At 37.3% G+C, this 71421-nt stretch overlaps 1 protein-coding gene and 1 long non-coding RNA gene across 2 annotated transcripts; one reads left to right on the plus strand and one right to left on the minus strand.

The window, feature by feature from the left end:
- The first annotated feature begins 40470 nt into the window (after nucleotides 1-40470).
- Nucleotides 40471-52238, plus strand: LOC145574755 (cytochrome P450 CYP72A219-like). The gene is made up of 5 exons (XM_081632608.1): nucleotides 40471-40972; nucleotides 42605-42822; nucleotides 45893-46137; nucleotides 50502-50892; nucleotides 51666-52238. The coding sequence occupies exons 1-5, from the start codon at nucleotides 40690-40692 to the stop codon at nucleotides 52089-52091; spliced, it is 1563 nt and encodes a 520-aa protein (XP_081488734.1). The 5' UTR covers nucleotides 40471-40689; the 3' UTR covers nucleotides 52092-52238.
- A 970-nt stretch (nucleotides 52239-53208) lies between these two features.
- LOC145576641 (uncharacterized) lies at nucleotides 53209-54033 on the minus strand. Its single transcript, XR_014098511.1, has 2 exons — nucleotides 53828-54033; nucleotides 53209-53394 (listed from the first exon to the last, which is right to left on the minus strand). It is a non-coding gene; the product is annotated as an uncharacterized LOC145576641 (long non-coding RNA).
- Nucleotides 54034-71421: the final 17388 nt, after the last annotated feature.

Raw genomic sequence — 71421 nt, forward strand, 5'->3', positions numbered from 1 at the left:
CACATACTCAATATGTATGTGTCACTTTGACCATGTCTAGAGAGTCTTGTATGCGCATGTTTTCTGTCATTTTTTTTAGGGGGGTAAGTGGGATATTAATCCTCCAATTAAACCATACTTGTTTTAACCTTTACTTGATTTTCAAAAATATGCACCCTATTTTTTGCTTTTTGCTTTTTTTTTTTTTTTAAAAAAAAACCATAAAGTCAAAGTCAATTTGAGTCAAGGCATTAAAACAAATAAAATGGTTTAATATACAGCGCTTGGTCAAGAAAGGAAGGGCGATTAATCAAGGACAACACCTTTGTTCAAGTACTACTTTTTGACAAACCAATCAGTCAGAAAAGAAAAGCTAAGAAGATAATGGAAACTCAAGAAGAAGTCAACGAACTTAGGAAGGACGTGGCTAACATGACTAAATTGATGAAGGCTATGGCTCTTCAAATCAATGACCCTGTGAAGCAACAACAAATGGAGCTCATGCAAGAAAGCTTGATCAGGCTCTCCAATGACTATAGGTTCCAGGACATTAGCTTACAAGGGGTCCCATTAGACAAGGAGCTTCTTTCGCAGAAGTTCAATGCCAATGACATCCCTAAGTTCAAGGCAACTGACAATCTTTATTTCCACTTAAGAGCTTTTGAGACTATAATGAATATTAAGGGGATTAATAGGAAAGTCTTTCATTCATTGTTTTCTTTATCTCTTGAAACCGTTTGTCAAAAATGGTTCTTTTCCCTTAACAAAGAGAAAACCTCTACTTGGAATTCTATTGTAAACGCTTTCATTGATAGATAAAAATGTAATATTCAAGTTGAAACTGATCATAAGGAGCTTGAGATACTTAAACAAAAAGAGAATGAAGGTTTTACTTCTTTCTTTAATAAGTGGAGGGAAACTTCCGCTAAGATGATTGAGGTGCCTACTGAAAAAGAGTCCGTGAGGTTATTCATAAAGAATCTCCAGGAAAAGTATTCCAAGCATCTCAGGTACCAAAGCAATTTGAATACTTTCAAGGCCGTTTATGACATTGGAATCAATATTGAAGACAACCTTGCAAAGCAAAAAGCTGCTAACAATAACTCCAACAATGGCTGGAAAGGAAAGAAGAGCGATTATCCTTTTTCTTCCAAAACCACCCACTCAAATAATATTAGTACCTTTAATCTGAATGAAGTCCTCGCCATGAATAATCAAGGACAAAAGAAACCATTTAGGAGAAATTTTACTCCTATTGGTATGAGTGATGACACCGCATTCGACCGTCTTCATGCAAAAGGTCTTATGACTCCAATTGGACCACTTGGAGATCCACCGGTCAAAAGGAGAACGGCTAGTTGGAATCCCAATGCACATTGCAAATACCATCAAGGTAGGGGCCATCTTACTGAGAATTGTTAGACGCTAAAGGAAGCTATCCAAGACTTAATCGATAGCAATAAACTCCCAGTGCCTCCTGCAAGCAAAAAGCCAAGTATTAACAGTACACCACTTTCTGACTCCTTGGCTATTTCTGATGAGGAAAACCATGTTGACCCATCATCTCTAATCAAACCAGTTGCAAAAATTCATGCTATCCAAGAAGAAGAGGAAATCTTTTTCGATGCTATGAGTGATTGGGCCCCAGGTCAACAAATTACCACTAGAGAAGACGTTTTGACCCTCATGAATACAATGAGGAAGACAATAGACATGTGTAATGAAGTCCTTAAACGCCCCAAAGTTAGAAAAAAGTAAGCATGTCAATAAGAGGTAACATCTATAGAGACTACTAAGAGGAAGCCATTTTCTCTCCAAGTAGTTGAAACACCCAGAAGGAGCAATAAAACCTATACTCCAATTGGGACTTCTTATGCAAACATGTTCAAAATGCTCTTCAAGAGTGGGAAGATTAAACCTCTTGGACCAAGACCATTTGAATCATTGAAAAGGACAGATGTATTCTATTGTCCATATCATCAATCAGGAAGTCATACTATAGAACATTATTAAATTCAAAGTTTATTTCAAAAATTGATTGATAATAAAAAGTTGGTCCAAATTCCAAAAGAGAAAGACACTACTATTAATGGAGTTTGGGAAAGTGATGATGAGGACGTCTACCTCAAGGATTTGGAGGAAAACCCACTCTCCACAATATATCTAGTGGACGATATTTGGGAGCAGAATTGCACCTCCTGCTGAAATAATTCAAAGACATTTTTGCCTTTGAAGTGGAAGAGATGCTAGGCATCAGCCCGGATCTCGCTGTCCACAAACGCGCCGTAGATCCCAAAAAGAAGCCCATCCGGCAAAAGAAAAGAAATCACGGCGAGGAAAGAAGTCAGGCAGCAGCCGCTGAGGTCAAAAAGCTGCTAGACGGTGGGTTCATTCGGCCACATAACTTCCCTGATTGGGTTGCGAATATGGTGCTTGTAAAGAAGCCGAATGGTACCTGGCGCATGTGTGTAGATTACACTGATTTAATCAAGGCATGTCCAAAGGACAGTTACCTACTTCCAAAGATCGAAAACCTGGTCGACTCTACAGCCAGGCATGCCTTGATGAGTTTTATGGATGCCTACTCAGGTTTCCACCAGATACCCCTGTGGAAAAAAGATCAAGAGAAGACGGCCTTCGTCACTGATCAAGGGTTATTCTGTTATACGGTGATGCCGTTTGGCTTGAAGAATGCGCCGACTACTTTCCAACGGATGATTAATACTTTCTTCGTTAATCAGATTGGGAGGAATGTAGAGGCGTACATTGATGACATGATAGTCAAATCCAAGCTACAGACGGATCACCTTGCTGATCTCCGAGAAACCTTCACCACACTCAAGCGGCACAAGGTCATGTTATATCCCAAGAAGTGTGTTTTTGGTGTTGAGTCTGGGAAGTTTCTCAGATTCTAATTGATCAAAAAGGGATAAAGGCTAACCCCGAAAAGATACAGGCGGTAATTGACATGAAGTCACCCCGCACACTCAAGGAAGTTCAGAAGCTCACCGGTTGCCTGGCAACGCTGGGAAGATTCCTCAGCTGATCAGGTGAAAAATGCCTTTACTTCTTCCAAGCAATCAAGAAGAAGACTAGATTTGAATGGGGAAATGATGCAGAGGCGGCCTTTCAAAAATTGAAAGAACACATACACTCTTTGCCAAGGCTTGTTAGCCCTTTACCCAAGGAGACGCTTTACATGTACTTAGCCGTCTCATATCATGCCCTCAGTGACGTTCTCCTTGCTGAGAGAGACGACATTCAGCTCCCGGTCTATTTCATTAGCCATGTGCTCAGAAATGCTGAACTACGGTACCCTATGGTTGAAAAATTTGGCCTCGCCCTTTACATGGCTGTTAAGAAGTTGAAACCTTATTTCTTGGCACATTCGGTCGTGGTCTACACAGACCAACCTCTCAAGCGGCCAATGACAACCTTGGAGTCATCCGGTGGAATGCTCAAGTGGGCTATTGAAATACAGAGTCTTGAAATCACTTACGAACTAAGAAAAGCAGTGAAGGGTCAGGCGTTTGCCAACTTCATTATCGAAATGACAAGGCCGGTTACTCTGGACAATCTTGATCAGATTTGGAAAGTGTATGTAGACGGGAGCTCTACCATGAACGGATGTGGTGCAAGTATAATCTATCAGTCCTTAGAAGGGGACAAAGATGAGTATGCACTACGGTTCAAGTTTCAGGCCTTAAACAATGAGGTAGAATAAGAAGCTCTGCTAGCAGGAATTCGCATGTGCAAGGCGGCAGGGGCAACAAAAATTGATGCCTACTCTCACTCTCAGTTGGTCGTTAGCCAATACCATGGTGACTATGAAGCCACCCATCCGACTATGATCAAATACCTTCAGGCAGTCAAAGCTGAAGCTGGGATACTTGAAGAATTCAATCTAAGTCAGGTGCCCAGGTTTGAAAACAATCAGGCGGATGCACTGTCAAAATCGGTATCCTCCGCCTCCTATGATACGCCTCGGTCAGTCTTCTGGGAAGTTATGGAAAAATGAAGTATTACTGAAGAAGATCCCATTGGAGTACTTGACCAAAGCTCTACATGGATGGATGGCATCCGGGCATATCTTCAAGACGATACCCTACCTGACTCACCACAGGAAGCAGGCCAAGCAGCTGAAGAAGCGAGCAGTAAACTTCGAGAGATACGGAGAACTTTTCAAGGCGAGTTTCCTAAAACCTCTGTTGAAGTGTGTTACCTTGGAAAAGGGGAAAGAGGTTCTCGAAGAGCTGCATGCGGGATACTACGCCTCTCACATAGGCGACAGATCTCTAGCTGTCAGGACCAGTCAGCAAGGTTACTTCTAGCCCACTCTTGAGTCAGACGCCATGGAGATGGTAAAAAAATGTGAAAAGTGCCAAAGTTTTGGCAAGCTCATCAATCAGCCGGTAACTGACTTAACAACAATCCACAGCCTAGTCCCATTTGCTAAATGGGGCATGGACATCCTATGTCCTTATACGCCTGCACCAGGTAGAAAGCGTTACATTCTGGTGGCTATGGATTATTTCACCAAGTGGGTGGAGGCAGAGGCGGTCAAGAGCATCAAGACAAAGGATGTCTTCTCTTTCATTTAGAAGAACATCATCACCCGGTTTGGGGTACCTATATCTATGGTGTTTGATAATGGCCCTCGATTTGAAACGCCTCAGCTCAAGACTTGGTTAGGAGATCAAGGGATCTCACATTACTTTGCATCAGTCGACCAACCCCTAGAAAACAGCCAAGTTGAAGCCTTCAACAAAATCATCTCAGACGGCATTAAAAAGAAAATTGAAAGAGCCGGTTCTTTATGGGCTGAAGAATTAATTCATGTCCTATGGGCCATCTGAACAACAGAAAAAGGGGCAACCGATGAAACACCATTTCTCATGGTTTACGGTTCTGAAGCCGTTTTTCTCATCAAGCATTATAAGACGACTCTACGAGTCATGCTATACGATGAAGAGGAAAATTAGGACGCCATGCAGCTAGCATTGGACTCGCTTCCGGAACGCAGGGGCAATGCCGCCTTGAATCATGAGATTTACCATCTGAGAATGACTCGTGCCTATAACAAACGACTACACAAACGACCCTTGAAAGTTGGGGACTTTGTATTATGGAAAATGGAGGCAACCGGTAGGGCCAATGAGCATGGAAAGCTAACTCTTAATTGGGAAGGCCTCTACCGGATCTATGAAGAAGTAAGAGACGACACCTACCGCCTGGAAACTCCAGAAGGCAGGCGGCTGCCTAGAACTTGAAATGTAGACAACTTGAAAAAGTACTACTTATGGGACTTGTAAATTTTTGTAAATGAAAAGCCTATCAATGGAAAAGTTGCTTTTTGCTTTCAATTCTGTTATTTAATTTTTATATACATGCGCAATGTTTAAAGTACCGCCTATCCAATGCGCAGACGGTCGACTGTCATAATGCTAAAATTAATCTAAGTAAAAAAACTTAGTGGCTAAATTAATGTTCAAAAAACATGAGGCCAATGGTCGAATGATACTTATTTTATGAATTCGTCTGCTCCAACATGAGTATGGTGTCCGCGACGCCCATCCGGATGGAATCGTCGCAGAGAGTATCTCCTATTCGAGTGACAAAGTCCTCTACCAACTCATACAAACGGAAAATATTGAACGATCTAATTGGTAAAATCATAGTCGTCTGACCGGAATAATCTAAAGAACAACTAAGTCTCCCAAAATCGGATGTCCAAGGACATCAGCCGGAGACCTATTGAAGTTCTAACTTGGATTATTTTTCGAAATTATGCAAGTCCTCCAAATGAGACAAAAGGACATTGAGCATAATTGGATTGCGAGTACCCTAGGCGGAGTAGAAGAAAGCTAAGTATGACTATTTTACCGCCTGGGCTAAACGGAGGTTCCCTTGTGTGTTTGGACGATTGTGCACTTGGTTTGGGGAAATCACTACTATGATTGATTGACTTGAGAACCTCTCATACTTTTTAAAGTATCAAAAGTTCCCAAGCCAATCAATCAGCAAAGTACTGAAACCAACCACACAGCCGCCCAGGGGCAAGTACAGCCAGTTTGTTGTTTGCCGCATGCTCTCAAAGAGTTAGGCAAAAACTTAAGTATATATGTATACATGTAAAATTCAAATGCAAACGCAAAAGTTAAAGTAAAATTTAAAAACAAATGGAATCAAAGCCGAATCAATCGGTACTTTCATAAATAAACCCTAGCCAAATAAACCGGGAGGAAATGTTAGCCGGATACCTATCCGGGGAAAAAGCAGAAATTGTTGATTAACTACATCTAAATACTCAGCACGCAGTCCGGAAAAGCAGACGTCTTTAAGTCAAATTAAAGACAAGAAAAACTTAATTCTTGGCCGCACCCAAGACCTCCTCTCCTGTCTGTTCAGGCGGCGGTTGAGTAAAGTTCAAGCATCTTCTTGTTTCTGCTCTTTCTCACCTCCGCCTGCAGCTTCAGCTGGCTCCTCTTCGACCTCCCGGTTGGCCCAAGCATGGAATGTCCCCGAGTCTGGTTTGCCCTCACCCTTTGAATTAATGACTTCATCAGCATACTGATAAGCCAACGCCCAGAGAACGAACTCCTGCTTCGGGCATAGAGTGTCCCATGCAAGCTTCATGCGGTCCGTGTAGTCGGACTCGTTCTCTTCAATGATCCGTTCCTGCTCGGCCTCCAAGGTCACCTTGAAGTTCGCTTGAGCCTAGGCCATCTCATTTTTCAGGCGGTTGATATCCGCGCGGAGATCTGTGTTCTCCTTGTCAACCGCGTTAAGTGCCTTGAGGTCCGACTGAGCATTTTTCAGTGCAGCCTCAAAGTCGAAGGCCTTTTTCTTGACAGTCTCGAGCTCGTCCGTCAAGCGCTTGATATTACCCGCTTGTTTCAGTTCTAATGCTTTAGACTCAAGTTCATTTATTGTATTTGAATACAGAGCTTTATTGGATTGTTTTACTTCAGTATGCTTGCGCTGCCATGGTCTCTTCAACCCATCCACCCTCAGCATAGCCTATAGCCACAAGTGGAGTGTTAAGAACCCAAAAGGGAAAATTCTTGATGAAATTTGATTTGAAGGGTCATACCTCAGACAGGAGGGCCATGAACCGATCAAGATTGAACGTCTCAATGCTCGGGATGGCGTCCTTCTCCTTCTTGGGGATGGCCCTAAGAATGGAGTTGGCGTACTGCTGCACATCCTGCCACCGGGGGGAATCTACATCACAACCAAGATTGGGTGAGTAAGCTGCATAGGCAGCACCTATCTGCAAACGGCTCCCTGATGAACCTTCTGAACTCTGTTATGAGTGAGACTTCACCCGCATGGGCCAGGGAAGCTCAAACGGTGATCTGAAAGGACTAGCCATACCTTACTCAATAATGTGCAGGTTGTTATCACTCACAGCCGTAGTAGAGCTGCGAGCCGCCTTGGACTTTCCGTCCCCTTTAGGCACCGTCGCTGCGCCAAACTTCTTGCCTAGGTCTATCCCTAGGCCGAAGCCTTGCAAACTGATGCTCTTCCCCCCGATGTGAGATGGGTATTTCCAGCCGGTAGTTCGAGAGCCGTTTGGGTCGATGACACCTTTTGAGATTTGGTGGAGTTGTCGACCGTCTCATCCGGCTTCCGCTTGATGAGCTTTTGGAATGATTGAGGATCATCCTACAAGACAAATGGTACAATGAGTATACAGCCGACAATGAGCCGCTTCTGGTAGAAGATTAAAATGAAACTCGAAGTAAACAGGTCAAGCGTGAAACCTGACCTTTGGCGGTAATTTCCGCCCTTTGTTTTTCCGCCTTGTCCTTGTGGATTTGTGCTGCAGACCTTCTGGGGGTTTTTTCTTCATAAACCATGTTCCTTCCCGTCTCTGCAAACAAAATGCCTGTTAGAACATACATAACAGAAATAAAATCAAGAATTTAACGCAGACTGCGTAAGTACTGCCGGATACACATTAGACGTAAACATTGTGCTAAGACCGCAGGCGGACAAAAACGCCTCGTCTCTCAGCCATACATGCCTAGGTATCCAATTTTTAGGGACACTTATTGCTTCCCGGTTGAAAGGTGATCGGTTGTAAGTTTAAAGAATCCCGCCTCTATGATTCTTTCATAGTCCTCGTTTGGAATGGCAGGGAATTTACACTTTTGACCTAGAAGGTCCGGCTTCCTATTATACCGCCTGTACTCGTGGTTCTCTTTCTCCTTGGAGGAAGACACCAGATAGAAGTGCTCTTTCCAGTTATTCCACTTAGACAGCTTGTCTAAGGTCATTTGGTACTTTGGGTATGTGGTAAGAGTGTACCACGCTCTTCATATGCCTAGGCTTCGACTGAGGTAATGCATGTGTGCAAAAGCCTCCCAGTCGAGGTGGAGCCCTTGCCATTCGCAGGCGGCTATATACCTCAAAATGTTGACCCAAGAATGTGGAATCAATTGCCATACACCTAAGCCATATCCCCGAAGGGTGGCTTTAATTGCATCATGAAGAGGGAAGCGGAGTCCGGCTAGGAACGCCGCCTCATAACAGCCAAAGTACCGGTTGGCATTCACTTGTTCGTCCTCCCAAGCAATGGTGCCTAATTCAGGCGGCACCCAAATGTCGAATCCATCTCCTAGAGGGTACTTAAGCTTAAAATCGTCTAAACCCTTCTCCATTACAGCTCTATCTTTGGCTGACATATGGATCTCAGCCGGGTTGTTTTTCTCTTTCTAGTTTTTGCATTCTTTTTCCTCGTTGTTCTCAAGCGGAGGAAGATCATCATCGTCACTACTATCCTCAGAGCTAGACCCTGAGGCGTTGTTTCCCCTGTCTCTTTCCTGGGAAACCTCTTCACGGTCTGACCCCGAGGAAGACATGGTTTCCTCCCCGTCTCCATTTTCGGGGCAAACTTCTTCAGACCCAGAATTGGAGGCGGCCTCCTCAACGTCTTTATCCTCATTCTCATTCAAGATCCCATCACTTGGGGTTCTAGGGATCCTAGACGGGGAGTATTCCCCCGAGTCAACTTGCATGTTTTCCCCCTCAACCGGGATCACTTCATCAGACGGTACCTCCAATGTACCGTCTCTCCTTCGCCATCTGATAGCTGTTTGTTTGGTTCTAGCCATTGTGTCCTGCACAGACACAGAGTCGGTCGGTTTGGGGGATGTACGAAATTGCTCCATGCATCCAGAGCCGGCACCCCCAGTCCTAGACTTAGCCGTACCAGGAGATCAGTTGACTACTGACCTAGGTTGTGCCGTGTGTGTTGGTGATGAGTCCATTTATTGAATCAAAGTATACAAACGGAAAAAGTAAATTGAGCTGAAGGGGGTAGAGACGGTACCTTTAAATCTGACTTTGAAAGGGGTCAAGCGTTGACCGGCTGCAACAGGCGGGTTGAAGGTGATCTTGCTTGTATATAGCACAAGCGATTGCTAAACCAGCTGGACAGACGGGTGAAAAGAAGTTTTTGTTTAACACAGACGGTGGTTAAAGCTTCTCTCTCTAGAACTCTTTGACTTTCTCTCTTTAACAGCTTTTTTTAAACGTCCAAAAAGAGGGGGGGTAAAACCTGTATTTATAGAGGGGTAAATACAGGGAATTTTCGTAATTTCTCCGGAATGTGAAAAGTTAAAATTCACAGTTAAAATCTAACCAGTGGCAGAGTGACACGTGTCACAAATGCCACGTGGCGTGCCACGTCACATCTGTGAGGGGAAATTTTTTTGGGTAACTTTTACCCAAGCCACGTGGGCCAACCAAGTGGCGACACGTGTCAGCCCAAGATTAGTCCAAATTGGACCAATCCCCATCCGACACGTGGCGTTCCTAGAATTTGGGGAAAAAAGGCGGCCTTCAGGGCCCAAATCTCGAGAAAGCCGTAATTTGGCGCAGCCCATCAGAATTAGGTCAGATTGACCTAATCAGTGGAATACCAATGACCCTATAAATAGGGATATTCCCCCAATTTTGGGGACAACAACAATTTATTACAGCCTACCCTACATTCTCTCATATTAGAGAAAACAACTGAGCTCGGAATCCGAAAAGATTTTACTTTTACTTTTCCCACTAGTACATAATTAACCTTTAGTAACACCCTAAAATTGTTACACAAATTGGTAAAAGTGTTATTATAGACAATAGGTAACACTTTAGTGGGTGATACATCCGCCCATGTTACCTAAGGTCTTATGTAACAGTTTTGGTAACGTATAGTAACACTTTTAGAAGTGTTACTATAAACCCTCTTATGTAACACTTTTTTTTATCTTTAGTATCACTTTTAAAGTGTTACTTTTTATTTCTTATGTAACGCTTACTTATTTTTAGTAACATTTTTCAATGATATAGTATCACTTTATCTGACATTATGTATCACTTTTTCAAACTAATGTAACATTTTGTTGATTATTAGGTAACATTTTGAAATTATGTTTTGACATATAGTATCACTTTATTCGACATTATGTATCACTTTATTCGACATTATGTATCACTTTTTACAAAGTAATGTAACACTTTATAAATTAATAGGTAACATTTATTATTATTATTATTATTATTATTATTATTATTACTATTACTCTTACTATTATTATAACATTTACTTTATTTTTTTAAAAATATATAAAAAAAAAAATTATATGTACGTACAACAAGTACTAGTATAAGAAATCAACACATATGATAGAAAAAATTTGGATTGAAATACTTTCATAATCCTTACAAAAAAAATCCATAAACTCCAATTTTAATGTTTGGCCAAAAATATAATAATCCAAACACAAAGAAATTAAATTAAGTTCGATCTCTAGCTTGGAAACAAAAAAGTTCTAAATTCACAAAAGTCAGTTATAATAGTAAAGAGCATTAATAACAGCGTATAACAGCAGCTACGCAGCTAGCAAGATAGAAGAAGTAGTAACAGAATCTACTAGCATCATTCTTTTGCACCAACTAGCAGTAGCACACAGGAGTGGCAGCTTCCAGTAGTAGCAGACAGCAGTTGGCAGAGAGCAGTGGCAGCAAACGAACCGAAGCATCAAGAGTGTTTGGCAGTAACAGCAGCAACAACAAATACATCTTATGAGATCCAAAGTTGGCAGCAAAAACAGCAGCAAAAATAGCAGTAACAGTAAAAATAGCAGCAAAAATAGCGGTAACAGCAGACAGTAAAACAACTAAAAATAGCAGTAACAGCAGACAACAGCACCCAAAGTTGGTAGCAACAGCAGTAGCTGCAAAAAAAGTAGCAAAACAGCAGTGGCAGCAGCAAAACAGTAGTAAAAACTAAGTTCTTGTAGCATCATAAAATGCTATCCCAATTCTTCATAGGACCCATAGTGTGCTTATCTTTTTGATCTAAACTTATTTCCCTTTTCTTTTTGCTGTCTTCTTGCATGCATGCATAACACACGGTTCATAGCTTAACCCATTTCATTTTGAGCGGGAAATAAGCAATTGTAATATAAATGGAAACAAACAACATAACTTTACCTGGACTGGTTCCAAATTCCAAAATTCTAGCAACTCTTTGACATGTGCTTCCGGAATTGTATTAGGTGGATTTGCCAACCTATCACCATCATTTTCGTACGGAGTAAAGTGCGTTGCCTTTACACTACATTTATATCTACGCTAAAGTCTTCCCACGGATGACAAAACACAATCTTTACCTTTTTCCGGGATATTGTATTTCTTCTATATTAAGTAAAATATTAATCAAGAAAATTAAGGATCAATAAATTACGTCAGCCACTTGACATATAATAGTACATAAACTAATCAAATCACACCACTAAAAAAATATTTCCTGCTCATATCCTAAATGTTGAGGAAATGTGGCAATCTGAACAGGGATGGAGATGGGACCTATTTGCTCATATCCAAAACACAAGAACAATAAATGCCAGTTTTTGAAATCATAAATAAAAGGTGCGCACCTTCAAATAACTCCAAATTTGTTCCTTGTCTAGAACATAATGCCAACTAATCTTCTTCAACGGCGCTAGAGAAGAATTACGAGCTAAAGTCTTATAAATGTATTTACCGTCTTACCATCGGGACCAATAGGCTTTCCAATTTCATTAAGAACAATAGGCTTACACTCCTCTAATGTCCATTCATAGACATCTTTACACATAGTTGGTCCTCCGGTTCGCCTACTTTTTGGAAGTTCAACATGAACATTTACTCAAATAATTCATTAAAATCACATATGGCTCTTAACATATCTATCTTGAAATATTTATAACGGAATGATAGTGATCATTACCTATTTGTTCAGTTTTGTGCTCTTCATTCATTAGTGGTTCATCTTGCATTCCTAGCTCCTCAGGGGTAAGAGTACTCAAATCATCACTAAACTCATCTTCTTCATCTACATATTGTTCCAAATTACGTTCATTTGAACCCATATGATTCTCATGATCTTCCTGTAAGTCATGTCCAAATCTTTGTGGTTGTGAAAAACTTTGTGCTTTTGAACTCCCTAAATGCACTTGTGAATTAGCCATGTTAATAGGTTATAGTTGTCGTCGTAGTAACAAATTACTATGTTTTGCTCTCCTCTCTTTTTCTAGCAACTATGTTTGCATTTGTCTATAAGCACTGAGTGAACCAGGAGCAACCACTATCTTACTCTGCCCAGTCTTAAATTGGACACCATTCCCAATCTCAACCTCTTTCTCTTGCAGATTATGGACTGCTGATTTTTTCCGTACAGTTACCTTGTCCAATTGGATTTTTCTTTGCATTGAATCTCTCCCTTGTAACCCTTGATCTAAGTGTTATCTCACGGTGTTTTGAAGATGCATCTTCGTTCGATTAGCCATTGGTACTGAAGAGACACATGTCGTGTCCTTAATATTTGTGGTTATCTTCCCTCTCAATGCCACAACCTGAAATTAAGTATTCATGAAAATCATTAAACAAGTATTACATGATTTTCTAACAATTATGATTCAAAAACTTAAGTTGTCAAAAAAAAAAAAAAAAAAAAAGAACCACCTTCTTTGAACTAGACCTCAAGTTTACAACGTTTTTCCTTATCTCATTTTCATCCTCTTCACTTGGGTGGTTCAATTTACCCTCTTCATCAAGTGTATACTTGTTAGTATCTTTCGTCACCTTCTTCCTTTTTTTTCGTTTGTTTTGATCCCTTCATCGACTGTTTCATTTCATAAGTCATAGATGTAACCCCTAAATCCTTCATCCTGATTCTATTTTGTTCTATAGTTTTTTGTCTAAGTTTCTCATATTCTGCCATCTAGATCTTGTTTCCTACAAAGGACACATAAGACAATCAATTTAGAAGTTTGTACAATGTCTACAGCAGATATCTATCCACACAGTAGTTTAGAACAATTTTGTTACTTCAGAATTCATCTTAGTTTGAAACTCCACCAGAACAACTCAGCAGTCAGCACAAGTGACACAAACTTCAGAATTTTGCTGCTAGTTAATTATAAGTTTATAATGAAAAGTTGAAAGCTGATGAAAAAGGCTTACATATTTGCATTTGGTCACTAAAACTTAGTTTTATTTACATACTAACCTGATAGTCTGATAAGTGATCTAAAAACCAACTAAAGAATGCAAATTGCCTTTCTTGATGCAAGTCAGATGAAATGGCAAGAACCTAGACATAAAACCAGCAAAAAAACCGCAGAATCGAGGAAAAAATTTCTGTATTCTGATAGCTCATATCAGTCTCACCTGAAACTAAATCTTGAAGCAAAAACGACCCAATTAAACATCAAAATGACAACTTTTTCCTTTTTTTGCTTAACAATTGCATTGACTACAGATTCCAAGCTAGCAAATAAAAAAACTAACTACATTTCCAAATCATAAAACTAACTACAGATTCCAAGTAGCACCATGGCACCACTACAGCAGCTGGTTAGGGGGACTTTTGTATATAAATGAAAACGGGGGGAAGCTTAGGGCAGGCAGTTTATAGTAGAGTATCTCTGTGTGTTGTAAGCTAAACCCACTAATTGAGAGTTGTAAGCTAAACCTACTATTGCTGATAGTTGTAGGCTAAACCTTCTAGTTCTATGTTTCTTGATTGCTACTATTGCTAAATATAATCAAGCTTGAAGCTTTCCCTTCTATTGTTCTGTTTAGTACTATTTGCCTTGTTGTTAGTTGAGTAGTGGTCTGAGTCCATTATAGTCCCATAGTTAGTTTTCATAACCTGCATGCACTAGATTAAATCATCTATAACATTTGTTGCACATGAAGTTGCTTTCAAAGATCCAGGTATTAAATCATCTATTGTGGATATAAAGAGAAACTATTTACCCTAGATGATACTACATAGTATTTTACAAGACCTAGGCCTTCAAACAATCAAATCAAGCAAAGTAAAGATTCGATATTCACTAAGTTTAGGTTTAGAGCACATAACTATCAACCCTAACTTCATATACACCTAACTGACCCAAGACCGAGTCAAAAGGTAATAAAAATAAAACACTTACATCAGGCAGTATATATAATTATTAATAAAAGCACTTGATCACAAAAAGAGCACATAAAGAGCATGCATATCTCCTGAGCACAGAAAAAGCACCTGAGCACCTGATTGCAGTAAAATCATGTTATTTGTCAGAAAGAGCAATGCAATGCAAATTTCAGTATACATAATAGTATGATCACCTTATACTCAACTCTGGTCAGCTAATAGTCTGAGGTAGTGATGAGTGTCATTTATGGCACTCTTAGGCTAGGTTTTCTTCGTAGTTTTATGCTCATTTTTAGTCTTTTATGTCGTGTTTTTACATAATAATGCTTGTTTTGCATGTTTGTGTGTAAGTTTAGAGAAATGTGTGCTTTTGAAGGTTTTCTTATTATTTTATCCATCTCTCGGTTATTTCTCTCCCTTCTTCGTTTCTTTGACTTGTTTTGTAGGTGTATCGAGTTTCCCGGGATTTAATTATCAAGGAGAAAGCTCGAGCGCATTCAAGGAAGTTGATGGAGCTAAGTTCAGGAATCCAAGCATGCCACTCAAGCAAACCAAACTAGCTCCGCAAGCACAAGCACCAAGGAAGCAATGATTAGGTCCAAAGTGTACAAGTGCTTGGAGAATAAAAGGCTGCCCTCCTCATGGGCATCGCCTCGAGTGCACCGATGATAGGGATGCTCGGGAGCGCGAAGATCGATCAAGCGAGTAAGGGAGGCCAGCCACAAGCACCACAGCAGGGGTGCGTGCGTGCAGACCTTGCAGTGCGCGCGCGGCAGGCCTGGTGCGTGCGCACGAGGGGCTCCACCTCCTTTCACTCGATTTTTTATATATTGCTTTTGACTTTTCTTTTTTTTTGGGGGAGATGACTTTATCTTGTACTAGAGACTTATTTTCCAGAAATAGAAGAGAGAGAAAGTAGAGAAAGAAGCTTAGGATTACTTGATTGTACTTCACTTTGATCTTTGATTTCAACTTGATCTTGGATTTCATCTTCAAATCAATGAAAGTTTGTGAGATTTCTTTTTTTTGAATTTACTTTTATTGCAATTTCCTTTAATTCTTGAATGTTTGATTTGAATTTTAATCTTTGGTTGAGAAATTGTTGAATGATTGATTTTCTTCTTGATTAAACTTGAAATGATAATGTTTGTGATTCAATTTGTATTTTTTTTTCAATTCCACCATGATTAGTGAGTAGATTAGTTGCTAAGGAGAAGGGGAAGCATGCTTGATTGATGATTTTTTCTAGTAGATGATCCTTGATTGATGGAATTGTTGCAATTAAATTGGTTGACATAGTTGTGCATGTGATTAATTAGACTAGGAGTGATCAACCTATAAGATTAATCTAGATTGCATTGCAAATTTCAATGACATGAACCCTTGATTTAAGAATTGCTTTAATTGATTGAATTTGATTGTGATTTTCCTTGTTAGCCATTCATAGTGAACCCTAGCTTGGCTTATAGGAGATAGCTTTTGAGTTCCATTAGTTGCAACCATTGTTTGTCCTTTGCAATGTTTGAATCGATTGAGTCATCCATCAATTAGGATAATCACTGAGCTTGCATGTGGAACCTATATCCCTAGTGTTTGGCTTATTGAATTTCTTGATTTATCTAGCTTTTTGATACCTTAGTTACCAACCATTTCTTACTACAATCTTCAAAGTAGCTTGACCTAGGCTATAGCTTGTGCCTATTCATTCTTTTAGGTTCGACCCTTGACTTACCATATACTCGTATTAGGTTGGTCGAGTGTTTATAAATTTTGTTTGGCTCTAGGGGAGGGTAGAAAACAACCTACATTTTCCCTACGTCAGGTAGATAATTATTCTTGCTAATACTCAGACTTAAACTGTTAGTAAGATTAATTTACCTCACACGCCAGGTTTATAAATCTTGCAAAAAGTCGGGGGCAAATTAATCTTTCTAGAGCTAAAGTCTGATCATCTTTTATCATGCAGTGCAAAGATAAAAGTTCATTGAAATTATGTCAATAGTAGAAAGTACCTCAGTGAAGCCGACACAACTCACTTGCTGCCCGAGCACCAAGATACCACACAGCTCAAAACTGCCAAATGTAAACACTGTCACTATAATATCAAACCTCAAATAAATTTAACAATTAAAATAAAGGTTAGAGTAAATTCTGTAGCACAACACTAAATTTAACTACTAACTTATAAATTTCTTAAGAAAACAAGTTCAAACAGAAAAATAGAACACTTCAATAATAGTTTGTCAAATCCAAATGATAAGTTCAAACGAAGGATAATTATTAAAAAAAAACACAATCTAAACATGTCACTTTGATAGTTCCATCCAATCCCAATCAGTGTCATCTATATCAGAACATTGTTCGTGATTTTGATCTATCATTTCACGGTCGACAAGCACCTCAACTCTATCATAAGCAGCTTCTCTGCACCAACTTTGGTGTTCATCATGATCCGTAGCTGAAATTACATCCTTTGAGGGTTCACGAAATTCATTCATATATGTGTGTTCAGATTGCCCCTCGACATAAAAAAAGTCTCTTGGAAAATTTCTGTGCACATGATGCCAATCTTCTTCAAGGCCTTCTTGAGTGTAGAATACTTGATGCACTTGTGATGCCAAGACAAAAGGGTCATCTTTAGAACACAATTTCTTAAAGTTAACGCGAGTGAGTCCATAATCATCTACTTCCACATGGAACCATTCACACTTGAACAAAACAACACTAAATGCACTCCAATAATCAACCTCAATTATCGATTTTATAGCCCCATAATATGTGACATTACCAAGTACAGGATTGTGATCCTTGATACTCGTGAAGCTTAGAGTCAAAGCAGTTAAAGAGACTCCACTATTTTGAGTTTTACACCTTTCATCATGATCTCTAGTGTAGAACTTATATCCATTACAAAAATATCCGATGTACCTCCTTACAATAGTAGAAGGACCTTTTGATAGCCACTTAATATGATCAGGGAAAATATCCACCACAACCTTTTCTCTAAACCAAACTATGAATTCATTGTGATGCTCTTGCGCCTTTTTCCACCTTCTTTTTCGTTTGTCTCTAGACTTCTTCTTCACAAACTCTTCATGTTCCCTTCATAGTATTAACCATATAAGTAAGGTAATAAAACAATATAAATTTAAACACAATGGACAAGATATTAAAAAAGCTACTCACTTGATGTAATTCTCAACTTGGTCATCTTGACAATTAAACAACACATAACGATGTGCTAGAGCCATTATGCCTGAATCAAGAGTGTATGCCTTCCCTTTCTTCTTCCCTTAGGGAATAAAGGCGAATCTTCATCAATTTCATCAGTTTTCTCTTGACTTTTGTTAAACCACTTAGATCACTTCTTTACACTAGCATTCAAATACCTAGAACAAAATATCAAGCACTCTTCAGCCAAATAACCTTCTGCTATAGAAGCCTCAGGGCGACATCGGTTTTTAACATATGATTTTAACTTTCCGAGGTACCTTTCTACAGGGTACATCCACCAATCACACACCGGTCCACCACGCTTGATTTCATCAACCAAATGAATCGGTAAGTGGATCATTATGTCAAAAAAAGGAGGAAATATTTTTCTAGTTCACAAAGAGTCTCAACAATTCCTGCTTGAAGGTGATCCAAATCTTTTGGATTAATGACTCTCTTGCATATTTCCCTAAAAAAGCCACTCAATCTCATAAGAGGTAAAGCAACATGCTTTGGTAAAGTTTTTCTAATTGCTGACGGAAGCAAGTGTTGCATTATTATATGAGCATCATGACTCTTGTACCCTGATATTTTCCCCTCCTTGACTTGTACACACCTTGCAATATTTGATGCACAACCTTGGGGCAGCTTTGCCTTCTTCAAAACACTATAAAATATGCTTTTCTCTTCCTTCGTCATTAAGAATGATGCTTTAGGCAACAAAACATACCGCTCGTCACCTGCATCTACAGGATGTAGTTCTTCCCTTATACCCATTTCTTGTAGATCTAATCGAGCCTTATGATGATCTTTTGACTTTCCAAGTATGTCTAACAAAGTTGCGAGCACATTATCACAAACGTTTTTTTCAATGTGCATGACATCCAAATGATGACGACAACCACAATCTTTCCAATAAGGCAAAGTGTGGAAGATAGAGGACTTTCTCCATGGACAATCTACACGTTTCTTCTTTCATTGTAACTTTCCGAACTTGTTTTCCTAGTTTTCCAACAAGCTTGAAATTTGATCCCCTGTTAAAGGATTTGGAGATGTCCTCTCTTCGTTTTCCCCATTAAAAGACTCCATATCATGCCGCAAAGGATGATTTTCATCTAACCATCGACGATGAGCCCAATACCACGATTTTTTACTATTACTCAAGTGATGATGATCAGTCTCGTAGTGACAATAGGGCATGCAAACTTTCCTTTGGTGCTCCCACCCGATAACATAGCATAACCTGGAAAGTCGTTGGTCATTGATTGTAAAGATGCATGCATCTTAAATGTTTGACGCTTCTCTGCATCATAGGTGTCCAACCCAAACTTCCACAAATCTTTAAGTTCTTCAACCAATGGTTGAAGGTAGACATCAATGTCATTTCCGGGAGAGGTAGGCCCGAGAATAAGGAGAGATCGCATTAAGAATTCTGGCTTCATGCACAAAAATGGTGGTAAGTTGTAATTAATTAGAACAACAAGCCATGTACTATGTTGTGTGCTCATAGTTCGAAATGGATTGAATCCGTCACTTGCAAGGCCCAAACGAACATACGTGTCTCATTAGAAAAATCTGGGTATTTTTGGTAAAACTCTTTCCATGCCTCACCATCAGCAGGATGCCTTAATAACTCATCTTTCCTTCTTTCTTCATCATGCCACCTCATTAGCTCTGCTATTTCTGAACACATGTATAACCTTTGAAGCCTTGGTTTAAGAGGGAAATGCCAAAGAACTTTTTAAGGGACTTGATGCACTTTCGTGGATGGTTGATTGCTAATATCTTCTTGTTATTTAGTCTGTGTTTCTTTCCACCTTGGAGCATGAAAAACATGGCAAGACTTGGTAGCTTCATGCTCCTTTCAATATAGCATACAATCATTACGACATGCATCAATCTTGTCATAATGAAGACCCATATCTTTTATCAATTTCTTTGTCTCATTAAAAGAGTTAGGAAAATTAGATGCATCTGGTAACACTTCTCAAAAAAGCTCCAAAAACTCTGAAATTGCTATATTAGTTAACCCATGAGTACACTTAAAAAGGTAAAAACGAATAAGAAATGATAGCTTTGAAAATTTTTTGCACCCAGGATATAACTCTTGTTTACCATCTTCAACTAACTTATAAAACTTCTTAGCCTCATCATTCGGCTCATCTCCAACACCTTCATTCCTTTTCTGCCACATCTCTATGAAAATCATATATCAGACGTTCAATATCATCATGCATGTCTTCAACATCCCTCTTAGTATTTGATATTGCTAACATGCCCTTTTCATAACAATGCCATCCTTCAGTGCCAGGCTCGATCCCATTTGCATTCAAATGATTGAACACTATCTCTCTACGATGCCAAAAGCGGTGATAACATGCCTTACACAGGCAAGTAATTTGATCTCCAATTTCTCGTGTAGAGGACGCTTTATCTAAATAATCCTCTACACCTTTCTCATACTCATGACTAGATTGTAAGAAGTTGGTCCAACTACTCATTTCGTCTCCTTTATCAAAATTTAAACATAGTGAATTTAAAAATTTAAAATATTGGCATATTATTTTAACATGTCTAAAAGGAATGACAATATCCATAGAAATAAACACCCTTTTGAAGATTTTAATTTAATAACTTTTAAAGGATTTAGGTTCTGAATTTGCCTATTCACTTAGACTTTTTTTTTTGCTTGTCATAGTTATTTTTATCCTCTTGGTGATAATTCTCTTTGAAATAGAAAAATTAAACACTTTAATAATAGTTCGTCAAATCCAAATAATGAGTTTCTCACCCATTATCACATTACCACATACTATGATGTATACAATGAAAGATTTAGGAAAAAAATTGACGTAAAGAGGTTCAAAAGTTCTGCACACTATCTACATGAAAGAAAAAAACTTAGTTCATACTTAAGAAAACTGCTACATATTCTAGTTCAATGCTTGCTCTTCTTCTTGCAATTATCAATCTGCTTAATTTTACAATGAAACCTCTACTTTTATCTCTAGTTTCTTTATAAGATATAATTTCCTTTTTTATTTTAATTGTTGGGTGCCTGAATTTCTTTCATTCTAGTATATGGTGGTGGCAATTACGTTTATGGATCATATAATATGTCAATTTAACTGATCAATTCAAAACATGCCGTGTTTTTCCAGTTTAATTGCATCATGTCTCAACTTCTTTTTACTGCAGGTAGCACGCTTACATATATACCAAGTATATGAACCAAATTTTGAGAGGGTTTCCGTGTTTTTAGAACTTACTATATCAAGTTATTAGACATAATACTCTACCTTTCAGATTAGTTTTTACACTTTCTTTATTCATTTCAATGTTGACAATAACAATGCAATCTAGCTAATCAATAATCACCTTGGTGAAACAGGAAGATGTAGAGCTGATGGCTGATCTTATACTCAACAGTACAACAGCCATTAGACTAAAAAAATATAACAATGTTCGTTCAATTTTTACTCTATACATAAAACATCTAACAACAGTTCTAAAAATTCTCACACAATGCAAACAAGGTTTAGAAGTAGCAACTACAATGTCCTCTACGACATGCATGAACTCCAAAAAAAATAAAAAGGCCAATAGCACACAATTAAAATTCAGAATCTTAAACCAAATTTGAAGTACCCAAATCAAAAAATTCAATTAAAAAATAGAACCACATCAAACACAAAGCCAATAACCATTCACAATTCGAAAAATAAACGCTTTAATTCATACATTCTTGAAAACTAAAGGTTAAATAACCAAAAAATTAGACAACCATCCATCGCAAATCATAAAGTACCTGAAATTAGAAGCATCGAATACAATGAAACCCAATATCACAATGAAATTGCCTGAGATGACATGATTTCAGATGAAATTGATTGCGCGAGATGACTGATTATCTAAAGAAACTTCAGATGAAATTGCGCGAGAAGACTAATCTTCTGATGAAATTATGGAGACGACTGACCGAGAGGTGGATTCTAGGTCGTTGAAACTAAAATTCCACCAATCAAACTAATTTATAACCAAACCTACACCTAGTAATAGGGAAAGTTCAGGTCGAACCACTAGGAATGGGGGGAAGTTAGCTATTGCCAAAGTCAAGCTATTTCGAAGCGTAAAAGGTAGTGTAGGTTATCTAAGTTCAACTAACAACAAAGTAAATCAATATATCAAGACACTAGGGATTTAGGATCCACATATTCTTGCAATGGACGCACACTAATCGGGTTGGAGATTGATTAATTCAAGTATTGCAAGGGAAGATAGACAATGCAATCAAAAGAGCTCAACAAGCTATCTCCTAGAGGTCTAGCTAGCGCCAACTACGAAAGACTCTACTAGGAACATCACAAACCAAGCTCGATCGATAAATGTGAGCTACAAATAAATGGTCCGTATCAATGTAGGCACACAATGCAATCTAGTGTGACAATTAAAGTTAGCTACTCTTTAACTAATCACACACATGCACAAAATCAATCAACCAATTTAATCACAATGCTAAATCAATCAAAAACTCCCAATTAGTTATGATCCATCACTCAAACATGGTTCACCACATCCCTAGCAAGTAAACTACTCACAATCCATGGAAGAAATCAAACAAATTCAATCAACTAATCAACAAACAAATTCATCATCATTTCAATCAAACAAATTCAATTAACTAATCAACAAACTTGAACAATCAACAAACAATTGAAATCAAAAGCTAAAGATTGCATTAAAGTAAAAGAAATCCTTACAAACTTCGGTGAAATCAAAGGAAAATGTGCTTAGAATCATCAATCATCAACCATGATTTTCTCTCTCTAAAAATCTAAGAACAAGTGTTTCTCTCTCAAAACTTCTCTATAAAGTTCTACCAATTGATTTTGTAAAACTACTTCTAAAAATTGAATTCTCTCTCTAAAAATAGAAGAAAAGTCTATATATAGTAAAACTAACAAAGAGAAATTAGTTCGATCGTCCAAAATAGACCCATACAGGCGCGACCTTCTTCAAGAGGATGTGCGGCCGCGCAAAAATGGGTACGTAACAGGGGGAGCAATAGGCGCAGCCGTGCCAAGGCCACGCGCGCCCGCCCCCACGCCTGGGAACAGGGCAGCTTCTTCCCCTTCATCTTGACGCTCCTCGTGCGCTCCACTTGGCGTGCTTGATGAACACGGAGCATGGTAGAACCTAAAACACCTCGACGGTGGGTTCAACACCAAAATTGGTGCCCCCACGGCTTGAATGCATGGCCTAAGGTCACTTGGAACTTGCACATCTCCATACTTGGGCTTCAAATGGAAGACACTAGGCATCCTAATCAATGCAAAACTTAGGAACAAACCTTGGAAACCTTGGACAACGATCTTAACCTGAAAATGAAAGAAATCAAACAAATAAAAGGTAAAAAGACAAAATAAACCAAGAAATGCATGAAAATGGAAAATCAACTAAGGAAAGTGCAAACTAAAGAAATAAAGAGCAAAACTAAAGAAAAAGGAAAGGAAAGAGCTATAAAAGCAATCTAAAATCACCTTAAAAGAGAACAAATAAGTGCCATAAATGATACTCGTCAACGACTAATTTTTGCTTAAACCTAATCAATTATCTATCGTTGCTAGGGCTGTTGAATTGGGAATGAAGATGAAATAAAATTTTGAAAGATTGCAATTTTCTTTTCTTCTTGTTTTTTTTTTATTAATCTAGCGGTTTTTGCCCAAATTTTCTTTTAACTTTGGCGGCTAATTGGCTACTTTAATTAATTGATTTAAATTTGGGGATTAACACTTGTATTTTTTTTTATTTCATTGTTTTATTTATTATGCTTTTCCAAAAAATAAGGTAACATCTATACTTGTGTTACCATAAAATGCTACCTATTTTAAAAGTGTTACTTTGAAATGTTACTTATGTTAAAAGTGTTACATTTTAATAAAATGTTACCAAAGTGTTACTTAGAAATCTAATATTTTGCATTTCAAGAAGTGTTACCAATCGTGTGTCACATAAATCAATTATGCACTAGTGTTCGTACTCTTTACATTCTCCTACACGTTCTAAGTTGATCGTCCGAGGCGGAGCTCCTACCAACCAGAGTCTCCGTGTTTTACAGGTACAAACCGCGCCAAACCAATCTTCGAGCTGTAACTCTCCCGAGGGACAAAAACACCCAAAACACCCACCTTTGACATCATCAGACAAAGCCTTTTTTTTCCCTATGCTAGTATGCTACAAGCCTACATGCAAATACAGTTTTTAAAAATAGATGCTATTGAATACCATAAACAAAACATGCAAACAAATAAACAAGATTCAAGACAAAATATGAAAGAAACAAAATACTTGAAACAAACAAGGTTATAAGCTCAACCATACACACATAAATGAGCCGATCTATGTCTCATATTGTATTTTAGTTTGACTTTTTACATTTTTTATAAATTTATTTTACATGACCATTTGCATATTTAATTATATATTATTAAATTTATAAAAATTTGCTAATTTGAAAATGTTCATTGAGATTAATCCAATAACAACAAAAATAACGACACTTATAATTGTATTTTTCAGTATATAAAAATAATCAAAGTTAGAATATAATACTATAAAATGTCATAGTGATGCATCTTTTATAAACAAAGACAATACTTCTTGTTATCTATAATAGAAGGATTGCATATCGTAATGTTATGTGTTCGCTTCTTTAGACGCCTAAAAATGTCTCCCAAAACCAAACTCGATGATGAACAGCCTTTCACCGTCATTATTGGTCGGGTTGAGTATTTAATATTTGGAGTTCTTAAATCCATGTTTCCATTCAATATATTTCATAAACTAATCCAATTCCTATCTCATTTCCCTAAACCATAACTTATTTTTTCACTTTTCATGTCCACGTCACAAAACCGAGAGAAACTGATGTTGTGGCCCTATAATTTTGATCCAATTATTATTTGGTTGGATAAGACTGTAAGCATTCCAAAAATATATCATTATCCCAATTCTGATTTAAAACAAAGAAGATATGAGCAAAATACTAAACTCGGCCCAAAACCGACACCCTTTCACTAAAACGGCCATATCACAAAATCTAAAATGATTTTGACCTGATATTAATTGGGTTGCAAATTAGACTTGATAAACCTTCCCATGATATATTATATGTCTTATTACGAGTTATGGATCAAAAGTTATCGTAATTTTAAAAACGCGTAAAAAACAGGAATTACTGCGCAGCAGCTAAAATGCCGCGAGGCGGCTAAAACTGACATGGCGCGGTGCATATTGCCATGACACGGTACTCTACACCATATCACTTTGCCTCTTTTTCGTGTATTTTCATGAACCTGGATGCATTTTGAAAAAAAAGTACAACGTGACACGGCGCCACGTGCCGCGCCACGGTAAACTTTGCAGTGTCACGACATTTTCAGCCGTGTCACCGTACATGTGCCGTGTCACGGAATTTTCCTGTGTTTTCTCCACGTAAAACCTGCACCCGTTTTATCATTTTAGGGCTGCTATCGCACCGCGATGCGGTATTATGTACCGTGTCACGGCACGTTTTGCCGTGTCGCGGCAACCTCTGCCGTGTTACGGCGCCCAAAAACTAGGATTTTATCTTTTTAGGGTTCCGTGTGTTCCCTCTACTCATTTTCTCTATAAATACAACCCTGATTTTTGCAGTTTCGGGGCACAAAATCATTCTCTCTTCCTCTCTTCTACACCAAAAATCATTCTCTTCTCTCTTTCTCATATTCTAAGCCTCAAACCTATATTCCTAACTACATCATTCCTTCCTTAAGCACTCCAAGTAGTCCATACAACACCCGAGGTTCCGTCCTTAAATCAAGGCGTGAAAGGCTGTTGGGGTTTGGTGAGTCCGACTCACCACGGAAACAAACCCAAAAACAAGACCGCACTTGCAATAAATAAAACCATAAACATAATTAACTTAATGACAAGATTAAGATAATAATTATACCTTTGACGTGTGCTTCGCCCGACCTCGAGGGGCTCTTACATCGAAAGCTAGCCTCGAAAATACGATGACCTCCAACGGAAGTCCACCCACAACTCGAACACCGACTAGGTCCAATGCCTTGGAGTTAGCAAGGCCCGACCGAAACCCGAGTAATTGAGTTTAAAGTTTTTCACAATGGTGATGCCTTTTTCAACTCTTGAGTTCAAAGGTTTTCACTACTAGTGATGCCTTTTCCAACTCTTACTCAAGTGCATTTCCCAATACCCCAAGTTGGGTATTTATAGGGAAATGCAACAGTGTGAAAAGCTCTCCCATCAATGTGGGAGAATTTGATTTTCCCATTTTATTTTAAACCTAAAATAAAATTAATAATCAAACTAGTAATAAATCAACAAGTGGCAAGCTCACAAGGAGGAGTAGGTGAGGACCATTTAGAGGAGGGGAGACCAAACTTGCTCCCCACTCTCACTCCCATAACCGGCCACCTCAACCCCATAGCCCCCAATTAAATTGTGCCACGTGGCACCCACTCTTGGGCACCAAGGCACCCAAGGTGGGTTGCCATGTGCTACGGCCCAGCAGTTCGCGCACCAAGTGCGGGCTGCTTGGCCGAGGCTAGCTGCCAGTAGGCCGCGCACAATGTGCGGGTTGCTAGCTGCTGCCTGCCAGCATGCCTCGCACATTGGTGGGGGCTACTAGCTGCCACGGCCTAGCAAGCCACGCACCAATTGTGCGGGCTGCTAGCTGCCACGGCCTTGCAAGCCACGCACCAATTGTGCGGGCTGCTAGCTGCCATATGCTAGCACAGCCATGCACACTAGTGGTGGCTGCTAGCTGCGGTTTGCTAGTCTAGCCCCGCCCCTAGCACTCGATATTCCGATGCTAGGGGTATTTTGGTCATTATTAATTTATTATTATTATTTTCACGTCTCGAATTTTTACTATTTTCGAGTCGACTTCCGATGCTTGGTTTCGACGCTCCACGCTCGAATTTCCGACGTCTAAATATTAATTACTCGGTCGACTTATTAATTAATTTCTAATTAATTCGGCGCTTCGGCTCGTTAGTTGCTTGGGTGTGACCCGAAGGGTTCAGTCAAGATTAAGCTGTAATATTAATTATGCATTAATATTACTGATCAGAAGCGGCCTCCACCCAGGCATTTCGATCACTTGACCTCACTGAAAAATTAGCTTTCTAATAATTCCGAACCCCCTATCAGAATAATACACTTTTTCGAAGGACACTATTCCTTTCAATCTCCTACTTGTCCTTCCGGACAAGTGTGCTTTTATTGTATAGCCCTTTTTCTATGTCGCTTAATGCCTCTTCATGAACTATAAGGTAAGATTAATTTGTCATCCTTATTAGGTCTAGAAGTGTTTCTCGATTCCGAGTCCGACTGTCAATAAACAGATGATTTCTAAAATCCATCCGAGCACGGCCATGCATTTTACAGTCTCGCTCTATGAGAGGCCTTGTAAACAACAAAGACATCCTATAATTAATAGGATGACATTTCCAGTCTTGTAATGTAGCTTCTCTTACTGAGAGGACCTAGCCGCTCGAGTGATGCCGTTATAATCCCCTATTACGGCAGACGTTCTACAATCATCAAAGCGGACTAGTACTCAAACAAGAAAGCTCACAATACTCATGATCGAGGAAAAAGGTTCCGATAGCAATAATGAGAAGTATACTTATGACGATTTTAATCTCTTAAAGTATTCTCATAGGTCGATCCAGTATGGTTCTAAACCAATACTTGTGCAAATGATTCATGATAATCATGTCCTTGTAGCATAAGAAACGGTGCTATAATCAAACTACACACTAATCTCAAATGGTCATTAATCGTCCATCGTTTAAATGACCTCGATTAGGGATAATTTTCAATTATAACATTCAATGTTCACTTAATAGGTGTTTCCTTACCAAGACTGGTCTTGATACCCTATTTTGAATATTCCAAGAATCGAATGGACTAATTATTTAATTCTAAACCACAATTAAATAGCCAACGGAGTGATTTAAACCGCATGAAAAATTTAATTACTCCAAAACTGAATGGTTCATCATAGTGCTTTACATTAAAATTGTCCAAAATTAATTAAAACACTAAAATAAGGAAATCAAAGCCAATCTCCGATGTGCCTGATTCCCATTGCCTCAACGTGCTTGTTGTGCTTCACTTGAGGCAAAGGTTTAGTCAGTGGATCGGCTACATTGTCATCCGTTCCAACTTTACAAATTCTAATTTCACCTTCTGATTTCCATTCTCGAATCATGTGAAACCGCCGCTTGATATGTTTGACCTTCCGATGTTCTCTTGGCTCTCTAAACTGAGCAATAGCTCCATTGTTGTCACAATAGAGGTCTATTGGTCCCTCGATAGAGGGTACAACACCAAGTTCACCAATGAACTTGCGAATCCCAACTGCCTCCTTAGCTGCCTTGGATGCTGCCAAGTATTCGTCTTCAGTTGTAGAATCTGCAGTTGTGCTTTGCTTAGCACTCTTCCAACTAAACGCTCCTCCATTGAGACAGAATATGTGCCCAGATTGCGACATGAAGTCGTCTCTGTCTGTCTGGAAGCTTGCGTCGGTATAACCCTCATTAACTAATTCATCTCTGCCACCATAGACCAGGAATTTATCCTTGTTCCTTTTCAGGTACTTTAGGATATTCTTGGCCGCAGTCCATTGCGCCTCTCCTGGGTCTGATTGGTATCGGCTCGTAGCGCTCAAGGAATACGATACATCTGGCCTAGTACATATCATGGCATACATGATCGATCCAATTAGCGAAGCATATGGAATCTGATTCATCCTTTCTCGCTCATCAGGTGTCATAGGACACTGCTTCTTGCTTAGGGTTATGCCATCTGACGTGGATAGGTGACCTCTCTTGGCCCCTTCCATTTGGAAACAAGCTAGTACCTTATCAATATAAGTACTTTGACTCAATCCTATCATCCTTTTCGATCTATCCCTATAGATCTTGATGCCTAGTATGTACTAAGCCTCTCCCAAGTCTTTCATTGAAAAACATTTTCCTAACCAAGCCTTTACAGACTCTAATAACGGAATGTTGTTTCCAATGAGTAATATGTCATCGACATATAAGACTAGGAAGGCGATGTCACTCCCACTGACCTTCTTGTAAACACAAGACTCATCTGGATTCTTGATAAAACCAAACTTACTAATGGCTTCATCGAATCGCAGATTCCAACTTCTGCTTGCTTGCTTTAATCCATAAATGGACTTCTTAAGCTTGCATACCTTTCCAGCGTTGTTTTGGTCGACAAAACCTTCAGGCTGTGTCATATACACAGTTTCTTCCAAAATACCATTTAGGAAGGCGGTTTTGACATCCATCTGCCATATTTAATAATTGCAATATGCAGCAATCGCTAGGAGGATCAGAACGGATTTAAGCATTGCGACTGGAGAAAAGGCTTCATCGTAATCAATACCATGAACTTGTCTATAACCTTTTGCTACCAATCTAGCTTTGTAAATGAATACATTTCCATCTTTGTCGGTTTTCAACTTGAAAATCCACTTACATCCAATAGTTGTGTAACCTTCGGGTAAGTCAACCAAATCCCAGACTTGATTTTCAAACATGGAATCCATTTCAGATCTCATGGCCTTTTTCCATTTAGCAGAGTCGATGCTTGCCATCGCTTTCTTGTATGTTGCCGGTTCATCTCCATCCATGATCAGGATGTCCTAATTCTCGGTTAATACTAAACCAAGATATCTATTAGGTTGAGATCTCGTCCTTTGAGACCTACGTAGGGTAATGGACTGAGCATTTGCATTGTCGATTCGACTTTGCATATTTTGATCACTTTGACCTTCGTCAACAGATGCTGTTTAAGCACTTTGACTGTCATTCTGATTTTTTTTACTCATCCTCACGAACTTCATCGAGTTCGATTTTCCTCCCACTTGTCATTTTGGAAAGGTTTGCTCTTTCTCCAAAAAGACACAATCACGAGCAACAAACACTTTGCTCTCTGATTTTTTGTAGAAGTAGTACCCTTTGGTTTCTTTTGGGTAGCCCACAAAGTAAACCTTATCAGATTTAGGATGAAGTTTGTCAGAAATCAATTTCTTGACATATGCTTCGCATCCCCATATCTTTAGAAACGACAACCTAGGAGGTTTCTTCGTCCATAAATCATATGGAGTCTTTTCTACAGCTTTCGATGGAGCACGGTTCATTGTTAGTGCCGCAGTTAAAAGTGTGTGTCCCTAGAAAGAGATAGGAAGACCACTAAGACCCATGGTTGATCGTACCATGTCTAACAAGGTTCGATTTCTCCGTTCGGATACTCCGTTCCATTGTGGAGTTCCTGGAGGTGTCAGTTCTGAAAGTATGCCATGATTTTTCAGATGGTCATCGTATTCTTGGCTCAAGTATTCACCACCTCGATCCGATCGAAGGGCTTTGATTTTCTTGCCAAGCTGATTTTCCACTTCACTCTGAAATTCTTTGAACTTGTAAAACGATTCAGATTTATGTGACATGAGGTAGACAGCCATATCTACTATAGTCGTCTGTGAAGGTGATGAAATATCGATGTCCATTTCTTGTGGCGGAGCTCATTGGTCCACATACATCGATATTTATTAGACCCAATAAGTCACCGGCCCTTTCTCCCAACTTGGAGAATGGCTTCTTTATCATCTTGCCTAATAAACATCCTTCGCAATTCTCAAAAGATTCTAAATCGAAAGAGTCAAGAACGCCTTCTTGTAGAAACTTCTTGATGCGTTTGATGTTAATGTGGCCAAGACGACAGTGCCACAAGTAAGTTTGATTTGACTCCATGGTCTTAGCTCTTTTGGTAGTATTATTCACATTATAAACTTGTTTGTCTAAAGAAAGCACATAAAGACCATTTTCAGAATGTGCAATACCATATAAAACATTATCGAGATAAAACGAACATTCATTGTCTTTTACTCGAAATTCAAAACCTTTGTCGTCCAACGCCGAAATTGAAATAATGTTTTTGGTAATGTTAGGAACATAGTAATAACTTTCAAGTTCCAAAACAAGCCCTGAGGGCAAAGACAAACTGAGAGTTCCTACGGATACGGCTGCAATTCTGGCTCCATTGCCGACCCGAGGTTCAACCTCTCCCTTCGCTAGCTTCCTAACGTTCCTTAGACCCTGAGAATTGGTACATAGGTGTGAGCCACATCCGGTATCTAATACCCATGATGTTGAGCTAGTGAATTTTATGTCTATAACAAATATACCTGATTTAGAAGCAACGATTCTGTTCTTCTTATCTTCCTTGAATTTGAGGCAATCTCTCTTCCAATGTCCCTTCTTCTTACAATAGAAGCATTCGGAATCAGATTTAGACGATGCTACCTTCTTTTCCTTGTCGTCCTTGGTAGCTTTCGGCTTAGGAGGAAAGTTCTTCTTACCTTTCCCCTTGAAGCCTTTCTTCTTTTTGCCCGTGCGTTTGAACGGCTTGCCCTTTTTGACCATGAGCATGTCATGTTTTCCCTCATCCTTGAGCATTTGCTCGGCTTGCTTCAACATACCATGAAGCTCTGTGGGGGTTTTCTCCATGCTGTGCATATTATAGTTCATCTTGAACTGATCATAGCCTTTGTGCAGCGAGTGGAGAATGATGTCAATTGTCATCTCGGTTGAATACCCTGCATCAAGCCTTCCCATGTTCTCAAATAATCCTATCATTTTGAGTACATGTGGGTTGTCTAACTCTCCTCTCTTGAGCTTACTCTCAAGGATCTGTTTGTGGGTTTCAAACCTCTCAGTTCGGGCCTGCTCTTGGAATATATTCTACAGCTCAGAAATGATCTAAAAAGCTATCTCCTTCTCAAAGAAAGTCTTTTGAAGCTCGGGAGACATTGTGGCCAACATGATGCATTTGACATCCCGATTGGCACTTTGCCATCGGTTTAGAGCAGCCTGAGTCACCTCCTCATTAGGAGTGTCGGGCATTTCCTCACGAAGGACATATTCCTTTTGCTCTTGCACGAGAACAATTCGCAAATTTCTTTGCCAATAAAGAAAATTTGGCCCACTCAACTTCTCCTTGTCGAGAATTGAGCGCAATGAAAACTGGTTGTTTGAGTTACTTGAAGACATGATTCTACAATTGAAAGAATTTTAATGAAAAACCATTCATGATGCTTAAATAGTATTGAATTTAATTTGTGCATATTTCAAACTTATTTAACGTCTTATTTACACATAAATTGTCCCTATTTGGCGAGAATAAGTCGATTCCAAGATCCAAAGGAAATAGAGAGTGACTAAGCATGCTTTGGCTTGTCTTAGCACTCAATCTCCCAAGGTTAGCAACGCTTTGCTAATGGCTCCAAGCCACTCTTGGTTGAATAAATCGTCACATCTAATGCTCTTTCAACAATTTATTCACTTTGCCATGACATGTTAGGACTCCATCACTCATATCGTTGAGTACAACCAAAACCAACTTGCATACCCGATATGACTTATGAGTCTAGGGAGTAGTAGTGATTCCTCGCTTTGGCTTAGCCCATCACTACTCTCAATAGGTCGATAAGTGTTGTTTTGGAATGGAAATTTTACTCAATGTTTTAGGGACCTAGGGTTTCTATGTTGGTTGATTTAAGTGAACTTAATTAATCATCACAACATTCGAAATCCTAAACATGCACCTAAGATATAATTCATATAAACGATCATAAATATGTAAAGCATAAGCATTTTATGCATATTTGGCAACTAGCATGACCCCTTGAATTCTTCAAGTCTTCAAAAGGTCTTCTTTTGCAACTTCATGGCTTTGTCTTCCAAGAACCTCTGTCTTCAAGACTTGACCAAAATTATGCAATTACTAGTATCTACGATTAGGACTAATCTAAATATTAAGGTATAAAAATACTCAACGGTACACAGACCGTATTTAGATTTACAAAAATACATCACGGTTCGCAGTCCGTATTTTCTATCCTAATCGGGCCCCACTAGTTGCCATTTTATTAAGTCTATGAGAGAACATACATTCCATTCATCCATTCACTATTTGTGAATGGCCCATGCATTTTACAACGATAAAACAAGTAACAATGCATAAACACGCGATAACTAGTAACTAATCTAGGTGGTTAATCCGATTAACACGCTTAATTAATACTAGTCAAAGTTATTTTAACCGATTATGTAAATAAGCGCAATTAATATTTGAAGCTCCCACTAAATTCCGCATCCAACTTAATTAATCCAATTAATTAACCCGGTAAAACCCAAAATTTGCAAAAATTAAATTTTACCAACGCCGCTCAAAACCGAGGCCTAGCCTCCAAAATTTTAATTAAAATAATTAAAACCAAATTAAATTAAAAAATAATTAAAACGGCAAAATCCGCAAAATAGCATTGCCTTAAAACCCGGGGCTAATGTGCCAAGTGTGGGGTTGTGCGCATCGTGCCGCAAGCACGTAGCACGTAGCACACCCACACACACTCCCCGCAACAGCACCAAGCTCACTTACGCACTCATGCACTCATGCTTCACCAGCCACGGCCAGCCTAGCATAGCAGCACGCACAGCGCGCACAGCACCATGCTGCTGCTGCATCGTGCTGCTGCTTATTACTGGCTGGCACGCCATGCTGCTGGCAGCGAGCAGCAGCCACTTACCTCCCTCGCACACACGCACACACAGGCCTGCTGCCCATGCGCACACCTCGCACGCAGACACCACTCGAGGCGCCCAGCAACCTCGGCAGCCCCATGTGGGTTGCGTGAGCAGCCCGGTTGGCTGAGAGCATGCTTAGGGCTCTTAGGCCTCAATTTGGTGCTCATGCCTCGGGAAAAATTCCCGATTTTGTGTGACATTCTTAATCAATTCTAAATTAATTTTAGAATCAATTAATTTTGAGGAAAAATGAAAATATAACAAGTCCAACTTAAATAAATTCATCCAAGTGCATTTAACCAAATTTATTTCCAAGAACCATTCTTTAATAAAATTAGTTTAACTTTGTGCAACAAAATAAGGCAATTTCTCATTATTAATTTAATCAATTTAAATTAATCTTGAGATTTTAAAAAAATAAAAGGGAGTTGGAAAAATGGACATAAGTTCAATAAAGATTCCAACTTTAATATTTGTGAATCCTTGAAAAATTATATCTTCCAATATGAAGATAAACAAATTTCTATCACAAGTTTCAAACTTTATGATTCCAATTAACTTAAAAATGATTAAATCAACAAAGTTCAACAAAAATTCATGGAATTTAGTAACTTTAAAGTTTCAATCACTTTACATAATTAAAGATTGAATCTTTAGTACTTAGAAGCCTCAAAGAACAACAATTTCACACTTAATGCAATTAATTTGCAATTATGTGAAAAAATTAAACCAAGCTTTCAAACACAAATTACTACCAAGTAATCATGTCTAAAGAGGTTTAAAATTGCATATAAAATATGTATTGAACCAATTACATAACCACCATCAATATGCAATTAATTTTCAAGGTTAGAAAGACTTAAAATTTTTCGTCAAAACGAAAAATCCCTCAAAAAGTGCATTTCTGGTCGTTTTTTGGCTAAAATATGTGTTAAACCATTTCCAAAACGCCTTTTCCACCCAAAATTCACTAATTTTGGGTCGAAATCTAGGTTTGGGAGCTGAAGTCAGCTATAATACGGGATTAAAATCAATAAAACGAGCTACTAATCTAATTACCAACTTAAAACCAGAAAAATTAAGCCATAAAAATACCTTGAAAAATAATATGATTTTAAAAATAAACGAGCGAGGGTCCGATACCGCTGTTGGGGTTTGGTGAGTCCGACTCACCGCGGAAACAAACCCAAAAACAAGACCGCACTCGCAATATATAAAACCATAACCATAATTAACTTAATGACAAGATTAAGATAATAATTATACCTTTGACGCGTGCTTCACCCGACCTCGAGGGGCTCTTACTTCGAAAGCTAGCCTCCAAAATACGACGACCTCCAACGGAAGTCCACCCACAACTCGAACACCGACTAGGTCCAATGCCTTGGAGTTAGCAAGGCCCGACCGAAACCCGAATAATTGAGTTCAAAGGTTTTCACAATGGTGATGCCTTTTTCAACTCTTGAGTTCAAAGGTTTTCACTACTAGTGATGCCTTTTCCAATTCTTACTCAAGTGCATTTTCCAATACCCCAAGTTGGGTATTTATAGGGAAATGCAAGAGTATAAAAGCTCTCCCATCAATGTGGGAGAATTTGATTTTTCCATTTTATTTTAAAGCTAAAATAAAATTAATAATCAAACTAGTAATAAATCAACAAGTGGCAAACTCACAAGGAGGAGTAGGTGAGGACCATTTAGAGGAGGGGGGACCAAACTTGCTCCCCACTCTCACTCCCATAACCGGCCACCTCAACCCCATAGCACCCAATTAAATTGCACCACGTGGCACCCACACTTGGGTACCAAGGCACCTAAGGTGGGCTGCCATGTGCTACGGCCCAGCACTTCGCGCACCAAGTGTGGGCTGCTTGGCCGAGGCTAGCTGCCAGCATGCCGCGCACAATGTGCGGGCTACTAGCTGCCACGGCCTAGCAAGCCACGCACCAATTGTGCGGGCTGCTAGCTGCCGTATGCTAGCACAGCCACGCACCAATTGTGCGGGCTGCTAGCTGCCGTATGCTAGCACAGCCACGCACACTAGTGTTGGCTGCTAGCTGCGGTTTGCTAGCCTAGCCCCACACTTGGTGCGTGCTGCTAGCATTTGCCGCGCCCTTAGCACTCGGTTTTCCGACGCTAGGGGTATTTTGGTCATTGTTGATTTATTATTATTATTTTCATGTCTCGTCTTTTTACTATTTTCGACTCGACTTCCGACACTCGGTTTCGTCGCTCCAAGCTCGAATTTTCGACGTCTAAATATTAATTACTCGGTCAACTTATTAATTAATTCCTAACTAATTTGTCGCTTCGGCTCGTTAGTTGCTTGGGTGTGACCCGAAGGGTTCAGTCAAGATTAAGCTGTAATATTAATTATGCATTAATATTACTGATCGAAAGCAGCCTCCACCCAGGCATTTCGGTCACTTGACCTCACTGAAAAATTAGCTTTCTAATAATTCTGAACCCCCTATCGGAATAATACACTTGTTCGAAGGACACTATACCTTTCAAAGGTATAATTAAATGAGGGTTTGGACCAAATCAACTCTACTTTTAAATTAATTTAATTTAATTTCAATTTGATTTATATTTTTATTGAAGTTACTAATAATTTATTCATGATGTAGCAATTTAAAGGAGCGCGCGAAATGTGAGTAATTAATTAAGTTAATTACTTATTTTATTTTTATATTGCTAGTATCATGATTAGGTTAATTTATATTTGATTTGACTAACGTTATTATGGTTGAATTGCTTCTAATATTAATTTTTATTCTATTATATATTTATTGATCTCCATATTGCATGTGTTAAAGGGAATATGTAATTGAAAATCACGACTAATAAGATAATTTGGACAACCGATTTAGGATCCTTTTTAATCTTGTTATTTAATTAAAGTGAACACAAATATTTTAGAATTATATGTTGCATTAATATTCAACCAATTTAGCTTAATAATAGTTTGGAGCAAATTGAATCTTTGTTTGCATGCCTTTGAGATCACAGGAATCACTTTTCACTATAAGAATCGAGTAGAGACCAATACGGGTGAATGTGACTCCATGACTTACTTCGTACCATCATCCCCGATCCTCCTTTCGTGGTTCCGAACCATATGGAGTTACTAATCTCATGGATTATGAATGGGGTGTAACCTTCACGGGTCAATCGTTGTTGCTATCGTTGTCCCTTTACTCATGGTTGCCTTTTATGATCCGTGAACGGTTTACAAGTTCCTTAAAAAAAATGTTGGCAGCTCCCTACTTTATTTGTCAGTATACGTCAATTTCCACTTCCTATGAGTGCCAAGCATATTCACACATGCTTAACGTAGGCGCACTTCAAACGACGCCTACAGCTTCATACGAAGTACTCCGTAGTAAGCAACTGTTCACTTCACCTTACAAAAAAATAATATTAAGTAAAAATTAATTTTAGCTTATTAAAGATAATTTGAATCCTGTAACCATGTAGACACCTAAAAATGTCTCCCCAAAACCAAACCCGATGATGAACAATCTTTCACCGCCACTATTGGTCGGGTTTAGTATTTAATCCTGAGAGTGCTTAAACTTTAATTAAATTTGTATTTCTGGATAGTCCATGGATCAGTCTTGGTGTTTGGTAAAAGCATAGTTTTAATTTCAGCCCAAACCTTTTTTTATTGTTTTATTATTTATTTTGGCACAAACCTTTTATTTTCTTATTTTAGCCCGATTTTAATAAATCAGAAAAATGGCCCGAAATTATCAATCGGCACCTAAAATGCTGAATGAAATTAGGGTTAAAAATGAATTTGGACGGAAAAAAGGATAAAACTGTCCCGTGTCACGGCAAGGAATCCCGCGCCATGGGAATCCTTCCCGTCTGACGGCAAAGAATCTCGTGTCACGGGAGACCTGATGTGACACGGGTACAGTCTGTGTGTTTTCCGCGTAAACCCTAACGCGTTTTCTTCCCCGTTTGTTTAAAAGTATCCCGCGTCACGCAATAAAGTACCGTGTCACGGGATTCTCTCCCGTCTGACGGTGGAGTTTACCGTGTCACGGTACACTTTGCCGTGTCACGGGATACTGTTTTAGGGTTTCTGTCGTTTTAGGGTTCCGTGTGCTCCCTCAGCACATTTTTCCTATAAATAACCCCTCATTTCTGATGTACGGGGCATCAATTAATTCTCTCATTTATCTTCTATGCTCTAGCCTAAACACTAGCCTACCTTTCTCTCTTTCAAAATACCTTCCTTAAGCACTCCAAGGAGTCCGTACTTTACCCGGGGTTCTGTCCTTAAACCACGGCGTGAAAGGTAGAACTGTTTGAGGGTTTGGCCCCAAATCAACTCATTTAATTTAATTTTAATTATTGTTTAATTAATTTTCCTTGAAGTTACTAACGCGTTTATTGTTTTTATAGTAGCAAGCAAACAAAATCAAAGTAAGGAATCATGTTCCTTTTATTTCTATTATTTTTCTAACGATTTTATATTGTTGGATTTATTGTTGAATTGCTTCCAATATTAATGTTCATTCTATTATTATTTATTATGATCACCATATTGCATGTTTAAAGGGAATATGTAATTGAAAATCACGACTTATAAGATAATTTGGACAACCGGTTTAGGTTCCTTTAATCTTGTTGTTTAATCAAGTGATCACGATATTTTAGAATTATATGTTGCATTAATATTCAACCAATGTAGCTTAATAATAGTTTGGAGCGAATTGAATCTTTGTGTGTATGCCGTTGAGATCACAGGAATACTTTTCACTATAAGAATCGAGTAGAGGCCAATACGGGCGAATGTGACTCCATGACTCACTTCGTACCATCATCCCCGATTCTCCTTTCGTGGTTCCGAACCATATGGAGTTAGTAATCTCATGGATTATGAATGGGGTGTAACCTTCACGGGTCAATCGTTGTTGCCTTTCGTTGTCCCTTTTCGTGGTTGCCTTTTAATCCGTGAACGGTTTACAAGTTCCACAAAAACTTGTTGGCGGCTCCCTACTTTCCTTGTCCCTAATCGTGTCCCTAATCGTATATGTCAATTCCCACTTCCTATGAGTGCCAAGCATATTCACAACATGCTTTTACGTAGGCGCACTTCGAGCGACGCCTACAAACCATAATTTCAATTTAGTAAAAATCACTAACTTTAAAGAAGAAATATAATAGATAATCAGTAAAAATATTTTTAATAGCTCAACAAAATTAATTTTAGTTCAACAAAAATAATTTTAATTCAGTCAAAATAATTTCAGTTCAACAAAAATAAGGTGAACAAAATAGAGCCTAAATGTATGTACACAAACATTTGTCTTTCTAACTTCCAAAACTTTATACGAGTAATTTTTTTGTTGAAATTAATAATTTTCAAAAAAGAAATTAATTATAGATCGACTAATTCACCACATCACATGTAGTTTAGGAGTGTTCAAAAATTGGCCCGAGCGGATTGGAAAATGACCGAATTAGACCAAAATTTTCAACCCAGTCTCTTGGTAGAGAAATTCTATTACTTGCTCTATGTCTCCATGAGCAGGGTTTTAGAAAAAATCAATGGAAAGTAATAAGATTTGATAGAAGTGAGGTTGATTGAAGAATAAAAAATTTAAAAAAAAATGTAAAAGTGAGGAAAAGAAGGGAAGAGAGAGAATATTAAAAAAAATAAAATATGATTTGAGCGGACCATCGATGAGGTGGAAAATAATAAAATGTTGTTAAAAGTTTCCAAAAATAAATAAAGAGTAAGTAATAAAATACGGTCGCAAAAGAAAATTGGAGCAAGTAATAAAATACGGAGGGAGTAATTTTTTTTCTAGTTTTTGATCCAGTCAATTTCGATCTAAAAACCTTTTAAACCAGTCTTGGAACGGACTAGATTTTTACTTTAAGTATGCTAAAATTTAATAAATGATTTAAGATTATCTTTACTAAGTTAGGAAATTAACTTTTATTTCATGAGGTTTTTGTATAGACTTAAATATATATATATATATATATATATATATATATATATATATATATATATATATATATATATATATATATATATATATATATATATATATATATATATATACATCTCTATGGTAGCCCTACCTATAAAGTGTTGCGCTGAAATGATAACCCCTCATTTTTTATTTATACAAAATATCCCTAATTAAGAAATTTATCCCAATTATAACCTTATTGAATGTTCTTTGCTTAAAACTCAAACTATGGTTAGACTCTTAAAGATATCATCCAAGTACTTACTGATTTCGTGCAGACAATTAACCATGTCATCTAACTTATTGATCATATCATCCTGCTTAGACTATTTTTTAGGAGTTGTAAAAAAAAAAAAAATAAAAAAAAAAATGAAGATGAGTTTACCGAATCGAACTCGCAACAGCTAGGGGTGTACACCGATCTAGACCCGGACCGGATTAGACCTGAACTGGGTTGGACCGGAACCGGATTGGACTGGTTTACGAAGACCGGCAGTGGACTTGAATCTGTCGGTCCGGTTAAGGTCCAGTTTTCGGTTCGGGTATTTTATGTACACCCCTATGGGGCCTAGCTAGGGGTGAACCGGTCTAGACTTGAACCAGGTTGGATCGGGACCGGTTTGCACGGACCGGCAATGAACCTGAATTTTACGGTCCGATCAGATTCTGGTCGACTAGTCCGGGTTTTTTTGTACATTCCTAGCGACAGCTATGGAGGAGTTTCGATATCAACCTTATCAAATGGTTTAGATTATTGTTGATTGAGAATGTGATGATTTATTTCACTTATTTGAAGGAGATTGTTTGGGTAAAAGAATATGCGAAGGTGAGAGCCGTCTCACCAATGATAACATCATCCAATACTATGCGTCGAAAAAATCAAATTGAATTGGTATCTAATTCACTAATTGGAGGTTTATTTTCATTTCCTTTTCATTTTCATAACGATATTCTACATCTTCAAAGCTGCTACGTAAATATATAATTAATATAAGAAATTAGGCCCACCGTAACATATGGCAAGCAACAAAGCACAATCTCGTGCTGTGGTGCATGTATGATGTATGGTATAACTTGTTCGCTAAATAGATACTAAAAGGATAATTTGTAGCACACAAGTCGACCAAATATTCATAGCCAGACATAATCCCTTCATTTCTTGTACGTATGTGATAGTAGTATATGTGTTGTATTTTCATATAATATCTATTCTCTTATCACAAAGCCAAACACAAATTAATACTTTATTTCGTCCTTATATTACTTCGTTATATTATTAGTTCAATTTGTGTGTGTAGTATACTATCAACGTGATTATTAATTTTGAACAGGGGTAATTACTTGTCTCGGAAACAGATATGGAAGCAAAAGGATTGTTTGTTGTATTTTCTTTAGTATGTGTTGTGTTGGTGAATTTGTTGTGGAGTATATTGGAGTGGGTATGGTTGAAACCTAGAAGATTAGAAAGATGTCTTAGAAAACAAGGTTTCCAAGGTAACTCTTATAGGCTACTCCATGGAGATACCAGAGACAAAGAAAGGATGTTGATTGAGGCTAGATCGAAGCCTGCTATGCCATATTTATCAAATGATCATCTTTCGCGTGTTCTTCCGTTCTTTCATCACACTGTCAATACCTACGGTACATAACTACATACTTGTGTTGACACTACTACTTGTGCAGTGTTTTACTACATCTCATTGTTGTTCCTCTTGGAATCTTCAAAAGTTTTCATTGCATGCAACATGGAATTTGATGATTAGTATAGTGGATTTTTACTAGATTCGTTTCAATTTGTAGTAAACAATTAAAATTTTATAAAACTTGTTTAAAGGTTATTTAAAAAACTTATATATATATATATATATATATATATATATATATAAAAATAAAAATAAAAAAAAATAAAAAAAAAACATTAATTAACACAAAAGAAAACGAAGGATATTCCATAATAATATAAACCCTTTTTGTGGAAAAATCTTGAATTAATTCCCAAGTATAGACTATTATCATGTGTACATCCCATGCATGTAATTGTTTTTCGTATCGGTTTAAAATGAATGGGGGAATAAAACAAAAGCATGCAATTGTTTTATAAAATAGATCAACTTATACTCTAATTTATAATTGAATTATCAGCGTTAAATCAGTTTGTCTATGATTTAAAGGATTTATGCTAATCCATGATTGAAAATTTTGACATACAATTTTGTAATTAATACGGAGTAATCTAAAAATTGAAGTGAATTTATTTTTTTATTTTAAAATTTGTCATACAATTCTGACAAAGAATGTGTCACATTCAGGGCGACTTGATAGGGGATGATAGGTCCTCCTCCTTTATGTGTCGACTATTGTGACATGCAAGGTGGTTTATGATAAGTTCAGGGACAATACTAGTCACTAGATCAAGACAAGCATTTGAAGAAAAGTCTAGGAAATTTTATTACAAAGTTTGTCGCATTAAAGATGTCCAAACCGACTTGGCCTCTAATCTGAAAAATGAAATTCAGATTTCAAGCTATATAAACACAATAGTTTAGCATGATTTAAATTTAAATAGACCTGATTTGACCTCACTAAACCTAACCCAGATATTCGAATTGATAATACCTCTAGTGAATCTAGCTAGTTTATATGATAAGTCATTATGCTTAAATGCCTTAATTTTATAAGTAGAGCAGACTACATGAACTAACATGAGGATTTCTTAGGAGGTCACACATCTAGTACTACTCTCAATTATTGTAGCTCATGTCAAGCGACGTGACAAAGTATTATACTAGCTATCATTGGCCTAATATAACTCTCCTCCTTTATTCAAAATTGGGACTGACAGCAGAAAACCCAGTGGAGTTAAAAAAAACAAAAATTTAATAATGGTTAAATTTGTAATGGATGAGTAGTCCTTATTGTAGAACATTAGGCAAGTTCGATCCTTTCTCTGTTTTATATATTAATAATGGTTACACTGGAGGTTCATATAGCAATTACAAGAAATGATTTAAAATTGCAATATGCATGTATAACTTATACGAAGTATTGTATAAATAAAAAAATAAAAAAAATAAAAAGAGGAAATTACAATATTACATTAGGTGAAATTTTGTAGAAAAATAAAGTTTTGCGTTGTTATCTACCCAATATAACGTGGGATAAAGTAAAGTGTATCCATTTATTTTAATTTTTTTTTTTTTTTTTTTTTTTTTTTGAGGAAAAAGTGTAACCATTAATTTGATATTTGATATGTACATATGTATTTATGTACAGGTAAAAAATGTTTTATGTGGAATGGTCCAACGCCCTTGGTATCAATTTCGGAACCAGAGTTGATGAGAGAAGTTTTTATGAAGATAAACGAGTTTCAGAAGCCACAATCGAACCCTTTTTTTAAGCAGCTCGCCACTGGTTTGGTTCAAGTAGAGGGTCATGTGTGGGCCAAGCGGAGGAAGCTACTCAATCCAGCTTTTCACATTGACAAGCTGAAGGTAGGTTAACCCTTAGCGCAAAGCTGCTATTTGTTAGCAAATATATAAGATGGAAAAATATATCACTACATGCATAATAGGTGACAGGTAGTAAGTATTTTGGGGGAAAATATTCAACCTATAATATGGTAAAAAATACCATTACATGCATAATAATACACAAAAAATACTATTAAGACAACTTATATTTTCATGGTACATTATATATGCATAATGATACATAATGGACTTATGGTATATTATAATATAACACTGTAGAGTTGGCTTTTTTCCAAAAGCTAGTCAAATTTACATTTTTGTCCTCCTAAATGCTTTATAAATGCATAGCGGCTATATACTGAGATGCACTCCTAAAGGTAGTACATTTTTTTTTAATGTAGCTTCCATTATGTCATTTATTTTAACATTAAATTAAAAAATACACAAATTCTTCAAAAAGGCTGATTTACGTTAATTTATTCTAAGACGTGTTAAAGTTATCTTAAAAGTATTTAAAATTATCCTTTATACTACAAAAGTTATTATTTTTTGTAATAAAAAATTTTATATTATAAAAAACTTATAATGTATTAGATTACTCATTTGGCCTTTATAGTATATAATCAAGAATTTATAAGAAATTACTAATTAAAATAAAATTCAAACCAACGACAAATTAAAAGTAATTTTTTAGCGGATTAAAGTTATCATAAAAATAGTTAAAGTTACCCCAACCCAGAGCCGTATTAAACATTTTCAAGCCATAGTCTAATTCTAAAAATTGGGGGCCCTAATAAAAAAGGGTGTCATTTGAACTCATCTACGATAAAGACTGTAAGTAAAACTACAATATAAAAATTAAAAAAAAAATTAAAAAAAAAAAAAAAAAAACATTGAATCGAAGCAAAATAAACAAATAAACAAAACTAATTAAACAAATAAACAAAACTAATTAAACAAATAAATTACTACACTACACCTAGAACACACAAATCAACAAATTACAAACATTAGCAATTGTTCAAATTCCAAATATCAAAAACCCCAATGCCTCTAATGCAGTCACATCTCACATGTAACTGATTTCTTTTACTTACATTAAAAAAAAAATATTAGGCCCCGTTCACTTCACCTTATTTTTGCTAAATTGAAATTATTTTTACTGAACTGAAATTATTTTTGATGAACTGAAATTATTTTTACTGAACTGAAATTAATTTTAGTGAACAGAAATTATTTTTGCTGAACTGAAATTATTTTTACTGAATTTCTATTATATTTCTTCTTTAAGTTTACTGATTTTTACTGAATTCAAATCATTTTTACTGAACTGAAATTATTTTTGCTGAACTGAACTTATTTTTACTGAATGAAAATTAATTTTATTGATCTGAAATTATTTTTACAGGATATTATTTTTTTAAGGTGAAGTGAACAGGGCCTAACAATGCACTCAAAGCAAATCACAAAAATCTGAAATTACATTATTTAGTATTAGGAGGGAAAAAGCAGTAAATCTCATAGGAAAGTAATACCCTTCCTTAAAAAAATAATAGAAAGGGAAAATGGAAATAATTAATTCCACCTTTGTGTGGTTTGACAATAACAATCCCACGTTTTGATTATCACAAGGCAATCCCACCTTGGTATGTCATCTTCAGTTAATAAACCTTTTAACATACAACTTGTTAAAGAGGTTAAAATGTTTTTTTTAAGCCACGTGTCATTCAATAATTTGTCAAAACAAAAAACATTAAAAATAAAATAAAATAAAAAAAACCACCACCCACCCACCGTGAAAACGAAAACTTGCTGACCGCCACCCTAAACACCCGAAAACGGCTGGCCGAAACCCCCAAATACAAAAATCCATCCCACCAACCAAAATCCACCCCCGAAACCACCCCTTGACCAAATCCCACTCCCTAAACTACCATAACCACGACAGCCACCACCCTGAAAACCCCACTTAGCCACCGAAAACCACCTCTAAACGCTGAAAACCCCTGAAACCCCACGCAACCTCCATCCCAGCCTTGATAACCCCACCCAACCTCCCTATCACCTCGATTATCCCCATCTCTGCCCCGAAAAGGCCGCTTAAACACCTTAAAAACCCGACCCCACCGCGAAAAATCCACCGTTTCCCTAGTGGGTAGGTGTCGGTCGGCCGTTTTCGGAGGTTTAGGAGGGCGACTAGCCAATTTTTGGTGGTGGCTGGGATAGGGTTTCACGGTGGCTAGGGTTTTTTGTTGGTGGCATGGGTTTTTTTTTCTTTTTTTTTTTTTTAAATTTTGTTTTCTGTGTTTTTATTTATTTATTTTTATTTTTATTTTTTGCTTTTTTTTTATTAAAACATAAAATGAACCTATTAAAAATTGACACATGGCATATGACCTACAAAAATCGGTCACCAACAGATTAAGGTCTATTAAAAGAAAATGACATGCAAAGGTGGAATTGCCTCGTAATAATCAAAAGGTGGGATTGTTATTGTCAGACCATGCAAAGATGGGATTATTTATTTCCATATTTCCTAATAAAAAATTAGGAGTAATATGACTGATTTTCCTCCTTGAATGAATGTTGATCTCTAACGTAGTAAACAATGAGTAATCCAATTAAAGAATTTGGATTTATGTGATACATATAACTTAAATGAATAAATTTCTTTTTCTATTAGAAGCAATTCAAGGATATTAAGAACATACTACTCCATACTCATAACTAACCATTGAATTAGAGAGAAAGGTGGGCCAATGGGAGGGAGTATCAAAGTGAAAATTTCAATATTGTTTTGGTAATAATGTAAGAATTAATTACTGTTTTTTTTTTTTTAACAGTTGGGTTCCAAGTGGAATTGGGCCCTTAAGATTTCGGGGCCCTGTGCTAAGGTCTGCTTGCATCGGCTCTTAGCCGGCCCTGTCTCAAACTGACCATATTATAATAAAATTAATATACATCCATCTTACATAAGACTTATTTTATTTGCAAGAAATGAATATTTTATGTGTCATAAATAAGCAATTGATAATGTAACATTATATTTGAATTATCGCCTATGTTGTAACCCGGTATAACTGGATTGTAGTTTATGCTTCCTGCATTTTTGACAAGTTCATATCACATGATCCAAGAATGGGAAGAACAGGCGTCAAAAAAGGGGTCTTGTGAGATAGATGTATGGTCACATTTGCATAAGCTCTCTGCAGATGTCATTTCAAGAGCTGCGTTTGGAAGTAGTTATGAAGAAGGAGAAAAAATATTTGAATTCATAAATGAGCAAATTACGGTTGCCGAGCCACTTATAAATTCAGTTTATATCCCTGGATTGAGGTAACCCTATATTTCGTATTAATTAATCAAATATTTTAGTTTGTTCTTACCTGACTTAATTAGTGAGCAAGAGATTGTTTCGTTACAAAAAATTATTATTTCTAAAGTTTTTTGCCGCATGAATAATCAATCATAAACAATACAATGAAAACTTTTGCTATAATATGTCAGGAAGATAGTTCCTCCATTTTTTTTATAGTTGCAATAGTTTGACTTTTACATTATTCTCTTATTTCACTTTGACTAGTTTTAACGATTTATGTTTAAGTAAAAATATAGTCATGTGGGATCTTGTTAGATTTGTATTGATTTTTTTTTTTTTTTTTTTTTTTTTTTTTTTTTTTTTTTTATTGAAAACCAGTAAGCAAATTATATTAGATCAATTTCCGCCAAAGTAAGTAAGCTTTGAGGAAAAGAATGCGTACAAACCAATTTTGAGTTTGGATCTGTAGCCCACCTAGCAACCATATGAGCTAAAGCATTACCACCTCGTCTTACATGCTTACACTGGAAATAAGAAAAAGAAGTACTAATAGCAAAGATGTCTTCAAACAAGAGAAACTTGGGAGCACTGCCTTTCTACCTGGACTGAATTGCACGAGCCACCTGCAACGCATCACATTCCAAAATCACTTCTTCAAATCCCAGCCTTCGACCAAGCTCCACACCAAACCGAGTAGCCCCTGCTTCTGCCATTTCAGGGCACCACCTGACTGCAAGGTTCTTCACAGCAGCAGCCAGTACATTTCCATCAGAACCTCTGATCACCACGCCAAATTGAATACCACAGTTCTACATAATATGGGCATCAACGTTGATTTTAACATGTCCCCCTGAAGGAGGATTCTAGGAACCTCTCAGGTCCAACCCCATTCCTAGACCCATAGACTTTAGCACTATATGCGTTGTGATCAAAAGTCATCTTCACAAACCCAACCCCCATCTACACTGCATCAACCCCAGACTCTCCTCTAAATAAGTGACAATTTCTGCTATGCCAAATTGCCTAAGTTAACGAAGCAAAAATACTCAATCTCTCCTTGTTGACTTTAGTTGACAACCAAACCAACCTATCTGCAAAGGAGCTCGAAGAAGCAGCAGCCAAAAGCTCACTAAAGTCACTAGTGTCCCACACTTTCACATCGTGAGTACAATCAAAAAGTGTGTGCATAATTGATTCCTCATCCCCCCCCCCCCAAATAGAGCAACGTATAGGATCTATAATATGACGTCTATGCAAAACCCCCATCACCGCCAAAGAACCTTTGCACGCACTCCACAGAAAATGATTGAGTTTAGGAGGACCTCCTACGCTCCATACCAGCTTCCAAAGAGAATTGGTCGCATTCCCATGAAATAAATCCCAAGCTCTCTCATGACCAAGTCGGCCTAGCCAATAGCCACTCTTGACCGTGTAAACACCATCCCTCGTAGGCCACCAGTAACGGGTATCTTTCTGCTCAGACAGAGGGAGAGGAAGATCAAGTATCCTGAGTCTGTCCGCAACACTGAAATTCGCAGCAAGCATAGCATCATCCCAACAGTTCCGGGAATTATCAATTAAATCAAAAACCTTCAACTCCATATTGCTGCTCCCAATTGGCGAAGGAACTAAATGAGATCCCTCACCAGGCAGCCAGGACTCCTCCCAAACCTTGATACAAGACCCGTCACCAATTCTCCATTTGAACCCATCGAGAAGAAGGTTCTTTGCTCCCCAAATGCTGCACCAACTATAGCTTGGGTCAAACCACCTTCGAGCCTCAATAAACTCTGAGTGCTTGAAATATCAGGCCTTCAAGATGCTATGCAACAGGGATGTATCATCATTAGCTAGCCTCCAACCTTGCTTTGCAAGCAAAGCTTGATTGAACACCCGAAGATTACGAAAACCTAATCCCCCTTTTGACTTTGGAAGGCAAAGATCCTCCCATTTGTGCCAATGCATCTTCCTTTCCGTACCTCTCGAACCCCACCAAAACTTAGCTAACAAGGAGTGAATCTCATCAATTAAGGTGTTCGGCGTCTTAAAAATACTTAACATATAAGTAGGAAGGGCTTGGCCAACCGCTTTGATAAGGACTTCCTTCCCCGACCGAGAGGAGCTTTTCCTTCCAACCTTGCAAATTCTTCCAAATACGTTCCTTCAAACAAGCAAAAACCACTTTTTTTTATCTCCCTATAATTGTCGGCATCCCCAAGTATTTCTCATGTCTATCCACCTCTTTAACACCAAGAGTCTCCACAATAGATGTCCTTCTTTCAATGCTCACACACTTGCTAAAAGCTACCTCTGTCTTGCTTAGATTGACTTTCTGACCCGATGCCCTTTCATAAGTACTAATAATATTAGCAATCTTAGAGCATTCTTGCAGCATAGCTCTCACAAAAAGGATACTATATATCATCGGCAAAAAATAAATGTGATACCCTTGGAGCACCTCCACACACCCTAGCCCCATGAATCTCATTGTCCTTTGCCGCCTTCGAAAGAAGAGTAGAGAAAGCATCCGCACAAATCAAAAACAAATATGGAGAAATAGGATCACCTTGACGAAGACCTCTAGATGGAATCAAAGAACCCGAAATAGCCCCATTGTACTTAAAAGAGAAAGAAACACTTTCCAAGCACTTCATAACCCGATCAATCCACGTGACTCGAAACCCCATTCTAAGCATCACCTTCTCGAGGAACCTCCACTCAACTCTATCATAAGCCTTACTCATGTCCAATTTAAGCGCAATCGAGCCCTACTTTCCCTCCCCTTTTTTCTTCATCGAGTGGAAAATCTCAAAAGCAACAAGCGCATTATCATAGATAAGCCTATTCGGGACAAAAGCGCTTTGATTCACTGAGATAACCGAGCCAAGAAAAGGTTTTAATTTATTTGCAAGGGTTTTCGAGATAATTTTGTACAACACATTGCATAAACTTATAGGTCGAAATTCCGACATCTCCTTTGGCTCGTTACATTTTGGGATGAGAACAATACAAGTGCGGTTCACCTCATGAAGGTCCACCTCTCCATGCCACCACGCTTTAACATAATTAATAATGTCATTCCCAACCAAGCCCCAAAATTTCTGGAAAAAGAGAGCATGAAGTCCGTCCAGTCCCGGCGCCTTATTAGGATGCATTTGGAACAACACATTTTTTATCTCTTCCCCCGTAGGTTCACTCTCAAGAGCCATATTCATCTCATCCGAAACAAGATTGTCGATACCTGCCAAAGCCTCATCAAACTCACTCGGCTGATCAGAAGTAAAGAGACCCTCGAAATACCGAGCAATGATCGCATCCATGGCTATCGGTGAGGTCTGCCACTCCCCACCTTCATCCATTAGACCCATAATTGTATTTTTTTGTCTCCTCTTACTCGCTTTGTGATGGAAATACTTTGTATTTTTATCACCATCACGTAACTCATTCGCCCTTGATCTAGCAAACCAATAGGATTCCTCCAAGAGTCTCAACTCCTTTAACTCATTGCTCACTTCATGGCATTGTTGAAGAGAAATAGCATCCAAACGGCCACCCTGTAGCTCACGCAATTTTGTCTCAGCATTTTTTATTTTTTTCTTCAACCCCCCAAATGTTCTCTCTGCCCATGAGGTGAGCCTCTTTTCCAGCCCCATAATTCAATCTGTCATGGATGTAGTAGCCCCTGCACTCCACGCATCATCAACCACCTTGCTCTATTCAATATTAATATCAAATGTTTATAATTTTTATATATTGGTAATTAAAGATATAAACGATTGAAAACATGCATTGGCAAGAGTGAAAAGAGAAGTGTTTCAACTTTTAAAAATAGCGAAAGTATATCATTATAGAATTATACATATTTAAGATATGAAACTAGATAGGCTATATAATCTCTTATTAGCTTGATTTTTTATATATACTCCGTGGATAAAACTTCTTTTAATTAACTTTCAATGTTGATTTTTTATGCAGTTATTTGCTTTTATGTTTTAAAAGATTCTTGAGTGTAGAGTAAAAATTATTTTACTTTTAGAGCCGAACTTATGTTTACCAACTGAAACTTATATTTTTATTTATTATAGCAACTATAATTTTAAAGGTGAAAAGAACATGATCATATTAAAATTCAAAGTTCTTTTAATTAAAACATAAAAGTAATGAGGCTAAATGGCTAATGATCTAATGGAGCCTATGTAACAAAAATTAGTTCCCCACTCATCAACAAGAATTTGTTCGTGGGATGATTTTCTCATTAGCATGTGTGTGAAATTTCAAAAAACGAGTAAAGTGCCTAGAAAAGCATGAAAGCTATTGTGTTCATTTTTCATATAGCATGTGAATGTCAACTAACTTCCTCGTGTCACTTGTTTGAATTTAGGTTTGTCCCAATTAGGGCACATAAGAGGATGACGGAGATTGACAAACAAATCCGCAGTCTATTGAAAGGTATTATTGACAACCGAAAGAAAGTGATGAAGATAGGAGAAAATTCTAAGGATGATTTGTTGGGTTTATTACTAAACTCAAGTTTTCAAGATATTCAAAATGGAAGTAAGAAGCAAAATTTGACTAAGTTGGATCTTGAAGAAGTGATTGATGAATGCAAGATATTCTACTTAGCAGGCCAAGAGACTACTTCCGCATTACTCGTATGGACACTAATTTTACTTGGAACACATCAAGAGTGGCAAGCACGAGCACGAGAAGAGGTTCTAAAAACATTTGGAAATGAAAAACCAGATTATCATCAATTAAATCATCTAAAAACAGTAAGTGCATGCAAAAGTTATATATATTTTTACAAATGGTATCTTCAAATTTTTACTATATGATTTCCTTCAATTCATCCACATACATTTTAAAACATTGGAAATTTCTATATGATGGTCTCCATGAACTGAAATTTTTTTTGGAAGAAAAACTTTTTTTGAGTTTTATTGAATGGCCCTATGGTTTTGAATATATAATTAAGTTATATTGCACTAAATTCATATAAACTTTTAATCTTCCAAATGTTCAAATAGAGACATGTTTTGTTTATTTGAAATAAGTAGTTCTAAATTGTGCAAGATTTGGTGTAGTCTAATCCGGTTTTGATGATTTGGGTTAGTCTAGTCTATATGTTTTTGTGTATATTTTGTCTTTTTCTTTCCTTTTATTTAAAAATATATAAAACTATTATTTGTACGTGTTTGTTTATGTGTGTGTAATCTAAATTTAGTGATGAATTATAAAATGAAACATTTAATTTACATTTTTAGTAATTAGTATGTATGATTTTGATTTTGATTTAGTGTGACATATAAAGTGTATAGATATTCAAATATGAGACGTATGTGTTATATAAAATTCATCACCCTAGTACAGTTACAAATGCTATAAAATTTTGAAGAATTTGTATAGCATATCCGCCCTTTTCTTACTCAAGTCTATTAATTTTTCCATCAAGAAAGATTTCACTATTAATTGTTGGAGTATATACATTATTGCTAATAATAATATAATCATTTAATTTAATTTTTTGTTGGGCTTTAATTTATAGGTAAACATGATTCTACAAGAGGTTCTTAGATTATACCCTCCTGTGACTGAGTTAACACGCACAGTTAAAGAAGACATCAAAGTCGGAGAAATTTTCTTGCCCAAAGGAGTGTTGGTCAATCTTCCAATACTCCTCCTACATCAAGACGAAAAGCATTGGGGACCTGATGCCAAGGAGTTCAAGCCTGAGAGATTTAGTGAAGGAATTTGTAAGGCGAGCGGAGGGAACATGTCATTTTTCTCATTTGGTTGGGGGCCAAGAATATGCATCGGGTCTAATTTCGCCATGATGGAAGCTAAATTGGCATTAGCATTAATTTTGCAACGCTTCTCGTTTAACCTTTCACCGCTGTATGCTCATGCACCTTCAGCTCTTGGAACTCTTCGACCTCAGTTTGGTGCTCCGATAATATTTCATCGACTATAGGAAGTTATCGGAAAATTACTTGTACAACTGTACTACTAATATGTATCCTTGTGATGTTTGAAACAAGGTCGATCATAATAATCATTAATAATTGTGATTTCTTACTAAGTCAAATAACTATAAATTTTATGTATTCTTTCCGTTTTATATTATGTGCAACCTTTTCCAAAAACGGATGCTATACATTATCTATAACAAATCAAGCCAAAACTTTCCTATTTTACTAAAAAATTTGTGTGAATTTACATTTCTACCCTCGGTAAAATCTATATAACTTTTTCACCAATCAAACAAATTGGTAAACACAGAGTAAAAAAGACCCCTAGTGACAATTTGGTAAACAAAATACCTCCGGTGATAATTTGGTAAAAAAAAAAAAAGAACTAACCCCAAGCAACATTGGTAAAAAAAAAAAAAAAAATCATCTCAAACGACAATTAGCCCAAAGTATACAAAAATTTCCGACAAACTACTCACAAACGCTTAATTTAGTTTGTTTTTCGTGGTCTTCTTACCTAAATCTCCAACCCCTTTTTTGGAAGTAACAATTTGAAGAAAACTTATTGTTTAAACATTAATTTTCACGTAATTTTCATAACCCTTATTATCGAATTTTTTTTAAAATGGGGTTAAAAATAATTTTGAAATCAGGATACAGCAAAATAACACTACTACAAAAATTGGCAAAGAGACCCGTTGTAATATGCTTGACAGACCGCCTCAGAACGGGTCTCTATCTCAGGGGTCTCTTTGATAAAGAGACCCGTTCATTGAAAGGGGTCTGTTTTTTAGGACAACAAGACCTGTTGTCAGTGATACAGGGTCTGTTATATGTGTTTTGAGATTAATAGTTTTGAAGGGAAAGAGACCCGTTGTTTGAGAAATGGGGTATGTTTAGTGGGTATCAAACAGATCTGTCATGTCAGTTACCGGGTCTCTTCGCTCTCAATTTTTTTTAAAAAAAATAAATTGGTTTTTTTAAATTTTGAATTTTTCGTATTCTACGCTTTATACGAAATACGAAATGGCAGAAAATTCATTCTACTAGAAGTATATTGTAAGTTACACTTATTTTCGTTTTTTTTTTGTAAGTTACACTTCAAGAACACTGGAATAATAATGGGCTAAATAAAAATTGATTTGATACAAAAATAAATTAATTAATTAAAAAAAAACAACATAAAATCCCAGCAAATTAAAAAAAAAACAAAGTTACTAAATTTTACAATTGTAATTACATCAAGGCTTGAGTATTCCATTCTCTCCCTTCGTTTGATAATTTTGTGAGATGAAATCAAGCAATCTGACAAAACAAAATAATGAACCATTATAATTTACAAAAACAAAGAAAATAGGAGATGCACTAAAAATTATTATAAAAAATCATCACTTTACAAGCAACTAGAGGCCACTGCACAATAAATCCAATTTATAAAAGCATACAATTGTTGCAACCATGAAATCAGTACTCTCCATGTATGTTCATCGCAATTAACATCCAATCAATCAAAGAAATTTGCAATAAAACATCGAAAATAACAATGAAGAACTAATTGTATACGTATTTACTCGGTACTATGACAAAGACAATGGATAAAATTTGTCTCAAAAAAAATTAGGATGAATAATTTTTCAAAGTCTTGAAGATCCCTTGAAGATCTAATAGTATAAATTATTCCATAAGAATAATACCTCACCAATTAAAAAATAGCGAAACAAATTAAAATCTTATTTACCAGAAAAAATGGAGGTATTCGCCATTGAAATGGATGAGTGCCGGTAGTATTTATATTTCTTCATATGGCTTGTTTACCACATCTTCATATAATTAACTTGGCATTTTTTTTGAAACCTGAGAAAATTGAGAGGAGAAAGAGCAAGCAGGAAGCTAAGGAAGAGAGAGTGACGGCGGAACAGGCTCAAAGAGAGGATGAGGGTTTTAGTTTAGAGTTAGGGTTTGAAGAGAGAGAATGACTTAAATAAAAAGAGGCATTATATTGCATTCAAGATTCAAGATTAAAGGTAAAAGACCCGTCAAATTTAACAACGGGTCTCTTATATCTATGGTTTTTTTTCTAATACATATAAGAGACCCGTTATAATTAATATGTGATCTTTTATACCAAACAAACCCATTATTTGAATAACGGGTCTTTTATTAGGGGTCACTTTTTCAAGTTTTGTAGTAGTGTAAAAGGAGATGACATATTAATTTCCCTACCTTACTTTACTTATAAAAAGTATAAGAAAACTCTTATGAATAGTGTACTTCCAATTCTACCCTTCAAAATGTTTATTTACACATTTATCCTCAATTACTCTTATGAATAGTATGTTTCAAATTTTATCCTTCAAAATATTTAGTTATACATTTACTCTCAATAATTAATTTTTTTTTTTAAAAAAAATAATGTGTTCAAGCAATTGATACTACAAAGCAGCAAAGCATTACAAGATCAGATGACAACTCTTATGAATAGTGTGCTCTCAATTCTACCCTTCAAAATGTTTATTTACACATTTATCCTCAGTTACTCTTATGAATAGTATGTTTTCAATTTTATCCTTCAAAATATTTAGTTACACATTTACTCTCAATAACTACTTTTTTTTAAAAAAAATAATGTGTTCAAGCATTGATTCTACAAAGCGGCAAAGCATTACAAGATCAGATGACAGTATTTAGTGTTCTAAATTTTGCAGTAGACGAAGAGATGAGTGCAAATTATTGAGTAAAATAAAGATAATAAAGGTAATAATTAAGCTGCAATAAAGATGTTATAACTGCTAAAAGTACAAGAAAACTCTTATGAATAGTGTGCTTCCAATTCACCCTTCAAAATATTTATTTACACATTTATCCTCAATTACCTTATGAATAGTACGTTTTCAATTTTATCCTTCTAAATATTTAGTTACACATTTACTCTCAACAACAACTTTTTTTTTAAAAAAAAAAAAAATTAATGTGTTCAATGCAAGCAATTGATACTACAAAGCGGAAAAGCATTACAAAATCAGATGACAGTATTTAATGTTCTAAATTTTGTAGTAGACAAGAGATGAGAGCAAATTATTGGGTAAAATAAAGATAATAAAGGTAATAATTAAGCTGCAATAAAGATGTTAACTTGTAAAAGCTTTTGGTATGCAGAATAGAGGGTATACTACTTTAATCGTGCACATATTGTGTTATCAATCTATCATAGGATGTTTATAGTAAAAAAAACACATATATAATAATATCGTTGTAAAAAGGAAAATTTGAATTTTGGTACCTCGAAAATGACCCTAATTGAATTTCCGCACCCGTTTAAAACTCTTTTTTTTTATTTTGGTACTCATTAAAGTGTAAAATTATTGGTTTTGGTACCTCCGTCTATATTCCGTTAAGTTTTCCGTTAGTGGGGCCCATTATCTAATTATTTAATAATTTAATTTATTAAACAAAAAAGAAAAAACTTTACAAATAAAACAAACAACCAGCTACTGCCACCCCTCCCCCCTTCCCCATCAACCACCCTTCCCTCTCCCCATGCCGGCTTTCGGTGGCCAAATTCCCCGAGCGCCGGCCACCCCACCCCCTCCCTTTCCCTCCTCCAATATCATCCATAACCCCTGTTTTTACCCTTCCTTGAATCCCTAGCGCAACCACTTAAACCACCGTAAAAATCCTTCCCTCCCTCCCATAAACCCCGAATCACTCCTTCCCCCACCCCGAAACCGTAGCAACTAGGGTTTTCGATAGTGGGGGATGAGTGTTTGGGGTTTTTCGGAAGTGGGGGATGAGTGTTTGGGGGTTTTTCGGGAGTGGGGAGGTGAATAGGGGAGTTTTGAGTGGGGGTGGCGGCAGCTGGAGTATGTTTGGCGGATGCGTGCCTGGTCGCGGCAGCAGGCTGCTGTGGCTGAGCTAAGGGTGGCTGGAAGGTTGTTCTCGGGGTTGTCGACAGCCACACAGGAATTAGGGAGGGAGGCTAAGGGTGGTTAGGAGGAGGCGGTTGTTCCCGGGGTTGACGGCAGCCGCACAGGGACGGGGAGAGTGGGGCTAAGGGTGGCTGGAAGGTGGTAAGACCCCACTAACGGAAAACTTAACGGAACATGGACGGAGGTACCTAAACCTATAATTTTACACTTTGATGGGTACCAAAATAAAAATAAAAAGTTTTAAACGGGTGCGAAAATTAAATTAGGGTCATTTTCGAGGTACCAAAATTCAAAATTTCCTTGTAAAAAATACAATAAAATAACCCCGATAATCTGTTCAAAAACATAAGGAAAATGATAAACATAGGGCTATGTATAAGAAATTAAAAAAAATATTGAGGAGAAAACCCCAATAATAGTGTTGAAGAGTGGACTATAACCCATATCACACTATCAAGTAACCCTATAACATCAACCAAAATCGAGTAATCCCTATGACACTGACAAATTAACTCCTACAACACTAACAAAGTAACTCCAGTCGGTCACATGATGAGACAAGCCTCTATAGACACCCAAAAGTGTCTCCCCAAAACAAAACCCAATGATGAATACCTTTCACGTCATTTGATTATCGAACGAAGTGAAAGTGTAGAAAGTCTAGTGATGAGGATGTTTTATTAAAATATTTCTCTTTCTGTTTTCAAAATTTTTTCTTTTTTTACTCTATTTATATAAAAATAGCCAGTCCAATTTTGTTTGGTTCATGATAAGGGTCCAATAATAGTGTAGTTGGATTAGGCTTGAAACGAGCTTTCCAATGATATAGTATAAGCCCAATTCCGATGAATTATGAGGAACTTATGGATTAAATTAAATTAGGCGCAATGATTTTTAAGTGCGGCCAAATGATCTAGAGGAGGACCTATTAATTATTATTCTTAAAGTAATTAGGATTGATTTTGATCTTCTAGGAATATTTAGAAGGTTCTCTTTAATTCTAGTAAGATTAGGATTGATAATTATATTTTTAGTAAAAAAGATGTTTTATTTTGAATAAAATATATTAAATCTGATTTTAAATCTGCTTGGACTCATAATTACTTGTAACCGGTTTTAAAGGTAAATACGCGTGTAAAAGCGCGTTGACTTTTAAACCAGCGCGAGACGACAGCGTCGTCGCCTGGCGCTGACCTTCGTCGTCTGGCGACGAGCTTGTCGTCTGGCACTGATTCCTGTCGTTGCAACATGAGGTATTTTATTCCAAATATGATTTTCTCTAATCCCGTGCTATTTTTTTCTTTAAATAGGGGTCGTATCTCCTTATTTTCAATCATCAACATTATTCAACAATCATCTCTCTCTATTCTCTCTCTAAAAGCTAGAAGCTTTCTTTCTCTCTATTCTTTTCTAAACCTTCCCCTTTTACAAAATTCCACATACATTAGTTCTAGACACACCTAGCCAAGTTCGAAGTTGTCTTCGCCCTAGACATGAAAGGTTTGAATATTTCTAAGGGTTTGGTCCCAAATCCCTATTTCAAGTATTTAATTGTTTTGTTTTTGTTGTTTCAATGAATACTACAAGAAGGGGGGTTGAATTGTAGTAAGAGAGTTTAGCCAAACTTTTTGCGGAATTAAAATTAAGTTAGCTAAAGGAACTGGGAGATTAACTGAAGGAACTAAAGAATGCAAGAGAGATTTTACGTGGAAAACTCCTTGGCCCTAACAAGGAGAAAAACCACGACCACTTGGGATTTTGGGAAAAGAATCTTCACTATAATAGGGCAAATGATCCTATTACAAGCTAAAGACTCAAACTCAAGTTCCTCTACGAACTTGAGACCCTGAGGAACAAGTCACCCAACTTGTTACTCTTCTCTTCTCTTTCTCTCTTCTCACTTCTCTGTTCTCTCTTCTCTTTCTCTGTTCTCTCTTCTCACTTCTCTGTTCTCTCTCCTCTTTCTCTTCTCTTTCTCTTCTCTTTCTCTTTTCTCTTTCTCTTCTCTTTCTCATACACAAATGTTCACTCGAACTTCCCCATTCCCCAATTACAACTCGAAAGAAAAACAAACTCTAGTATAAGAACATTAAGAACACTCTAATCAACTTATGTGGAATTGGACGCTTGACTCAATTAAAAGTTTGAAAACTTATGTGAGCAAGGACAAGTTTTTCCAACATAAATTAAGAACTATTTATAGAGCTATAAACGCTTTGGAAAACTTCATTGTGCAGCAAACCCATTACGCCACTACTCATGCCCACTAAGAAGATCATGTCCCTTAATTTAAGGAACCATGAACTCCTCAATTTTGCAGAACCACGACTTGATCAAGAACGTGGGAGAGTAGGCCGCAAGTTTTGGAAAACATGGCGATTTTATTTTTTCAGAAGATATTTTCGAAAATAAGAAAATAAAATAAAATCTTTTTGCACAAGATATTTTCGAAATTCAGAAAGAAATAAAATCCCTTTCAAAAGATAAACATTTTAGATTACAACCGTTTTCCTAAAAACTAGCATGCACAATTTTATCTTCTTAGACCAATTCCACACAGATTTTTCGAGTGCCATTTAATATCTTATACTTACATAAATCCTAAAATATAAAAATATATTTAGTCTTCATGTTCTCTGATGAAGCTTCTACTCCGAGGCTTCTGTTCCTTGGAAGGAACTTCTCTTCTCTGATGAGGCTTCTTCTCTGAAGCTTCTGTTCCCTGAGGGAACCTTCTCTTCTCAAGTCTTCATTTCTGAAGCGCCAGTTCCTGTGAGGGAACTCTTCTTTTTGGATAGCTTTGTTTCTGACTTTCCTGTTCCTCATGGTATCTTTGCTCGACACTTAATTCTCCTAGTCTTTGCACTGATCACACACTCAAACAATCAAGCCTTTATTAGTATGAAAGTAAGTAAGGTTGTGTCATCATCAAAATCATTAAGTCCAACAATATTCCCCCTTTTTGATGATGACAAACAATCCAAACTTACTTACAAGGAAACAAAGATAATCCATCCTAAACTAAAGAAAGAAAATGCAAAAATATAATGCAATGCAGAAAAGGAACTACTTAGTAAAAATAAAAACAGAAAGAAAAAAGAAAAAAAATTGCAAAAATGGGGAAAAACTTGTATTTACATATACCTGCCTGTAGAGATGTAGGCTTGCTGAGAAGACTTCGAACAGAGACCATAGAATGATTAAGTTTCCTTGGATAGTTTGCATCTTTTCCCCCTTTTGGCATTATCAAAAACCAACATACAAGCATAGTATACCATAACACAACACCATCAAGTGGTCTAGTGTTAAGACAAGAAGCATGCATATATAGAGAAAACATTCACAAAGCATATAGGCAAAAGCATTATAGACATTCATCATCCAAAACCGATTTAAAACATCGGCCAAATGTACCAAATTTGCAAGTTGAACAAAAGAAAATAAAGTGCCCAAAATATTACAGACCAAAGTTAAAAATTGTTTCCCAAAAACAAATAAAAACAGAGTTTAATCAACATAGAGAGGCTGCAAGGAAAAGGAGGTTAGGAAGCAGTGCTCTGGTCATCATCTACAGCAAGATCCTCAAGCTTCTTGCTGATTTGAGACACAATGTCCTTCACTGTGGACAGTCTCCCCTGTTCTGAGCTCTTGACCAGGTTCTTCAGGTCAGCATCAAGAGTGAGAACACTCTTCTTTAGTTCCTCCATCTTCACCGCTGATTGTTCTTGTTCCTTCAGCACCTTTTGGAGCATCTCCTTTATCTCCTTCACATCTTCGCTGGGAACCTTTGGCGGGGAACTAAATGCTGCAAAACCTGTTCCTGCAGATGCATACTTTCCCGAAGTAGGAGAGGGGGTAACTTTCTGCAGTTCCTCCTGTGCCTCGGATATATCAATGCATATTGGTGCTGGGGTCTCCTTTTTCTTCATCAACCTCAAACTCTTCCTCTTCTTCCTTACCCCTGTCTCTTCCCCCTGCTTTTCCTCTTCCTCCTCTTGATCCTGTATCTCCTGAACAACACCCTCAACCACAGCAGTAACCCTCTCATCTTCCCCCTCAGATGGTGCACTCACTTCCTTAGGTCTTTTCTCCTTTTCCTCCTGCACAGCTTCAAAACACCCATCTACAACCCTTAACTTATGGTTTTCAAGGAATATAGGCTGTATGTACTCAGTGTTTTTGAGGGGCAGGGGTTCAACATCAGTTAGAGAAATACCAAAGCTCTCAAAGACATAGGTAAGGAGGTTACCATATCCCACCTTCCATCCCTTAGGAACACAATGGGTGAGGTGTTGGATCATGATAGAGGGAAAGTTGATTTGGATCTTTTTGGCTAGGCAATAAATTAAGACAGAGTCAAGCTTGTTGGCACTGTCTCTCTTTTGAGAACGAGGGATAATGTCATTGAACACGAATTTTAACAGGATTTTGTCAAGAGGGGTTAGGTCATTGTGGTTTATGTAGGTTTCCTCTGGGTCACCTCCTAAAAACTCCACAATCTCATCAATATTAGCATCAGGAAGAGGGTTTCTTATCACATTGTTCTTGAAATAGATATCATAACCAGTGTTGGGAACATCAAACAACTCAGCCAAGTACATCGCATCAAATTCAATGTTTTTCTTAAGCACACAACAATGAATTACACCTTTAGAATATCTAAAGCTTTTACAGAAATCCTTCATAGCATCAACATACAAACTCCGATTGAAGCATTCACCCAACAAATTTACCCAATTTTGAGCCTCAAATAAATCTAGCAATTCATACAACTTAACAGACTTACACCAAGGTAGATTGAGTACCAAACCTGTCACAAAGTGCTCGCTGCTCTTCTCCAGCTTTTTCATGGACGCCGGTTTGTCTCGATAATTGATACCCATCTCCGGAATGTTCTCGATTTCTTCTTGCATGTCTTCAGCTTTCCTCTTGCGAGAAGTATTAGATTCAGTGGGGGACTCATGCTTGGAGGCTTCGAGATTTTGGGTTTCCGGAATAATTTCCATGGTAATTTCTGGAACGGGGTTTGTGTTTGCTTCGGCTTCAACTTGGGTTTTTGGTGAGACAGACATTGGTGAGAAATTTTGATCGGAGTGATGAGAGAGAAGGTAATTTTTGTGAGGTGTAATTTTTGGTGAGGCTGACATGCTTTTATGGTGGAGGTAACTTGGGGGAGTGAATAAGTGAGGTGTCGTTTGAGAGGTGAGGTGAATTTAGTTGATTTGACACTCCTATTTATTGCTTAGGGAAACGTAAACTGTGTTTCAAGAGAGTAATGCATGTGGGCAACTTTTGAACAAAAGATAATGATGAATCTTGATATATTCATCCGAATTTAGTGTTTAGATAAACAAAAAATTGGAATTTTGAAAGTTAGATAAACACAATATTTTTATCTTTTGAGTTCAATTAATGAAATCACTTGCAAATACAACTTGATACACGGAACAATTCAACAAGGCTCATGCAATCAATTTTGGACTTCTAATATCTATTACTTTCAAATTTACATGCCCATTAGTAAATGTTACTCCTGCTCACAACTTTCCTTAACTATGTAATTAAACATATAACACTTGTGCATAGTATACAGTAGTTAAGCACGTCAGTTTGAGTTTCATACCTGAGGGAACTTGATGCATTTCTCTTAGTATAACTTAATCATCCCAAGTTCCATTCTCATCTTCTCATGCCTTTCTCTATTCAAGGGCTTAGTTAATATATCTGCAATTTGATTGTCAGTTTGGCAGAAATCTAACTTAATTAAACCCTTTTCAACATTATCCTTAAGGAAATGATGCCTTATATGAATATGCTTGACTCTTGAATGATGGACTGGATCTTTAGATATGTAAATTGCACTAGTGTTATCACAATAGATAGTAATGCAATTAAATTTAATACCAAAGTCACGCAACTGTTGTTTGATCCAAAGGACTTGAGAGCAACAAGCAGCTGCTGCTACATACTCAGCCTCTGCAGTAGACAATGCAACAGTATTTTGTTTCTTGGAACCCCAAGAAACTAGACAAGAGCCAAGGAACTGAACCATACCTGAGGTGCTTTTCCTGTTGACTAAGTCACCAGCATAGTCAGCATCAGTAAATCCTCTAAGCATAAAGTCATCACTTCTAGGATAGAACAAACACAGGTTATCTGTTCCTTTGAGGTATCTCAAAATTCTCTTAACAGCCGTTAGATGAGATTCCTTAGGGTTAGACTGAAATCTAGCACACAATCCAACACTAAAAGAGATGTCAGGCCTACTGGCTGTTAGATATAGCAATGAACCAATCATACCTCTATAAGTTGTTTGATCCACACTTGTTCCTTGTGGATCATCATCAAGTCTCGTTGCTGTTCCCATGGGGGTGTGATTTGTCTTGGCATTCTCCATGTTGTACTTCTTCAGAAGTTCCTTAATGTACTTCTGCTGGTGAATCATTATTCCTTCTGCTGTTTGCTTTATTTGGAGTCCAAGGAAGAAATTCAATTCACCCATCATGCTCATCTCAAATTCACCACCCATTAGCTCAGCAAAGTGCTTGCACAAACCATTGTTAGTAGCACCAAATATAATATCATCAACATAAATCTGAACTACCAACAAATCAGTTCCTCTAGATTTAAGAAAAAGGGTTTTATCAACCTTTCCTCTTTTGAAATCATTTTTCAGGAGGAACTTTGAGAGCCTTTCATACCAGGCTCTTGGTGCTTGCTTAAGCCCATAAAGAGCTTTATCAAGCTTGAAGACATGATTTGGAAATTTAGGATTTTCGAAACCTGGAGGTTGTTCTACAAACACCTCCTCATTTAAGAAACCATTTAGAAAAGCACATTTCACATCCATTTGATAGAGTTTGAAACCCATAAAAGAAGCAAAAGCTACTAGGATTCTAATAGCTTCTAATCTAGCTACTGGAGCAAAGGTTTCATCGAAATCAATACCTTCCTGTTGGTTATAGCCTTTCACAACCAACCTTGCCTTGTTTCTTACAATGGTACCATGCTCATCCAGCTTGTTCCTGAACACCCACTTGAGCCCAATGATCTTCTTTTCCTTAGGCTTTGGCTCAAGGTGCCAGACTTTGTTCCTTTCAAACTCATTTAGTTCCTCTTGCATGGCTAATATCCAGTCAGCATCTCCCAAGGCTTCTTGATGATTTCGAGGCTCTAGGATGGATAGAAATGCTTGGAACGCACAGAAGTTCCTCATTTGTGATCTGGTTTGAGTTCCTTTCCCAATGTCACTGATTATGAGATCAGTAGGATGGGAACCTCTATACCTGAATGGCTTGGGATGAAATTCCCTTGCTGGAACTCCAATTTGAGGAGCTTCTTGTCCTGTTCCCTCTGCTTGTTCCTCTTCAGCTTGTTCCTCATTCACCTGTTCATCTTGGTGAGGAACGTCTTCATTTTCTTGAGGTTCTTCTTTTGCTGCAGGATGCTTTTCTTTGGCTTGCTTTTGATCTTCTTCTTCATCTTTGTCTCTGATCAATCCTATTTCAAAATCATTATCTTCTTCCTGTTCCTGTACACTCACAAACTGATTAACTTCATCAAATATTATGTGAATGCTTTCCTCAACACACATTGAGTTCTTATTGTAAACTCTATAAGCTTTGCTGTCAGAGGCATATCCAAGAAATATGGCCTCTTCACTTCTCTCATCAAATTTGCCTAGATTTTTCTTACCATTATTATGTACAAAGCACTTACAACCAAAGGCCCTAAGATGAGATATGTTTGGTTTCCTTCCCCTGAAAAGTTCATAGGGGGTCTTGTTGATGATTCTTCTGATTGTTACTCTGTTAAGAATGTAACATGTTGTATTCACGGCTTCAGCCCAGAAGTTCCTTGGCAATCCACTTGCAATCAGCATGGTTCTAGCCATTTCCTCAAGGGTTCGATTCTTCCTTTCCACGACCCCATTCTGTTGGGGGGTTCTTGGAGCTGAGAAGTTATGGTTCATGCCATTTTCCCTGCAAAACTCATCGAATCTTGAGTTCTCAAATTCAGTTCCGTGATCTGATCTGAGATGGACTAGTGAGTAACCACTGATTTTCTGTATTTTCTTAGCAAAAGCAACAAACTCGTCAAAAGTTTCATCTTTACTTGCAAGGAAAATAACCCAAGTGAATCTGGAATAATCATCAACAATAACCAAAACATATTTCTTGCCACTCCTGCTTTGAATTCTCATGGGACCACACAAGTCCATATGGATTAGTTCCAAAGGCTTTGTAGTGCTCACCATTTTCTTCAATTTAAAAGATGAACGAACATGCTTGCCTTTCACACATGCATCACAAACTTTATTCTGTAGGAACTTGATAATAGGAAGTCCCACAACCAAGTCCCTTGACCTTAGTTTGTTTAGTAATGAAAAGCTAGCATGTCCAAAACGTTTATGCCATAGCAGGGGATCATCTTCAACAACACTCAGACATGTAAGGTTGTTCCTTGGGATTAAGTTGAGGTCTACAGTATATGTATTCCCTCTTCTTGTTCCTTCTAGAACAACCTTTCCTGATTTGTTGTTGATGATGTTACAAGAATCAGAAGTAAAGCTTACAGATTTTCCCTTATCACAAAATTGTGATATACTAAGCAAATTGTGCATTAAGCCCTCGACCAGGAACACATTATCAATGGAATGAGATTTTGATCTTCCAATTTTTCCTTTTCCAATGATCTCGCCCTTCTTATTGTCCCCAAAGGTTACTGTTCCTCCAGGGTAGTCTTCTAGTGAGAGGAATTTTGATTTATCACCTGTCATATGCTTTGAACACCCGCTGTCGAGATACCACGAGTTGTTCCCCCTCACTAGAACCTGCAAGAAAACTAAGCATTAGAATCAGGAACCCAGGTTTCCTTGGGTTCCTTTGACGTGGATGCAATATCAGTTTTCTTGACCCACACTTGTTTTACATTCCTTTTATTAGCCTCTTCTCTATTCCAACATTGACCATAGAGATGTCCAGTCTTACCACAAAAGGTACACATCTTCATGCTAGGAAGCTCAACATATTTCTTTTGTTTACCTTTTCTCTTGGTCATATAACCAAGTCCTTCTGTTCTTTTTCCTTGAGCTTCAGCAATCCATTTGGGTATAACTTTTGGGTCAATACTCCTATCCTTTCTAGCATTCAGTTCATTTTCAAGTTGATCTTTTTGATTCCTTAAGGTCGAAAGTTCATTTTTCAGATTTTCAAAATCAACATTGAATTTAAGCAACTGATCACTCGAGGAACTTCTAGAACTGATATCAGAATTCATGAGCTTATACTGAGTTAATTCAACATTCAGAAGAATACTTTCATTCTTGATTCTATCAGCTATCTCTTTTATGTGTTCATACTTAACATTTAGCTCTTGCAATTTGCTTTGGGACTTGGCATAAGCTGTTTCCAACCAAGTGCCATGTTCCTTGCAAACCTTAAGAGCCTTCTCACACTTATTTAGTTTCACACAAGTTTCTCTAAAGAATTCTTCTTCTTCTAGACACAAATCTATTAAGACATCTTTAGAGAGAGTTTTAAGCTGTTTAGGATCAAGAAATACCTCTTTGTGGAGTTCCTCAAGGTTGGCCTTTTCATCATCTGATTTGGCCATCAGACACAGATTGGCTGTCTCCTCTTCTGGTTGGTCATCCTCATCTTCTTCACTGTCAGAATCACCCCAAGCTGCAATCATGGCTTTCCTCATGTCCGACTTTTGAAAGTTTGCTTTGCTGAATTTTTCTCTTCCTTGCTCCTTGCCCTTTCCTTTTCCTTTATCATTTTCCCAGAGAGGACAATCTCTGATAAAGTGATCTGGGGATCCACACTTGTGGCAGCTGTAGTCAGGTTTGGCATTAGAGTTCTTTTTCCCGAAGTTCCTTGAGGTGCGGCCTTTCTTGAATATCCTTTTGAACCTTCAAACGATCATGGCAGCTTCATCCTCGTCTACTTCTGAGTCTTCCTCCTCCTCTGCTTTCAGAGCCAACCCCTTGTTCCTCATGGTTTCAGTGTTGACTCCAAGGTGCAACTCGTGGGTCATGAGAGAGCCAGCAAGTTGCTCGATGTTGAACTTGGTGAAGTCCTTAGTTTCCTGTAGGGCTGTCACCTTAGCTCTCCATCTCTCGTCCTGTGGAAGACTTCTGAGAACCTTCCTAACCTGCTCATTTGTAGGAATCTGTCTACCAAGGGAAACCAGCTCATTTATGATGTTAGTAAAACGAGTTAGCATCTCCTGGATGGTTTCCTTAGGTTGCATCTCGAATCTTTCATACTTAGACATAAGTAGATCGATTTTTGAGCTTTTAACCTCATTAGTTCCTTCATGAGTAATCTGCAGCAAATCCCAGATTTCCTTAGCGTTCTTGCACCCCATAACACGATTGTGTTCATGAGGTCCAAGCCCGCAATGGAGCAATTTCACAGCCATAGCATTGATTTCCATTTTGTCAAAATCCTCTTTCTCATATTCAGACATAGGCTTAGGGATTACCTCATTCTGAGCATTTGTTTTGGTGACTTCGAAATCACCAACTTCAATGACCCTCCAAACTTGGTAGTTCTCTGCCTTGATAAAGATCTCCATACGGTTCTTCCAGTAGGTATAGAACTTCCCGTTGAACATAGGAGGTCTCTGAGTTGAGTATCCTTCCTCGAGCTTTTTGTGAGTATTCATTTTCTCCAAGACCTTTCTTCTTCAGGGTTTCCTGATTCTCTTAGAAGTTAGGCTCTGATACCAATTGTTGTTTCAATGAATACTACAAGAAGGGGGGGTTGAATTGTAGTAAGAGAGTTTAGCCAAACTTTTTGCGGAATTAAAATTAAGTTAGCTAAAGGAACTGGGAGATTAACTGAAGGAACTAAAGAATGCAAGAGAGATTTTACGTGGAAAACTCCTTGGCCCTAACAAGGAGAAAAACCACGACCACTTGGGATTTTGGGAAAAGAATCTTCACTATAATAGGGCAAATGATCCTATTACAAGCTAAAGACTCAAACTCAAGTTCCTCTACGAACTTGAGACCCTGAGGAACAAGTCACCCAACTTGTTACTCTTCTCTTCTCTTTCTCTCTTCTCACTTCTCTGTTCTCTCTTCTCTTTCTCTGTTCTCTCTTCTCACTTCTCTGTTCTCTCTCCTCTTTCTCTTCTCTTTCTCTTCTCTTTCTCTTTTCTCTTTCTCTTCTCTTTCTCATACACAAATGTTCACTCGAACTTCCCCATTCCCCAATTACAACTCGAAAGAAAAACAAACTCTAGTATAAGAACATTAAGAACACTCTAATCAACTTATGTGGAATTGGACGCTTGACTCAATTAAAAGTTTGAAAACTTATGTGAGCAAGGACAAGTTTTTCCAACATAAATTAAGAACTATTTATAGAGCTATAAACGCTTTGGAAAACTTCATTGTGCAGCAAACCCATTACGCCACTACTCATGCCCACTAAGAAGATCATGTCCCTTAATTTAAGGAACCATGAACTCCTCAATTTTGCAGAACCACGACTTGATCAAGAACGTGGGAGAGTAGGCCGCAAGTTTTGGAAAACATGGCGATTTTATTTTTTCAGAAGATATTTTCGAAAATAAGAAAATAAAATAAAATCTTTTTGCACAAGATATTTTCGAAATTCAGAAAGAAATAAAATCCCTTTCAAAAGATAAACATTTTAGATTGCAACCGTTTTCCTAAAACCTAGCATGCACAATTTTATCTTCTTAGACCAATTCCACACAGATTTTTCGAGTGCCATTTAATATCTTATACTTACATAAATCCTAAAATATAAAAATATATTTAGTCTTCATGTTCTCTGATGAAGCTTCTACTCCGAGGCTTCTGTTCCTTGTAAGGAACTTCTCTTCTCTGATGAGGCTTCTTCTCTGAAGCTTCTGTTCCCTGAGGGAACCTTCTCTTCTCAAGTCTTCATTTCTGAAGCGCCAGTTCCTGTGTGGGAACTCTTCTTTTTGGATAGCTTTGTTTCTGACTTTCCTGTTCCTCATGGTATCTTTGCTCGACACTTAATTCTCCTAGTCTTTGCACTGATCACACACTCAAACAATCAAGCCTTTATTAGTATGAAAGTAAGTAAGGTTGTGTCATCATCAAAATCATTAAGTCCAACAGTTTTGTTTTATTATTTTCCTTGAAATTACTTACGCGTGTATTTTGTTATTAGAAAGAGATATGAGGCATCGAACACTAGTAGAATAAACGTAATGGCAAGTGGTTCAAACCCCCTAATGGCAAGCGGTTTTGAACCGCATGGGCTTAGGGGGCTTGCCATTAGCCATTTAAATGGAAAGCGGTTCAGATCGCTTGCCATTACTAGAGAAAGGGCAGCGGTTTTGGCGCCAAACCGCTGCCCATTATGGGTATAAAAAATAAAAATAAAAAAAAAATTTGGTTTTTTTCACATAAATTGATACACAAACTAAACATATGTAAAAACATTAATATTTTTATTAATTATTTGTTGTAATATTACATTTACATCAAAAAAAAAAATAATACAAGTAATAAAATTAATACAACTAATACAAATAATAAAATCATCAGTTTTAAAATAAAAAAAAATAAAAATAAAAAAAGCTAATGTTGCTTCGTACCACCAGCCACGACCACCAACACCACCGGCCCACCACGACCCACCACGACCCCCACCAATACCATAACACCGGCCAGCACCACCACCCAACACGAACCCCACCAACACCAGAAAACCGGCCAGCACCACCACCCACCACCACCCGTCCACCCATAACGACCTCTACCAACACCAGAACACCGTCCAACACCACCACCCACCACGACCCCCACCAACAACAAATCGACATTAAACAAACCAATTCAACCACCCATCACAATAAAATTAAAAAAAAAACAGAAAAAACAAAATAAAAGATAAAAAAAAAGAAAATACCTCGAATACCACCAAAAAATCGAAATTGGCTTTAAAATGGGTTTTATGGGTCAAATTCGACCATAAAAACTCTAGATCTAGAGTTTTTATTGTCGAATTCGACCATAAAAACCCACACGCACCACCACCGGACTACCACCATTTAAACCCACACGAATTGGCTCGAAAACCCATGGCTTGAATTAGCTCGAAAACGCACCGGAATTCGCTCGAAAACCCACCGGACTACCACCGGAATTGGCTCGAAAACCCACAAGCACCAATGAGGGTCTTGGCGTGAGAAAGGAAATAAAGAGATGAGAGAGAAAGAGAAGGAGATGGAGAAAGGAGAGATGAGAAGAAAGAGAAGATGGCGTGATAGTACAATGGAGGGGAGAGAGGAGAGAGAAGTGAGGGAGTGAATGAGAGGAGAGAGAGCGAACTGAGAATAGGGGCGAAAGGGGAGAGAGGAGAGTGAGGCCGTGAGATGGGGATTTATTGGGCTTAGGGTTTGTGATCCCGCTTTTTTTTTTAAATGGCAAGCGGTTTGGGGTTGAACCGCTTTTTTTTAAAAAATTGGCAAGCGGTTCGCGCCAAAACCGCTTCCCATTTAATATTACAGGTTTATTTTAAAAAAATTGGGTAAATGGCAAGCGAATTTTTAAAACCGCTTGCCATTTGGGGCTTCCCATCACTTATTTTCTACTAGTGGAAGTAAGTACTTTAATTACTTTATTGATCTTTCGATATAGAGAACATGTTAGGATGTTTTATTGCTTCCTAGTATCATGTTTAGGATTAACTAATATTTCTGATATTATGATGTTTCCTATTTCTTTCCTAATATCATGTTAGTATCATGCTAGGAATAAAGCTTTGATTTTTATTGTTTAGTGACATGCTAGGATTTGTTATTAATCTTGTTAGTATCATGCCTAGGATCTTGCTAATATTATTATTAAGCTTTATTGAGATTGAGATTATTACGATGATTGTGATTATTATGTTGCTTGATATATGTTATTGTTATTGCTTGATCACGCCCTCTCTTGCAGGTTTAAAGGGAATTTGTACTTGTAATCACGCTTAATAAAATAATTAATAATCTTGTTTAGGCTAATATGATTATAATTCAAGTGATCGCCAATAATAAATTTGTTTGTGCATCAAATTCAACCAACATAGATTAAACAGGTTTAGGGTTAACCTATTGATTGTATGTTAGTTAGAAAGCGCACATGAATACGAGAAGAATCAAGTAGAGGCCTATTATTAGGGCAGTTTCAATCTCTTTTAGGTTGGATTTGTACCTTCATCCCCGAACTTCCAGTCATGGTTTCAGACTTATTGGAGTTAACGATCTCCTGGATCGTTAAGGGGTGTAACCTTCACCCTGTGAACGGTTTACAAAATCCTAAAACTTGTTAGCGACTCTTTTACTCTAGCTTCCTTGTTTTGGACGTCACCATGCTTAAGTGTATGATCACAGTGGGGCTCAAGTGTGTGATGGCTTGAAATATTCCCTATAGTCACTGTAGGGAATATTTCAAGCATTATGATAACCCCAAACTTGAACCCCACTGTGATCATACACTAAAGTACGGTGGCGTTCCAAAGGGAAAGACAAAGAGCAAAAAGAGTCGCCAACAAGTTTTAGGAACTTGTAAACCCAAAAGACAATCCAAAGGACCGTCAACTACTCCATAAGGTCTTGAACCAAACAGGGTCCGCGGATGAAGGTACGAATCCAATCTACAAAAGAAAGGACCCGCCCTATAAAATAGGCCTCTACTTTGTTCTGCTCGTATTCATGTGCGCTTTTCGAATAACATACAAACATTATATTGAACCTACCATGTTTATCTATGTTGGTTGAATATTAATGCACAAATAAAACTATTATTGGCGATCACTTGAGTTAAAATCACATTAGCCTAAACCAAATTAATAATTATCTTATTAAGCGTGATTGCAAGTACAAATTCCCTTTAACAATCATAAAAGGCGTGATCAAGCAATAACAATAAATAAAATATCAAGCAACATAAGCATCATAATAATAATATCATGTTAATAATAAAGCTTAAATATAATAGCAAGATCCTAGGCATGATACTAACAAGATTAATAACAAATCCTAGCATGTTACTAAACAATAAAGATCGAAGCTTTAAACCTAACATGGTACTAACATGATAACATGATACTAGAAAAGATTAAAGGCACCCTAAACATGATACTAGAAAGCATAAAAAGCATCCTAACATGATACTAGAAAGCATAAAATAACATCCTAACATGATACTAGGAATATTAAACAATAATAAACATGCTTTCTACATTGAAAGAGAGTAATAAGATTACATACTTTGAAGCCTCGTATCTCTTTCTAATAACAAAATACACGAGTTAGTAAACTTCAATGAAAATAATAAAGAATAATTAAAGAATTAAATTAAATCAAATTAAATAAAGTTTAGACTAAATTTGGACCAAACCCTCAG

Source organism: Chenopodium album, chromosome 13 (genome assembly GCF_948465745.1).
Source record: "Chenopodium album chromosome 13, dcCheAlbu1.1, whole genome shotgun sequence".
In the NCBI taxonomy this organism is placed as follows: Eukaryota; Viridiplantae; Streptophyta; class Magnoliopsida; order Caryophyllales; family Amaranthaceae; genus Chenopodium; species Chenopodium album.

What these genes read in the sequence shown, in the direction of transcription:
- LOC145574755 (XM_081632608.1), top strand. Translation starts at nt 40,690, where the DNA reads ATGGAAGCAAAAGGATTGTTTGTTGTATTTTCTTTAGTATGTGTTGTG. An exon ending in GTTTATATCCCTGGATTGAG is followed by an intron (nt 46,138 to 50,501) that starts GTAACCCTATAT and finishes GTTTGAATTTAG; the next exon opens with GTTTGTCCCAATTAGGGCAC. An exon ending in AATTAAATCATCTAAAAACA is followed by an intron (nt 50,893 to 51,665) that starts GTAAGTGCATGC and finishes TTTAATTTATAG; the next exon opens with GTAAACATGATTCTACAAGA.